Below are 72,089 nucleotides of genomic sequence, written 5' to 3'. Positions count from 1 at the left end.
TAGCAGAATGAGCAGAATGTTGGAGTTTGTGAAAATGCCACATTGAGCTGAATTTTTTTTATAAAACAAAAGCAACACTTAATGTTACAGTCAAGTCCAGGGAAGGGTGTGGATGTGAACACAGTAGAGAAGTGGGGATAAGGGTGGATGGATCTATAGGCAACGTTACACAGGGGTTTAGTTTTAGTTTATTTTTTGCAAAGAAGAGAGATTTCTTCTCCAATTCCAAGTGTGAACTGATCTGCAAATTTTCTTCTTCTCAGATTGTATTGCTCTACAAGCTATACAGACAGTTGGCAATCCACAGTCATTCTAGGCATGCTTCTGAGCCCCAGGGAGAATTATAATGTGGCTGCCTAGCTGTGTAAAAGTTCCTGTGCCTATGTTTGCACTGATTTACATTCTTCTGCAACTGATGCTAAAACAGTCATGTGATGTACAACATGGTCTCAGCAGATAACTAACTGGACTGTCACAAGAATAAATAAGAAATACATTAAAGAGAAAAAAATCCAGATTTATATCATATGCATTCTTGTCTTAAAGATCACTTGCTCTACTTGCTTCCAAGTACTGTAAGTAAAATGAATAAAGCATTTTGAAAAGTTCGTTTTTCTTTGTTCATTTCAATGAAATGTATTTAGGTGTTTGTTAACTGGTAGACTGCTCAGAAGCCTCATAACCTAGGCCACAGGCAATACGCACTATTTTAGGGCACCCTATCGAAATGTTGTCGCTCAAAATGCTGAGTGCCAATATGTCAGAAAAAAGACTGGAAATACAGGAGAAGTACAAATATCAAACATCTCTCTTCTCCTTTAAACTTTTTTTGCACAGAGGCAACCCTCTGCATTCCCCCATGTGCAAAGCAAGCTCCTCACCCTCAAACTTATATATACACTAACTCTGAGACTGCCACTCCATGGAGAAAAGGGAATATTTGGAGTAACGGCTATCTTGGACTTAGTATATGCAAGTCTGCTTTTTTGGCCATTTAATTTCCATGTTTCAGGATTCTTCTTGTGGGTCTTCACATTTCAGATGATTACCCTGTCATAGTAAAACATACTTGCTCAAAGAATCCAAAACCGTTTTCATCTACAGGGATTCTAAATCAATTTTCATTTACAGAGCATTTGATTCAAATATTCTTAGCATAACGTACATAACAGAGAAAGTTTACATTAATTTCCATTACCATATTTGAACAGAGATTTTACATGGAGTTCACTATTCCATGTTACAATCATTGTACAAGTAATGTGCTCATCAATAGACTTGACATCTGCAGGTTAAATGCAATACGACGGTTGTTAATGGATCTGTGCAGAAGAGAGAATTGGATATGCAGAGAGGCCTTGACTATAGGAATACAGAAGAAGTTTTGAAGCAGTGGGTACATTTAGATACATTGTATTGAGATTGATAGAAAGTGCAGTGGCTGAATGGTTGTGAATAATGAAAGTGAGACACAAGAGAAACAAAAACAGAATAACGGGCAAAAGAAAGCATGAGAGTCATTGCATAGTAAGGGGTTCAGGGTTGGTATAGTGGTTAAAATGTTTACTTCACAGTCACTAAATACAGGGTTTGATTTTCACCTTTGAAAAGGAAATTGGCTAGACTTAAACTGACCCTACTTTAGTGAAGAACCCCACTCCCTTTAGCAACTCTCCAAAATATGCAGTGTGGCACGCTGAATCCTCTGGCCTGGGTATTTTGCACAGTGGAAGAGTGCCTTCCCTTGGCCCATTCTCCCCAAGTGAAGCACCCAGTGCCACACAAGTGAGGAGGCCAGAGCTACTTCCCTAGAATGTGAGAGCCAATAGGAACCACTCACTGCCATCCTCTCCAATCAGCTCCTACAGAGACCCAAGCCTATATTTGAACCAGGTTTGCTTGGACCACATTTAGGACATTATCCCTGTACACTATGGAACTGGCTGTAGCTGAGAAGCTTTTTGATTAGTGATGACAGTAGAAGGTTAACCCAGACAGTGAGATATGGTGATATAAATTTATAAATCTACAAATTTTGTTAATGATAATTTGTATGAGTTATTTACTTATTTATTTTCTGTTTGGTGACTGGGTAGGTGGACTAGTCTGCAGACCATCTTCAGATGTGACCTGAACATTGCATGTTAGGACTAGAATTTAAATAGATTAATGGAAATGTTTACTATCAAAATTGTGAACGACACATTGTCGAATCAACTTACACATAGTCCGAACTCCAAATGCTGTGACGTCGAACACCACTAATGCGGACTGTAAAATTCCACCCTTTCCTGACCCATGTTTTTAGTTGTGGAGCAGTTGAAAATGTCGCCGTTCATGTTTTTTTTTCAACAATGTGGCAGTTCAGCAGTATGGATTTTGCATAAATGGGTTGATGATGTGACTAAACAGTGCAGTGTAATCAACATTTTGATAGCAAACCTAATGGAAACACATATAATACATTTCCAGAATAAATCCTTTTTGGCCAGTGCTTTGGGTTGTTAAATACCAACAAATACATCTCAGAGATGATGTAAGTCTGCTTTCTTGCTTGAATCATAAGGGAGAATGCCTGTGTAAAGCAATGTAAGAAAAAACATGATCTGGGATGCAACAGACATACAAACTGCTTCTCAAACAAATATTTCTCCCTGTTTGGTGATATCTTTACCGTTGCAAACAGGTTATTTGAGCAGCCTGTACTTATATTTGCACTTATTTTAAAGTGTTTTTGTAGTGCACATAATCTGATGGGAAACAAATATCATTCATCAAAACGTCAGCAGCTACACACTTACAGTTTTTCTTAGTCATTGAAATGGGAAGATATTGCTATGTCTGATGCCTGGCAGTATTTGCAGAGGCCAAGGCCTTTGACACCATCCCCCACTCTGGACTCACAGATAAACTTACTAAGCTGGGCATTAATCTCTACGTCACCGTTGCTAACTGGCTTACTGATAGAACCCACACTGTAAAAGTAGCAGAATCCAAATCCAGCTCCAGACAAGTGACAAGTGGAGTACCTCAGGGTTCAGTCCTGGGGCCGCTCTTGTTTTGCATCTACTTCTCTGAAGTACAGGCCAACACTAAGGGACTCTGGCTAACAAAGTTCACAGATGACTGCAAACTGGGAGCCATTACTGAATCCCCAAATGATGTGGATACTCTACAAAAGAGCCTTACAGAAACAGATGCTTGGTGCCAGAGCCATGGGCTCAAGCTCAATGCCAAAAAATGTATAGTTATCCCCTTTGGGAAAAAAACATGTATCTGTGAATTACCATATAGGTGGCAGTACACTAAACACTGAAAATATGATAAGAGACTTAGGGACACAGGTGGACAGTGGTCTCGCCTTTGATAATCACATCGCCACAACAGTCAGGAAATCCTTCTATGTGGCACACCTCATCACTAAGGGCTTTTCATCCAGAAAAAAGGAGGTCATTGTCCCACTGTACTCATCCCTCATTAGACCCATTATAGAATACAACGCCCCATTTGGTATGTACTTTTCAAGACATCTGCAACAACTGGAAAGGCTGCAGAAATACCTCACTAAAAGAATCACAGGCCTAAAGCAGATGCCCTATGCTGACCACCTTAAAAAACTCCAGCTATACTCTGTCGCATATCATCTACTCAGAGGCGATCTCTGCTTAACATACAAGGCCATGTCAAACCCAGAACTGTTGGACATGCTACACTTAAAGAAATTCCAACCCTCAGAGCCACACGCTCCAGGGATCTAAACCTTGTCATCACAATAAACAAGACATGCTGGAAGGATAGGTTCCTGACCCAGAGACTCCCCAGACTCTGGAATAGATTGCCCATACATGTCAAGCAGAGTACCTCTTTGGCCCTCTTCAAAAGGAACCTTGACGATTGGATGGGAGAAAGGAAATTCACCCCAGGGATCACGTCAGTCGCCCTGCTAGACAGGGGTCCAGGGAAGTAAATAGTGTGGGAAGAAATAGCCAGGGAATTGTTATGGCTAGGCTTGTATAGGTCCTAGGGCTGATAGCCTAGTACCATCCTATGAACCTATGAACCTATAAGACTATGAGCTTTTAATGAGCTGATTCCCCTAGTCCAGTGTTTGATGCCCTCAGCGTTCATTTGCCCAGTGTTTGATTGTGAACAAGTCATCTAACTACAATGTTCTGTGATACTGAGAAATTGAACTGGATCCTGGACTGCATGCATAGTAACTGACTATGAGCATATTTATAAAATACAGGGAGACCAGCAGCCGAGGAAAAATAACAGTATTAATTGCAGAAACAATACATCTTCTTCTTTCGGCTGCTCCCGTCAGGGGTCACCACAGCAGATCAACTGTTTCCATTTCTTCCTCTCCTCTGCATCTTGCTCTGTCACACCAACCACCTGCATGTCCTCTCTCACCACATCCATAAACCTTATCTTTGGCCTTCCTCTTTTCCTGTTACCTGGCAGCTTCATCCTTAGCATCTTTTTCCCAATATATACTCTGCATCCCTCCTCAGCACATGTCCAAACCAACGTAATCTTGCCTCTCTGGCTTTGTCTCCAAACCTTCCAACCTGGGCTGACCCTCTAATATACTTATTCCTAATCCTGTCCATCCTCATCACACCCAGTGCAAATCTTAACACCTTCAACTCTGCCATGTCAAGCTCTGACTCCTGCCTTTTTGTCAATGCCACTGTCTCCAACCCATATAACATAGCTGGTCTCACTACCCTCTTGTAGACATTTCCTTTCACTCTTACTGGTACTTGTCTGTCACAAATCACTCCTGACACCCTTCTCCACCCACTCCATCCTGCCTGTCCTCTCTTCTTCACCTCTCTTCCACACTCACTATTACTCTGAACTGTTGATCCCAAGTACTTAAACTCATTAACCTTTGCCACCTCTACTCCCTGCATCCTCACCATTCCTCTGTCCTCCCTCTCATTTACACACATATATTCTGTCTTAGTCCTGCTGACCTTCATTCCTTTTCTCGCTAGAGCATATCTCCACCTCTCCAGGGTCTCCTCCACCTGTCCCCTACTCTCACTACAGATCACAATGTCATCTGCAAACATCATAGTTCACGGGGACTCCTGTCTGATCTCATCTGTCAACCTGTCCATCACCATTGCAAATAAGAAAGGGCTCGGAGCTGATCCTTGATGTAATCCCACCTCCACCTTAAACACATCCATCACTCCCACCGCAGACCTCACCGCTGTCACACAATACATCAAGCCACCCTTTCAATTTCATTATTTTTCCATTGAACTTGGCAGTGTCTTTTTCTGAGGGCAACATATAACATAAAAAATGTAAAGCAATCATAGAACCCCCCCCCCCCCAAGATATTAACATCTTATGGAAAGGTGTAAAATGACTAGTGCCAAAGCCACAGCTTAAAACCCAATGCCACAAAATGGATTGTAATACCTGTTGGGAAGTTGGCCACCCAGGGGAAACTAACTCATTGATAAAACACCCCAAGAGTAGAGACAATAGTCAGGAATTAGGAGATAATGTAGATAATAGCCTGGCTTTCAACCAACATATCTAAGTTAGTAAAAAAATCATTCTGTGTCATTCAACCTATAATTGGGCAGTGCAGTGTTGCAATGTTTAGCATTGTCACGTCACAGCAAGAAGTTCTCCAGATTGATTCTCAGCTGGGGTGCCTTCTGTGTGGAGTCTGCATGCCCTCCCTGCATTTGTGTGGGTTTCCTCTGGGTCCTCTGTTTTCCTCTTACATTCCACAGACATGCATCTGGAGCATTTCTCCCCAGGCCTCCGCTGAAAATGGGCTCTGTCCCACTTGGACTTTCCCAATAAAAAAATAGTAAATAAATAAAATAAGGGCACAGTATCTAGGTCCAGGGAAGTCATCATGCCACTGTACTCAGCCCTCATCTGACCCATCAGTAAGTATAACTCCTCCTTTGTTATGTACCTAACCAGGCACATGCAACAACAGGGATGTCCACAGAGGCTACCCACATAAAGAACACAGGGCATAAATGCAATGTCCTATGCAGATCTCCTCAAAGCTGTATCTCTATACTATGTTTCCTACATACTGCTGAGAGGCTGTTTATGCCTGGCATGCAAGGCATTCTTGGAGCCCACTATGATGGACCTTTTGCATATTCAGAAAAAAAAGAGCACCAGAATTACTACAGCTAAGGAATTAACTTTGCTTGAGAATTAAACAGGACATATTGGAGAAATTGGGATGTATCTCAGATGATCCCTATTCTTTGGAATAGACTTCCCATTCGTGTGAAGCAGAGTCCTTCCCTAATCCCATTCAAGTGCAGCCTGGACCAGTGTATGGGAATTTGAAATATTCGCTCCTGGTCTGAAACCTATGTCTCTGATGGACATTTTACATAGTTTGGCAAACATCATCTGACTTCAGTGATATAAAGCATCATTGAAAAGATCTCAAAGAAGTGAATATTTTTTCACTAATAGTTAGCTCTGCATGCATGCTTACAAAGATATAACCATTTATTTGGCAATAATTTTAGTGGGGGTTGGCATAAAGTACCATTTTATTCAGAAATCTGAAAAATAAAAACAATGTTGCCAGCAAATATGCAAAATAAAATCAATATCACCAGCTTACTTTTGATGCTAAACCCAGTCTGTATACTTTCATTTCAGGAACAAAAACATTGCTGTTTTTAATAACTATGCCAACGAAGGAATGGAGGAAGGAAACTTTACCAGTAGGGATAACTGCAAGGAGGAGCATAGAAAATTGGTCAGTGGGGGCTAGAATTTATTGGAGAAAAAATACTCCAAGCAAAAATCTTTAAACCTCTGGACTTTGTTGCATGCTTAGGAGCAGTATAGATGTCCACCCTGTCTTTTCTAACCTCCCCTGATTGACTCTTACAGCTATACAATATTTTGCATGCCCTACCAGTCACCTTAACAGCAACCTATGTTCAAGACTCAACAAGAAAGCTGCCAGAGCTGGTCTTTCATTTAACTATCTCCTCTTTGCTTATGTTATGTTATCAGTCGCTGGTAGGGAAGTTAGTCTCTAATTTGCAGAAATGCCTGCTTGTCCTCATCCCATTCTGTTACCTTTCCCTCTCTAGTTATTTACTCCCAAAATCTGGGTTCCAGTGCTAATTTTCTTCAGTACAGTCCAGACTTCTCATGCCTACTTTTTATATCCCTTCTTGCAGTCCCACTTATTGGTAGTAGCTCCATTCCTGTGTTGGCTTAGTTCTTTGAATCCTTTCTGCTCTTTTATGGATATAATATTATGTATAATTGCTGTTATTAAGGACCTGCATCCCACATTTTACTGTCTCCTTTCTCTCAAATGTCTCCCTCCCCCATTTCATCATCATCATCATCATCAATTTCCACTATGAATTATAACTTTCTGCTGCTAAGTATATGAGCATTAAATGCATAGTTGTAAAATATATCTACAAATCAGGTAATCCTCACCACCTTGTTCAATGAGAATAGTTAAAGTATCCCACTTAACTCTTGCCTACGTCCTCTCCAAGATAATTTGCTTCAACTCTTTATTAATTATGTCTCACAGCTTTCTCTATGCTTGATAAAATACAACTGACTTGCATATAAGACTAAAGGGACTAGAAATATTTACTGTTTATATCTTCCTTCCATTATCAAGAGCTTCTAGTTTCTCAGTTTTTGTATTATTGTTTGAATAGACTTTTCCCAAATATCCTTAGCAGCCATAGCAGAATTCTTTTTAATCCATCCAAAATACTTAATCTTATGACTTCCCAATAAATATGGTTATTGCGGAATAAATTAATGTGTGGTCCATTGTTTATCACTATAGCCTGTGTTTTATATTTGTTTATTTTATATCCTAAAAAAACTTGAAGGTATCTCAAAATATTCCAGAATACTGAGATATCATTTTCTGGATTTTTCAGGCAGAAAATAATCTCATCTGTGAATAAAATAACTTTTCTTGATTTCTCTACCAGTTATATTCTTGAATTTCTGAGTCCTTTATTTTCTTTAAAGGCTATATATATGAGACAAATAAGAAAAGAGAAAGCAGACACCTCTGCCTTGGTCAACTGTTCAAACAGTTTGTTGGAGAGGAAACTTCCCATCTTAATTCTTTCCTATGAGCCTTCACAAAACTCCCTAATTAACTATATTATTCTATCGGGGAATGCAAATGCTGCTAATCCCTTATACCAAAATGATCCCAACTGACTCTATTGAATGCTTTTTCTGCATCTAGGCCCACCAACAATAGTGATGTTTTCTTACACTATACTTCCCTCCATAGCTCTCAACCTCATAAGAGTAAGAAATGTGGACAAAGCCATAAATAAGAGTGGGACAAAGGCCCAAAAATTGGGACAATTTCAAAATATTGCCCTTACAAACTTAAAAAGTTGATAGAATACCAGGTTTTACATTATCATGAATCTTCTGAAGGATATGAAGTCTGAAATGGCTCCTGAGGGGATTCATAGCAGTATGAAGAGAAAGTAGTATCCCAGATGACTGTAGAGTAAGCATTGTAGTGCCACTGTTGAAGAACAAAAGGGACATTCACAGCTGTGGGCAGTATAGAGGTGTCAAACTTGCATGAAAATTCTGGAAAGGATGATTAATAAATGAATACACAGAGTGGTAGAAAGTAAGATGAGAGATGAGCAGTTCGGATTCAGATCAGGATGCAACACAACTGACCAATGTTTGCAGTGTGACAGGCATTCAAGAAGAAGCTAGAAATGAGGAAAAAGTACTAGTTATTCTTAGACTTCGAGAAAGCATACAACAAGGTCCCAAGAAAGCTGATTTGGGCAGTCCTATGTTGGTTCGAAGTGCCAGAAACATTGGTAGACTTAGTGCAAGCTATGTACAAAGACCCAATGACTCATGCATGAACAGTGTTTGGTCCTACAAAGGGGTTCCTATTTGGAATGGGTATGCATAAGGGTTAAGCTCTGAGCCGACTGCTGTTCGTACTGCAGATGGACTACATTCCCAAGCAAGTCAGAGGGGACAAATCTCAAAGTTACTGTATGTAGAGGATGTGGCATTATAGGCAGACTCTAAACAAGAACTTCAGCAAAGGCTAGCTGAATGGGATGCAAAACTGAAGGCACGTGGGATGAAAATGAATACATATAAGGCAGTTGTAATGGCAACAAATGGGGGAAATCAGAAGAAGATGACAATTGAGATAGAAGGGGGAAAATAGTGAATCAAGTTAACAGCTTCAAGGATCTGGGAGGGGTGGTTGAGGTGAAGGGAAGTCTGAATGAGGAGTTAAAAGCTAGTAACAGAGGAGCTGTAGTCAGTGGGCACAGGGTGTCAGATGTAGAGTATGAAAGTAGAATGCCAAAGAAGTTGAAAAGCAAAGTGTACAAAACAGTGGTGTGACCTGTACTACTCTACGTTACAGAAACCTTGGCAATCAAGGCAGAGAAGATGAGGAAGCTAGAAGTGATAGAGATTAAGTACTTGGAGCCTGGTGGTAGGATGCACACTGTGGGACAAACAAAGAAATGTGGACTTAAGAACAAAAGCCAGAGTATCTCCTGTTGCAGAAAAGGTCAAAGAGAACAGATTACTGTGGTTTGGGCACAAGCACAGAAAAGTAGAAGACAATCTGGTGAAGAAGACTTGGGGCAGACAGAAAGAAGGCAAGAGGAGACAATTGTATCCAGTAAAGAGATAGATGGATTGTGTGAGAAGATCTGCAACAATCAGGCATGAGTGTTAAAGAAGTTAGGAGAGTGATATTCAATAGAGAGAGATGGCTACAGTTGTCACGGCACATTGGCCATATGTGGAAGAGGGGTTGGGAGGGTGGCCTAATGGTTAAGGTGTTTGCATTACAAATACAAGGTGCGGGGTTTGAGTCTCACAAGGGATAATTGGCTAGGCTTAAAATGGCTCGCAAGGGCAGTTAGCTTAGTACTAATCTATGAACCTAAGAATGGGGTTGATGCTGCTGATGATGATTATGGTACAAACAATACCAACAGAGCTAAAAACGCATGAGGTGGACTTCCAGTATGTCTGCAGGCTGGAGGCCTGATCCAGCTAGTTCTATAAAGTGCAGCAGGTTTAACATAAAAATGTGTCCTCAGAGCTCAGTTAATCATAAAGGAGAGGAACACATCGAGGAACACAGTAGATGACAACGGAGGCTAAAATAAGTAAAATGTATACTGAAGTCATGAAAATTAGCAATACAGTGGAAAAATACATTAAAGCCAATGATAGTAAAGTGCAGAAATTGAGGGTCTGCTTTCTTGGCACTCCATTCTCATTTTTGAGACCCTCAAGGTATCATAGACTTGAAAGGAATGATACTTCAATATGAAGCATAGCAGAAAAGTGTGTAGGCTAAGGTAATGGAGCTTGATGGTTGATTGGAGAGGGACAATCTTCACTTTAGAACAGTTCCAGAGAAGCTGGAGAGCTCAGCTTGCAAAACGTTTATGACAACTTACTTAGCAGCATGAACACGAATGGTGCCAGAGAACCTCAAGTTAGAAAGAACACATAGGGTATATCAGCCAAATGTGACAGCAAAGTGTACCCCAGAACAGTAGTGTTCAAATTTCCATCATATGACCAGAAAGAACAGGTGCTGTCCTGACTTTGGAAAAAGGGACATACACTTAAACTGGACCAGTCTCAAGTACTGAGAGGAATACATTTCTACCATCCATTTGTAAATACAGAGAACAGGAGCTGTGACGCAGGCTAACTTATCCAGCAATACTGGAGGTTTTACATCCAGCTGGGGCAAAGACATTTTTTGGATTTGGAGACTATTTTGAGTTGAGTGCAGGAGTTGGCAGACAGAGAAGATGATCAGCAAAGTGCTGAGGAATAGTGACAGGACATCTCCATTGCAAATATGCAAAGGATGCCAGTGAAGCCTTTCCAGTTTTTCAATAAACACTGAAAGAAAAACAGAACTATTCAAGTTTACTCCCAATGCAAGAGGATGTGTGAGATTTGAAACAGCTGTAGACTGAACATTTGTGCTGCTAGACAGCTAGTTTTGCATATATTTATAAATGTTAAAAGTCTAGTTATGAACTCTTAGAGGGGCAACTGATTCAAATACAATGAATGGTATATGTGCTTGGAAGATGTGCGCTGTGATGGCACATTTCAAAGAAATATGGTCGAGTTTAATAAATAGTTACTAATTAGTTGAAAGTCCGTTTTGAGGTTGTGACCTTGTATGTAGAAGACTGCATAATATGATTCTATAAGTGAAATATAAGCACATGAGGTATGAATTCTGCACCTTTATAGGCTGTTAAGCTTTAATTAAGGCTAACTTGTAATAGTCCTTGGTATTTAACACTCAGCTAAGCAAAACCTCTTTAGATCCTGTATTGCATCAAAGACTGTCAGATAAATGATGCAGACATTTGCTCATGGCCATGTGAGGTACAGTGAAAGTTGCAATGAAGGGGACAGTATTTTCTTTTAATCTACAAAAAGAGGAGTAACCACCTATTCTAGGCTGTGGCACTATTTCTACAAAGAAATAATTTTGATGATGCCTCACAGAGGAGAAGCTAGTGGGTGGTGAGCAGGTAGAACAGAAGCTGTCAGTAAGAGATTTTCTAACACTAGTAAGCTTTAAACTGAATACGGAGGAAAGGGTTTTTCAGCTATTGACTTTTTATACAGGTTCTTATACAGGTTCTTACTGTTGTGTTTTTTTTGTTATAGATTTAGGACATACAGATATAGGATGAGGGAAATGGGGGTGGATGGGATTATACTGTGATCTGTTAACTCTCAGCTTGACTACCTACAAATATAACAAGTGACACAGACTATTGTAATAATGTGCCCTGGCAAGTTATTAAGACTGTAGAAAGCAGAAGTGTATTTAAAGGAATCAGAGGTCGCTGTGTGTGGCACACACATACAGTTTAAAAAATCTGATGCTAACTTTTCTATTTTGGAATGTGAATGGATTTGTTAGGTCAGAGAAAATGGATAACACATGCCCTTAAAAGAGAAATGCAGCTTATTCTCTTACAGGAAACACATTTATGATCCAAGGAACATGTAGAATTAGGATAGTGTTTTAATGCCCAGTAAGATGGAGAGAGAAAAAAGGGAAATGTTTGATAAACACCTGTCTTATTGTCATATTGAGACTAGTGCACTGCAGCCCTCCCTCTGGCAGTCTATCAAAGCTCAGGAGTCTTCCCACTGCCTGTCTATGGAAGTGAAGGACCAATCATCAAGCAGGACTGGGACTGCCATTTAAACCCACAGGCAGGACCCTTTCAGTTTTCTAGTGCACAATAAGAGAAGGATCTCTGAGAAGACTGCTCCTTTCTCTACATATTCCAGTTGTTCAATTCAGATAAGAAACCGTTTTGAGTTTTTATTTTCTCTGTCAGTGCTTGAATGGTGTATTCTGCTGCTTTGAATGTTTTTTTCTGATTAGAAATTTTGTACATGTTTCTGCTTTTGTTTTGACTAGCACAGGAAGGCCACCTGATTAAAAGCTTCATTTGGAAGTTTTGATAGGAAAACTTGCGTATATTGCATTTTTTCTATGGGGTTATGATTATTTGAGATAGTTGAACAGGATTGCAGCATTTTAAATGATTTTTTCATTTAAATCACAATGTTGACACCATTTTGTACGTTAAAACATTTCTGACAGGAATGTTTCATCAGTTTATGGTTTATTTCTTGTCTAATACTGTTTTGGGCTGTATCCGTTTATTTGGACTGAAACTATTTTTTTAACTAAATCAGGGGACTTTTGTACATGTATTTTGTGTCCAACTGTTACAGAAAATGTTCTTAGTACAGTTTTCAGAATAGTATCTCCACAGAAATAGTCTTTAGATTGCTATTTAGAGGGAGAATAGCAGGGTTTGTCCATCTTTTCACTAGGCTGACATTGCAGCCAGTACTTGGTAATGATCTGGCTTGTTTTTTTTTGTCCCCTGACTTGATGGACTCAGATAAGATACACACCATCTACCCCTTGCACACAAAAAAGCATAGAAATAAGCCAAAATAAATGCCTCAGCCTACAGCTTGTGATTCAGAGTAGCCTTAGCCCGGCTGTCAGACCACTCACATATGGTCATAGGTTCATATGTGTTTTTAGGTTAACAACCACAAGGACTTTTATAAGACTAGCCATGCATCCCAAATCTCTGACAAGTTCTGTTACCCTTGATAAGTTGAAACAGGGGCTTGTGAGATGAAAAATTTACAAGCAGAGGCCTGGGAGATGAACCATTTGTGTCCATTAGAGACATAGGTACCAAACCAGGGATGAATTTCTTGTTCCCCTTCCAGTTGTCCGAGTTACACTTGAATTGGGTTAGGGAGGAACTCTGTTTCACATGGATGGGGAGTCTGTTCCAGAGATGGGGTAGTCTCTGGGATACATATCTCTCTCTCCAGACCTTATGTTACCACCATGTCCCCTGTTGTGATGTTAGTACCACAACGGTTTATGAAACAAGGGTCAGACATATCCTTCAAGTCTATACCATTGCCTGTTTCATGCATGGCAGAACCAAACTTTTTAGGAGCAGGGGAAGTCAGGGAAAACTGTCTGTTGCCAGTGTTGAAACATCTTCTTCCAAGAATTCTCCCACTACTTTAGTCCATGGAGTCTATAATAGCAAAGTGAAATGTCACTTACCCAAACACCTAATGATCGACACATTATCATTGAATTACAAAAACTACGAATGGCCATGTCAGTGAATTTTTTTTCCAGAGGAAAAAAATCACTTGGATGACTAAAACCCAAACACACTGTCACATCCTACAAAAGCAGGGGGCTTTGCCCCCACACAATCTGATGTGGGGGGCTGTGCCCCCCACTAACTAAATATATTAATTCCAAGATTGCTCTACAATGGAGAAAAGGACAAGTTCCCGACTATGGCCAAGCGATTTTTTCCCCATGGGAAAAAAATTCACTGAAGTGGCCATTCATAGTTTTTGAAGTTCGATGATTATATGTCGATCATTAGCTGTTTGGGTAAGTGACTTTTCAGTTTGCTAACATAGACCCAGTCCATGCAAAGGAGAGACAGAAGACCATCTATTTTATAGGGCAGTAGTCTTTCATAGTTTTTTCCATGTGAGTTCATAGCTATGGTTACATCTGTTGTTCAAGCAATTGATTACTGGGTGCATACCTGGCTTATGAGTAATGCCAGCACTTCCATTTCTGGTCAAGCATCTGAGGATCCTAATTTTGAAGGGAATCTGGTGTCTGAGGTTTTGGAGCTGTTAGAATCAGTTCATTTGGATTCCTCTGAGGATGAACAGATTCAAGAATCCAAACAGATATTTTCTTTTTCCCAAAGGCTGGTAAGATTTAGGAATGTATTCAGTTGGCAGCAATCTCTGGCTGCCCCTGAGATTGTTAGGGTTTATGATCTTTTGGAAGATGGGGCCCATATGTGGAGACTTGTCATCCTTTGATCGCAGCACTGGATGGTGTTTTTAAGAAAACTTTGTAATTCTCCTCTACTCATTGAGGCTGTGTCTAAAGATAGTATTTAAGAAATACAGGATATGTTTGGCCATGCCTAACCTCCAAGCCCCCTTGTCTGTGGAGCCTGCTTTTGTGTCCTCAGCAATCTTTCTAATAAAAATACTTTGTCTTCTTCAAATCAACTAGACAATTGGCTACAATCCCAGGGAAAGAAGATGGCTTTAATCCAGCATGGCAGTTTTTTTAAGTATTTAACTGCCAGTGTAGTTAAATTTTTTAACTATCAGCGTTTTATGTAGATGTTTGTGTTCAGGTATATGTATAGTTTAGATGAGTTTGATGCATTGTTGCCTACTGAACATAAAAAAAAACATGTCAAAGATATTGTGTCCAGTGTTTCTAAGGTTTCAAAATATTCTTTAAAGAGTGCATTGGAGGGGGCTGATACTATTTCTAGAAATACAGCATAGTCAGTGGTGATACGGAGATATGCTTAGTTGCACAGCCAGAACTTTTCTGATAAGTTAAAAAAAATTAGATTTTGAATGCACCGTTTAAGTCTGATTGTGTGTTTGGTACAGCAGCTACTCAGATCCTTTTACAATGGGATGTCAAAAAGGTTTCGTATTCCCATCTTTCCCTCCATTAAGTGGGATAAGTTTTAGAGGCTGACCAGACAGAAACCCCAGCTGAGCAAAAAGCAAGGCAATAAAAGGAAATGACAGGAAGAGAATTCTGCCAATCTTAACAAGAATGGTTCCTTTCACAAAAAGGATAATAATCCTTACAACTTATGACTATGCCAAGGCATGGCACCTGTCTTTTGTAAGTTAAATAAAGTAAAATACACCCTGGCGTGCTAAAGGCAGCTTTTACCAATATAAACTACAGTGTGTAAACAAAGTAAAACTGTGCTACCATGGTGAAGGTTAAAAGCTAGTTTAATAGCCTCAAGCAATAAAATCTACAGAAACTATGAAACTCAAAGTAAAAATAAAAGTAAAGTAAAAATAAATACAAGTGGATAAGCACTTTCAGCAGTTGCCTTCTTCAGATTCTGTTTGGTTAGCAGATCTTCCTGGTATGAACCTAGCAATGAGAAGAATTTTACCTTTTCAAAAGGATGATGCCACAATACGAGCAAAAGATGACTGACTTTAATAATTGGCTTAGTTTCTGGTGTCATTCTGAGAGGGTGCAATATTTGTCAGACTGGAAGGAGATGGTCAACAGGCCATGCTGCTTTGCCAGGGATAGAATGCACCTCTCCCCTCTAGGCTTTCAAATATTAGCTAAAACATTGTCTTTCCTCTTAGTTCCTTTTTTAGGTAATGCCAAACTGAAAGTACGTCCGACATAGCAAATCAAAAACAAGAAAATCTAAATGTCTTACTGGTCAATAAAAGGAGTCTAAAAAAAAGTCCACTCTCTAGAAGCTCTCTTTACCCTAGAGAATGCTGATGTCTGTGCAGTCACTGAGATATGGTTTCAAGCAGCAGAGAGCACACCGACAGTGAAAGATTATAATGCCTTCCACACATTTAGACCAGCTACTTCACAAGCAAGGAATAAAGGTGGAGCTGTCATGATCTACTTCAAACATAAATATACCTCAAGGATGGTCACACAGGACAGTGGACTTGAACTTCTTCCTGTTCAAATCACAATAGACAAAATCCAGTGCCACTTCCTTGCAAGCTGTAGGTCCCTTTCTGTGACACAGGAGACATATACCATGTATTTAAACTTCTAACTCTACCAATTTCATGGATGACTTTAATTACCACACTGTTGACTGGGAATCCTATAAAACACCAGACATACAAGCACAGAGATTCCTGGATTTTATAAACACAAACTCCCTGGACCAGATTGTCAATACAACATCCTGGGGTGCAACCATACTGGATCTGGACACCAATAATTTGAGAGAGTGCTGCACACTCTCTAGTGTAAATGGTCTCCTTTAAAGTAAAAAAAAAAACAAGACCCCCAGCTAAATCTGGAATATTCAGTAACTACTCTAAGGCTAACATCCTGCTATTAAGCGATAATGTGGCAAAATTTCAAGCCCCCATTAACCTTGAGAGCACTGCTGCCAATGCAGAAATATTCACAGAAACCCTATACAAACATGTTATTAGCTGTACAGAGGCAGCTGTACCCACCATGAAGAAGAACATAACGAACTCAAAAAAACATGTCGCCCTAATGGAATTACAAAATCAATATTTTGTATAACAGAAGGAAGAAAATCATGGCAAAAATTATGAGTTGTGGCACCCAGCAGGATAAAAGCAATCTCATCAAACTAAATAAACATCTCAGAGGACAAATAAAGTCTACTGAAGCCAAATTTGAGGTAAATTTGGCCTCCACTGCCATGGTCAACCACAAAGAATTCTTTAGCTCTGTCCACAGCCTCAAAGGCAATATGCAATTGTGTGTAAAACTCATTGTAGATGAAGTCATCAGTACTGAGCCAGAAAATATTGCAAACCTACTAGCCAACAAATTCCGCTCCAACTTTACCCCTCTCTCTCCCCCTCAACCTTCCCTCAGGAAATGCCATCAAATATACCCTTGGGAAATGCCATCAAATATAACTCCCCCTGCTTTCACCAGGAACAGATCCTTATTGTTCTACGGCCAAGAACACTGCCTCAGATGGTTCTGACAATATCAATAAACACTTATGAAACTGTGAATCATGTGTCCAGGCTGTTCCTACAAATATGAAAACTAGTGCTTGCTTTAATGTAATTTGGTAGTCTGTTCCATTCATCAGCTACTCTGTTGTAGAAACAATTAGTACACTTCTCATTCCTATAGAATCTTTTGTTTTTAATTTCTCCCAATCTTTTGGGTTTCTAATACCATGACAGGAATGGACCCCATTAATAAGTCAAAGTAGTTCATGAAATTAGTATTGTTTCAATCTTTGATGTCAGCCAGAAGTATTCTCTGCTTTCGCAATGTGCCCAGTGATGACTCCTTCTGCAATTCGTATGGAGTTACATGTATCGGTAAAGTATCTAAATATGATTGTAGATTCTTTTTTATATGACCTGTTGCTCCTGCTACTATTGGAACTGTTTTCTGCATAGGTTGACTGATGATTCTCTACTTATTTTTGATAACTCAAAACATTCCTAGAGGTAGTGGTCCCCAAATGCCCTATCTACTTGAATAAACTTTCTTCTCAGCTATTTTAATCTTTCATATCTTATATTTTCACATCCCTGGATAACCTTGGTATATTTCTGCTCTATTCTTTCCAGTTTACTAATGCTTGTTCTGTTATGAGGTTTTCATGTTATTATTCCATACTGAAGTTTGGGTGTAATATAACAAAGAATGACTGTCATTTCTGATTTTCTGTGCTTTATAAATCTTTTTGTACAGTCTGTAGTTCTTTAGCTATCATTAACTAATTGGATAATATGATTAGAAAAACTCAAAGCTGAATCTGCCCTTATATCCAGGTCCTTAAATGAATGCACAGTTTCAATCACTGTGTGCTTCCAGTTTATGTCTCCCAAATCTCATATGCATAGTTTTTGATGCATTTATCAGCATCTTATTCTCCTGTGCCCAAATGGTCAATTTAGTCAAGTTCTTTTGCAGGCATGCCTTATCTGTCACATATGTAATCAGTGTAACCATTTTCAAGTCATCTGCATACTCATGAAAAAAAGATAGATAGAAAGAACAAGTATGTATCTAGGATAGAGTCCTGTGGGGTGCCCTGAATGTAACCTCAAATTTCACCTACTCAATTACTGTATGCTATTTGCCATGCCCTATTTGTAAGCCATGCAGCTATCCATCTTATCAAGACTACATCACTTCCTAGTTGTTGTAATTTATTGATCATTGTTTTGTGTATAACCCTATGAAATTCCAAAGCTGAGTCTAAGTAAATTACATCACTGTATAATTTGTTTCTCATAAACATTTTTATTTGATTTTGCATAAATAAAACCAAGCAAATTATGTAAATAGCAACAAAATAAACTATATACAGTGTCCATAACCATAAATACAACAATAAACAATCAATATTTCAATATTTTTCCATAAATTATGCAGTTTTTTGCCATGCAATTAACTGGTGGGTTGTGTTATGAATTCTCATTTTTATTGTAGCTATCTCTTTACTGCAAATAGATTTAGCTAGATGAATGAAATAACAATGAAAAGAAATAGCCTTAGCTTTCCAGTGTATCGTTATAACTTTTCTTGCTATAGCTAAGATAGCCCACAAAATGGGAATTTGATAAGCAGGAATAACACGGAGAACTGGTACATTGAACAATATGATAGAATCAGTTATAATACAATTGTCATTCCACAAAGCTTTACAAAAATACCTAAAATCAACCCAAAATGATTTAATCATATTTCGGTTAATGATTATATGCAAACAATCAGCTTCAGGTGTTAAATCACATCTCCAACAATTTATATCATCCTTCTTATAAATTATATATGCAACCTTGTGTGGAGTTAAAAAACATCTATGTAAAAATTTCTAAGTAAAATGTCTCCCGTAAGGAGAGGATGTTGTTTTACCTGATGATTTTAAACAAAGATTTTTGCTTATAGTAGTAAATTCTTCTTTATTAATCTTGGTTGAGTAATTCCAGAAAGAAATAGCTATTAAGTCTAAAGTAACTTCTAATAATATTATATATTTTAGAGATAAATGAGGTGTTCACTATAGAATCATTAATAATGATGGATGTGAGATCTAAGATTTTTAGTATATCACTGTTAGATGAATCTGAAATTAATATAGTTTTATTATGAATAAATACTTTGCATGTCTGAATATCTACAGTACAATTTTTCATGCATAACTGTTATATTGTTACAGAACATCATGTTACAGGTGGTAATATATCTATTTTCAACATATGCATGTTAATATATGGTTTCAAGTCCCATCCTTTCCAATTCTGATAATCATTTATCCAAGTGTAGTTAGACAGCATAGGATGGTGGTCTGTAGAATGATATTGGTGATCAAGAAGAGGAGGAGGAGTGTGAGGACAGCACCAACCAAGGATCAAATGGTGGAAACTGAAAAAGGGTGATTGTGAGGTGGAGTTCAGGGAAGAATTAAGACAGGCACTGGGTGGCAGTGAAGAGTTACCAAACAGCTGGGTAACTACAGCAGAGCTAGTAATGGAGACTGCTAGAAAGTTGCTTGGTGTGACATCTGGAAAGAGGAGGGAGGACAAGGAGACCTGGTGGTGGAATGAAGACGTACAAGAGAGTATACAGAGAAAGAGGTTGGCGAAGAAGAAGTGGGATTGTCAGAGAGATGAAGAAAGTAGACAAGAGTATAAGGAGATGAGGTGCATGGCACAGAGAGAGGTGATGAAGGTTAAGGATAAGGCGTATGGAGAGTTGTATGAAAGGTTGGACACTAAGGAGGGAGAAAAGGACCTGTACCAATTGGCTAGACAGAGGGACCGAGCTGGTAAAGATGTGCAGCAGGTAAGGGTGATAAAGGATAATGAGGGAAACATACTCACAAGCGAGGAGAGTGTATTGAGCAGATGGAAAAAGTACTTTGAGGGGCTGATGAATGAACAGAATGAGAGACAGAAAAGGTTGGATGATGTAGTGATAGTGAATCAGGAAGTGTAATGGATTAACAAGGAGGAAGTAAGGATAGCTATGAAGAGGATGAAGAATGGAAAGGCTGCTGGTCTAGATGACATACAAGTGAAAGCTTGGAGGTGTTTAGGAGAAATGGCAGTGGAATTTTTAACCAGATTGTTTAATGAAATCTTGGAAAGTGAGGGGATGCCTGAGGAGTGGAGAAAGTGTTTTGGTACTGATTTTTAAGAATAAGGGTGATGTGCAGAGCTGTAGTAACTAGAGAGGAATAAAATTGATCAGTCACAGCATGAAATTATGGTAAAGAGTAGTAGAAGCTAGGTTAAGAAGGGAGGTGATGATTAGTGATCAGCAGTATGGTTTCATGCCAGGAAAGACCACTACAGATGCGATGTTTGCTCTGAGAGTATTGATGGAGAAGTACAGAGAAGGTCAGAAGGAGTTGCATTGTGTCTCTGTAGACTTAGAGAAAGCATATGACAGGGTGCCTAGAGAGGAGTTGTGGTATTGTGTGAGGAAGTTGGGAGTTCATAGGTAGGTACTAGGCTATTGGCCCAAGGGCCTACGTAAGCCTAGCCAACAAGATTCCCTGGCTTACGCCACCCAAGAAAGTTATTTTCCTGTGCTACTGTCGAGCAGAGACACAGAAGTGATCCCTGGGGTGTATTTCCTATTTCCCATCCACACATCAAGATTTTTATTGAAGAGTGCTAATGAAAAACTTTGCTTGACGTAGATGGGTAGCCTGTTCCAGAGTATAGGAAGCCTCTGGGACAGGAATCTACCCCTCCAGTGTGTCCTGTTTATTGTGGTGACAAGGTTTAGGTCCCTAGAGCATGTAGCTCGGAGGGATTGGGATTTCTTTAGGTGTAGCATGTCCAACAGCTCTGGGTTTGACATAGCTTTATATGTTAGGCAGAGATCACCTCTGAGTAGGCGATATGTTATGGAGTAAAGCTGGAGTTTTTTGAGGCGGTCAGTGTAGGGCATTTGTTTGAGTCCAGTAATCCTCTATGTGAGGTACTTCTGTGGCCTTTCCAGCTGCTGCAGATGTCTTGTGAGGTACATTCCAAAAGGTACATTGTACTCTATAATGGGTCTAATGAGTGCCTAGTAGAGGGGAACAATGACCTCTTTTTTTCCTGGATGAGAACCCTTTTGTGATAAGGTGTGTCACATAGAAGGATTTCCTGACTACTGTGGTGATTTGATTATCAAAGGAGAGGCTACTGTCCACCTGGGTCCCAAGGTCTCTTATCACACATTCGGCATTGAGTAGACTACCGTTTATGTGGTAGCTCATGGGTACACAGTTTTTACCAGAGGGGATGATAATGCACTTTTTGGCATTGTGCTTGAGGCCATGCCTCTGACACCAGGTATCTGTCTGAGTGAGGCCCTTCTGTAGGATGTCCACATCATTTGGGGACTCAACTATGGCTCCTAGTTTGCAGTCATCTACGAGCTTCATTAGCCAGAGGCCTTCTGTGTTAGCCTATACTTCAGAGAAGTAGATACCAAACAGGAGAGGTCTCAAAACTGAACCCTGTCTTACTCCACTTGTCACTGGTTTGAAGTCAGATTTGGAGAGTGGCAGAGATGTATGTAAGAGCAGTGAGATCTGTAGTGGGAGTGACAGATGCGTTTAAGGTGGAGGTGGGATTACATCAAGGATCAGCTCTGAGCCCTTTCTTATTTGCAGTGGTGATGGACAGGTTGACAGACGAGATCAGACAGGAGTCCGCGTGGACTATAATGTTTGCAGATGACATTGTGATATGTAGTGAGAGTAGGGAACAGGTTGAGGAGACCCTGGAGAGGAGGAGATATGCTGTAGAGAGAAGAGGACTGAAGGTCAGCAGGACTAAGACAGAATATATGTGTGTGAATGAGAGGGAGGATAGAGGAATGGTGAGGATGCAGGGAGGAGAGTTGGCGAAGGTGGTGGATGAGTTTAAATACTTGGGATCAACAGTTCAGAGTAATGGCGAGTGTGGAAGAGAGGTGAAGAAGAGAGTACAGGCAGGGTGGAGTGGGTGGAGAAGAGTGTCAGGAGTGATTTGTGACAGACGGGTACCAGTAAGAGTGAAAGGGAAGGTCTACAAGAAGGTAGTGAGACCAGCTATGTTATATGGGTTGAAGACAGTGGCATTGACAAAAAGGCAGGAGTCAGAGGTGGATGTGGCAGAGTTAAAGATGTTAAGATTTGCACTGACTGTGACGAGGGTAGACAGGATTAGGAATAAGTATATCAGAGGGTCAGTCCAGGTTGGACGGTTTGGAGACAAAGCCAGAGAGGCGAGATTGCATTGGTTTGGACATGTGCTGAGGAGGGATGCTGGGTATATTGGGAAAAGGATGCTAAGGATGAAGCTGCCAGGTAAGAGGAAGAGAGAAAGGCCTAAGATACGGTTTATGGATGTGGTGAGACAGGACATGCAGGTGGTTGGTCTGACAGAGCAAGATGGAGAGGACAGGAAGAAATGGAAACCGATGATCCACTGTAGCAACCTGTAATGGGAGCAGCCAAAAGAAAAAAAGAAGATTTATCCACTATAACCTTCTCCATTATTTTTCCACAACATGAAAATAAACTTATGGGTCTGAATGACTCTGAGTTTGCCCTTCTTCCCTTTCCTTTAAAGATGGGTTTCACATGTGCATGTCTCCAGTCATGAAGAACCTCCCCATATTTATACATCCTAGTAAATAAGAGATATAATGGTACTGTAAGTTCATGCCGAAGTATTCTTAGGTCACTATTATTAATTCTGTCTCCTCCTTCTGCTTTGTTTGGATACAGTTTTTGTAATTATTTTTCAATATAATCTATTATGATTTCAGTATCTAAGGTTACATGGATGTCACTAGGGCAATTTATCACCCCCTTTGTGCAGCCACACTGTTTTGCATAAGATTTTATAAACATATCTATAATCTGTTGTGTCTGAAAATTAATTTTAGAATCTACACACATTTATCAGTTTGCATGTCTTTACTCCTTCCACATTTTATGTCTCTCTCAAATGTTTTCCTATTATACTCAGTATCTTTATATAAGTTTTCTTTATTGTTTCTCAGTATTGTCTTACATTATGTTTAATTTGTCTGTCCACCTTGTTTATTTTAGTTTTCAAAGTCATAGTTCAACCTTTTTTTCATTTCTTATATTTTTTTGCCTCTTACCTTAATCAAGTATCATGTTCTTATGGAAATATATCCTTCTAGATCCGGATTTTAAACTTTTTTTTTTTTTTTATTTCAAGCAGTTTCTCTTTCAAAAGAATTCCACATACCTTCTGCAGTTTTTCCACTGAATGCATCACTCCATTTAGTTTGCATAGTGACTGACTTGCTTCCATATAAATCGGTTATTAATCTTCTGCGCATTCGTTTAGATTTCAGGTTGGCCGAATTATCAAGCAACAAATTAACCTTTATAATCCCATGATCACGCAAGCAATAATCCCTGGAAAGATGTTAATTACACATTAACACACGCCCTGGAGGACATTATTGCACTTAAATGGGCTCTCTGTAAAATTGTTGAGAGAATGGGCTATCTGTAAAATTGTTGTGTTTTACTTACTTATTTATTTTTTAAGTACTCTATTATTTTTTTATATACTTTTGATGTAAAATTGTTCCTTTGCCTAATGTTTCAAACTTGCTGTAGTATATGCTAATGGTGTTCAAGGAAACATTTTACATCCAAAGAATAACACTTTAAAGTATTTACTTTTTTTCTTTCTGTCTTTCCTTCTTTCTTTATTGGTTCCTTTCTCCCAAAATGTTTTTTTTGTCATTTATTAGTGACTGAGGTCTCAAAATGATGGCATGCATTTGAGTTTCAGACTTTCATTTTGTTTAGAAAATTCATTCTAACATAAATCCTGTTATTTAAGAAACTTTTATAAGAACAATATTTTTGAACCTTTCCTCTAGCCTTATTTTATTTATCCATATTTCTTTAGCTGAAAGTTCTATAGGTATGTCCACTTCTTTACTACTATTGGCAGTGGTCAATCTCTCATATGCAGGCACATATAACACACACATCTGCTTCAGAAAATGCAGTCTGACACATATCTTAATGTTGAAGTAATGTTGTGATCTTATAACAGGGTCATTTAAAAATATATTGTTATTTTGAGCCTTTGTCCCCCATTTATTTTATACTTATTCAGATATGTTGAGGTAAGAGTTTGAGGGGTTGAGAGGTATGCAGAGTTAGCAGACCTCTTAACTGCTGTTGCTAGAAATCACTCTCACTCTTCACTCCCACACACACATGCTTTCATACACACATACACTCTCACTAACAGACAGACACACACAGACACTTTATTTTAAGTTTCTTTTCTTTTTTACTTTATACTTGCTAAAAAGCAAAAGTGCTGCTTAGTGAGTGTAAAATGATGGTTTGATTGATGTCACTGTTCACTCTGTCTCTCTTTCTCTCTCATGCACACGTATACAGTCTCTTCTGATTTCACCCACACATATACACACACAGTCTCTTCTGCTTCCATGCACGCATTCACTCATACACCCAGATAGAAACATAAACACACTTATACACATGCATACACACACATACACTTTTTTTCTGTTTTTTTTACACTTGTTAAACAGCAAAAGCGCTATTTAGCAAGTTTAAATTAACAAAGCGATCAATCTCGCTTTCTTTCACATGCATGCATACACTTACACAGACATAAACACACGCATACTTTTTCTTTTAATTTTTTTTTCTTTTTACATTTTATGCTTGCTAAATAGCGGAAGCTATGCTTACCAAGCATAAAGTAACGACAGTGGTTAGTTTTTTTCTGTCCAAGCTCCACAGCAGCTTGTATGAAGTGGCGGACTTGTTTTTCAGCAGACATTACTTATATATTAATACCCTGCTGGAGAACTTTCATTCTCCAATCAGGATGCGATCTATGGATTGCCCATTCTCTAATGCACATTAACTGTGGTAAAACTTGACATAAACAGTAAATTACCTTAATAAAAAACGCTGTAAGATACCAATAAAGGCTTTCAGGGGTTAAAAATGTTTTATTAATTGACTAGCCAATGGAATGAACTTCAGCATTATTTAAATGATGAAAGTATGGTAAAGCAGATGATTCTGATGAAGTCTCTGCATTAGGAGATGAAAGCTCTAAATCTGGTTTATTTTGTTTGTTTTGTAATAAAATCTATTCGGATATAACCTGGCTATCGCATTTTGGATTATCACTAAGGAGTGTTTGAATTTGTGTCCGTGAACAAGGAGGACAGCCTTTATTGGTACCTTACAGCGTTTTTTATTAAGGTGGCTGGTGGCGACTGATTTTGTGATAAGCAGTAAATTCTTTAGGAACACAAACAATGTCTAGTATGTTCCATTCCCTGGTAGGCTTTTTTGTAATCTGAAGCAATTGTCCCTGAACATATGTTGTAAATAATTTTCCTTATTAATCTTGTTGAATCAATATTATTACAGTCTGCGTCTGGTAAATTTAACGCCCAGCTACTATTATTCCTACCTGCTGTGTTTCATGCAAGAAACGGATGAATTATTCTAGGTCATAAACACTTGACTGTGGTTGTCTGCACACTTCAACAATTGTTTTATGTTCCAAGGTTGTCTTTATTGTCACATTTACACAATCTGCAGTATTGGTGTTATCATTGCACATATAATAATCACAGGTCTCATTACAGTCTTTAATTATTATCATAACACATCCACCTGATTTTTTTTTTGTTAGAATGCCTGTTATTTATACTCTGAGAGAACTGGTTTTCAGTCATGGTTCTTTAACCGTGTTTCATAAACAATAACATCAATCTTATGGGACTATCAACCTTTCAGAAAATGTTATTATTAATGCTCCTAGCATTAATAGCCATCAGACATAACATCAAATGTAGCTGTCTCTGAACTGTTAATTATTTTACCTGGCAAGAATACTGCCTTGTGTCTGTCAAATGTTGCAAAATATCTTCAAAATTTCACTTCCCTCATCTTCACAAGTGTATACCATCCTGTCTAAACACATGTGCCCAGAATTAGGCTTGGTCGCTCTCTCTAAACATTTCCATTTATTTTTTAAATGGGAATTTTTTTTCATGTGGATATTTAACTAAAAAATCTTTTCATTCATAGTGACCTGACTCTCTTGTCTATATGTGATTTGTGAAAAATGCATGGTAACACCTGTACGTTCTATACCATCTGAGAGGGCTGTACATTCGGTACTTACAGTCAGAGAGTCCTTGTGGATGAGATCATTTGTACCAACTTGAGTAAAAAGAGATTCGTACTTCCTTACAGTAAGGCATTCTAAAGCCTTGCTCATCCTCTAATTTAGCAACTGCCAAGCCTAAGTCTATTCAAGGTTCATTATCTTCTCTGCAAATGCACATATCAGTTCTTCTCATTTCCAGCTACAAGAATATCCTTTGTGACCACATCCGAAGCATCTTCAGTTTCTAATTCAGTAATATCTGCTCTATTAATTGTTAGAAATGAATGATCTTATTTGTATTCTTATTAATCCCACCATTTTCATTTCTTATTGCATCTACAAGCATGCAACTCTCATCTAGCAGGCTTTGTACACCACAGCTCGAGTCATGTTATCAACTTCTGTCTTTCTCCTCTTTTTTTTTTTTCTTACAATAATTCAATCCTGGCGTTTATTCATCCCTGGGTTGTTGCTCATGTCCCTTATGGACAGAGACAGTCTGTAAAATTTGTCAAAACCCCACTTGCTGACCCTTGTTGTCTTTCCTCTAGGAATAGAAAATTAGGTAAATTCTGGGTAAAACTGTCTAGGCTTGTAAGGGCTCTTAAACCACTAGCCTAGTAATCTCCTATGAACCTCTGAACCTACAATGTCCTTCAATCCTTCCACGTTCAGTCTTCATTTCTTCCTTTTCACCTGACCTTTGACTCTTTTTTTCTACCTTCTCTGTTGGAAAAATGATGCCTTTTTTTTGTGGACTGAAGGTTTTCTGGTAGAAAATTCTTATCATTCCTTGTAATCTGTTACATAACAAAGCAGTGCCCTTTTCAGTGCTTTATAAACATTATAGGTTCATAGGTGTGTACTAGGCTAACGGCCCTGGAGCCTTTACAAGCCTAGCCAAAAAAAAAAATTGCCCAGGCACCATGCCACCCAATGTTAGTTCACAGTGCCTCTATCCAAAAGGGCAACTGGAATGATCCCTGGAGTGAACTTTATGCTACCCATCCACTCGTCAAGATTTCTCTTCAAGAGGCCAGCAAGGTGCTCTCCTTGACATGAATGGGAAGCTTATTCCAGAGTATGGGCAGTCTTTGGGAGATGAACCTGTCCCTCTAGCATGTTCTGTTAATTGTGGTAATGAGGTTGTGATCTCTGGAGTGTGTGGCGTGGGGGGATTGGGATTTCTTTAGGTGTAGCATTTCAAGTAGGGCTGGGTCGGGCATGGCTTTGCAAGTCAAGCATCACATTTAAGTAGATGATAAGAGACTGAGAACAGCTGAAATTTCTTGAGTCTGTCCATGTAGGACATGTATTTAAGGCCTAGGATCCTTTTTGTGAGGTACTTTTGTGGCCTCTCCAGCTGTTGTAAGTGTCTGGTCAGGTACATGCCAAACTGGGTGTTATATTTGATGACTGGTCTAATGAAGGATGAGTAGAGAGGGATGATAACCTCTTTCTTCCTGGATGTGAAACCTTTAGTTATAAGATGGGTCACATAGAAGGACTTTCTGACCACAGTGGCAATGTGGTGGTCAAAGGTGAGGTGGCTGTTGACCTGGGTGCCCAGATCTCTTATTGCCCCTTCAGTGTTCAGTGGGCTTCCATCAATGTGGTAATTCATGAGAACTGATTTTTTTTCCAAAGAGGATGGTAATGCATTTTTTTGAATTACGCTTCAGACCATGGGTCCAACACCAGTCATTGGTCTCAGAGAGGCCCTTTTGTAGGATGTCTGCATCACTTGAGGAGTTGATAATTACTCCTAGCTTGCAGTTATCAGCAAACTTGGTCAGCCAAAATCCTTTTGTGTTGGCCTGGACTTCTGAGAAGTTGATGCTAAACAGGAGAGGGCCCAGGACCGAGCCCTGTGGGACTCCACTCGTGACTGGTTGACAGTCTGACTTGGAATCCGTAACTTTCACTCTGTGGGTCTTGTCTGTGAGCCAATTTGCAACCCAGCTAGTGATGTAAGGATTGATGCCTAGTTTGATGAGTTTATCAATGATACCTGAGTGAAGAATGGTATCAAATGCCTTGGCCAGGTCGAGGCAGGCTGTATGCCCTGCCTTACCCTCATCCACAGCCTTGGTGACTGCCTCGAAGAAGTCAACCAGGTTCAGCAGGCAGGGTCTCCCCTTGAGAAAGACAAACTGTGTGGGGTCAAGAGTTTGGAGATTGTCTATATCCTTGGATATAGATGCAGTCTTGTCTTCAAATCTTTAATCTTAGGAAATGATGCTTTCTCCTTCCTGTTGTCAATTAGTCAATATCTTTTTTCTTCCTTATTTGTTGTGACTTCTTCCTTCCTTTCTTTTATTTTATTTTCTTCTTCATGCTCTGAATCCTCACACTGCTGAATACTTGTATCCAGAATTCCAAAGTGGTCATTGGTATTACCTTGTTCAGTAAGGTTTGAGTGATCTCTGCTGACAGTAGAGACTTCCTTTCCTAAATGTGTTCTGTTTGAGCTTTGTCTAACATTTTTATCTCATCGGTCCAGTTATTAATATATGAAACAATTGTCATCAGTAAGTCTAAATTTATCACTAATAATGGTAAGCAAATCATCCCACTTTTGACATGAAGAGCACAGATCACCAGTGTCACCAGTTTTATCTGGTATTCCCTTTAAATATACATAACATTTAGTACTCTGTACAAGTTATGGCATGCTGATTTATGGAATCCATATTCAGCTGCAAATAAATAAAGAATTCTAAAAGAAAAGGATACTCAAAATCAGTTGCCACAGAATTCAAAGAGAATTTAAATCAACTTGTATGAGAAGTCATTCAAACAATATGCAACTAAATAGTAAATTAAGTAGAATAAAGTCAGTACTCTGACCGTACCATTTGTTAAAGTCACACAAGAGCTGGAATTCTCTTTCATCATGGGCAAATGGAAGCACTTGCACTCACAGTTATACCCCTTTTACCAGTAATGATCAATAAATTACAAGCACATAGTTGTTTCAGATAAGCTCTGGGTTGTCCTTTCTGCAGTCTTTATAAATTTATAGCCAAGTATGATGCTTGCGATGGTCAGAGTTTGCCTGTCTCAAACCTATCCCTTTCTAACAACAAACAGTGAAAATTAGAGGTAAAAATTTAAATCATGGTAAATCTTCTTGTCTACAAGCTATTTCTTTCTTCCTAAAACACTGAAAGACAATGGTAAAAGATAAAATATAAATTAAAATGAATCTTGTTTTGCCAGGAAACTGCACAGTCAACCAAAAACCAACACAGGATTGTTTAGATAAGTTATGGAAACAGCGGCCACTGAGGTTAGCATCTGTCTAGTCTAGACATATTTGTGTGAGCTACTTCAGGATTGCATATCATGTGCATCAGTTCAGGTGCATTTAGCAGCCATCAGAGCTTGCTTGCCTATTGATTCCTATCATTCCTCTTCTCTTTTGGTAAAACAGTTCATAACAGATGTTTTGCATATAAGACACCACCACAAGCAAATTCCTCCTTTGTGGGATCTCAACTATGTTTTTTGAAAAATTAATCTTACCACCTTTCAAAAAGGCAGATCAAGCTGATCTGAAGTCCTTAACATGTAAAACTGTTTTGCTTTATGCTCTGATATCTGCAAGATGAGTTTCTGAGCTGCAAGCTCTCATGCTGGGACAACCTTACCTGATTTTCCAGAGGGATAGAGTTGTGTTATATATTGATCCTTCTTTCATGCCAAAAGTGGTCTCAGAATTTACTCTCAATTAGTCTATTAATCTTCCTGTGTTCTTTCCAGAATCCAAGAGTAAGGGAGAGAGGCTGCTTCATACCTTGGATGTGCATCGACACGTCAGGCATTGCCATGACATACTGAAACTCTTTAGGAAGGCAGAAAGGTTTTTAATTTCCTTCACAAGGGGCAAACAAAGGTCAACCCATCTCTAAGCAAAGCACTTACACATTGGTTGTCCTCTGGTATGGTTTTTGTTACAACCGCCATGGCAAGGCAAATCCAGGCAAGGTAAAGGCACATTTCACAAGGGCCTTTTCTTCATCAGTGGCATATTGGAAAGGAGTAGACTTTGGAAGTATTCTAGAGGCAGTAACTTGGTTCTCTATTCATACCTTTATGAAGCACTGCAAGCTGGGTGCCTTTTCTAAATCTAGACTAGGTTTGCTAGGATCATTCTCCAGGGGCTCCTGGATCCTTATCCTTCATCCTGTCAAGCAAGTAATGCATAACATAGACTGGGAGCATTACTCTAGCTCCAACACCCTAGCCCAAAGGTTCCTAGAATTTATAAACTCAAATGCTATGGAACAACTTGTTACCACTCCCACAAGAGGGGAAAACATACTGGACCTGATCATCACCAACATGGGGACACTATGCTCCAGACCAGAAGTGTATCCCTCACTGGTAAGATCAGACCATAAACTAATCTCACTGGATATTCACATCCCGACCCCACCCCCTGCCCAGAAAACCACAGTGAAAAACTTCTCTAAAGCAAATTTCACACACCTCAAAACCGAGAAATCCTTCAAAACCGGCCTGTGGAAAATACAGCCCAGACCACAGAATCCTTTATAACGCATTCTATGAACACCTTCAGGAATGCATGGATCATGCAATCCCAAATAAAACCAAGACCCAATCCTCCAAAGGCAGACGTCCTGTCTGGTGGACCCCAGCCATAAACAAACTATACAATAGAAGGAGGAAGCTACTACATGATAGAGCAAAATCCCAAAGGGAAGGCATCTCTGATCAGTATTAGCAAAAAACTACGGGCACTCATAAAATCGTCTAAGGCCAGCTGAGAGAGAAAAATTGCACAGGACACTAAGGATAATCACAAGGCTTTCTTTAGTTATGTTAGGAACCTGGGTGGGAATTCCCAGATATGCTCTGAATTAGTCCAAATGACAAAAATACACCGAGCCCACAGACATTGCCAACATCCTAGCTGACAGGTTCAGTGCAAACTTCTCCCCTCTCCCCACCAAAGGGCAAATATCTATCCCAACAGAGTGCTGCCCCTGACATCTCAGATGCTCAGGTAAGAGCCGCCCTCTCCAAAGCAAAAACACAGCATCAATGGGACCAGATAGTGTCCCGGCTGTGTCCTACATGAACTCCAAGAAGAGCTAAACCCAAACATAAAACTACTGTTCAATCTTAGCCTTACTACAGGATATGTACCCAAAGAGTGGCGACAGCAACAGTGGTCCCTCTCCACAAAGGTGGTGCCTCAACGGATCCTGGAAACTATCGCCCCATAAGCCTGACTAGCTTGGTCTGCAAAGCTATGGAAAGGATCATCATGGACCTCATAAATAAAGATATTGGGGACCTACAGACACTGGATCCTACCCAGTTTGGCTTTGTTAAGGGCAGATCCTGCCTCTTAAACCTGGCCGATTTCTTTGAAACAGTCACCAAGGCCATTGACGAGGGGAAGGTGGTCCACACAGCCTACCTGGACCTCGCAAAAGCCTTCGATACAATACCCCACTCGGGCATTATAGATAAGCTCACCAGCTTAAATATAAACCCCTATGCCACTAGATGGGTTGCAAACTGGCTCAAGGACAGAACCCACATGGTTAGAATTGATGGAGACATGTCAGACTCCAAACCAGTTACAAGTGGCGTCCCACAAGGTTCAGTCCTGGGACCTCTCTTGTTCGGTATATATTTCTCGGCGGTACAGGCCAACACGGAAGGACTGTGGCTGACCAAGTTCGCAGATGACTGCAAACTGGGCACCATAATCAACTCTCCAGCCGACACAAGCATCCTCCAAAAGGGCCTCATAGAAACAGACAACTGGTGCCAGAGCCATGGCCTCAAGTTAAACGCCAAAAAGTGTATAGTCATCCCCTTTGGCAAAACCAAAGTGCCCACAACTTACCACATAGGTGGTAATCCATTAAGTACAGAAGAAGTCATTAGGGACCTGGGGACCCAAGTTGATAGCAATCTCTCATTTGACAACCACGTGGCCAAAGTGGTTAGAAAAACATTTTATATAGCCCACCTTATTATGAAGGGATTCACATCTAGATCAGGGGAAGTCATCGTACCTCTTTACTCATCCCTCATCAGACCCATAATTGAGTACAATGCCCCTTTTGGGATGTACCTTACCAGACACCTGCAGCAACTGGAAAGACCCCAAAAGTACCTCACCAAGAGGATCAAAGGGCTCAAACAGATGCCATATGCTGCCCGGTTAAAGAAACTCCAGCTCTACTCAGCGGCATACCGCCTGCTCAGAGGCGATCTGTGCCTGACGTATAAAGCCATGTCCAACCCGGAATTAATGGACATGCACCTCAGAAAATCCAAATCCCATCGAGCTACTTGAACCTCAGCACTGAAATAAATAGGACATGCTGGAGGGACAGATTCATAACCCAGAGGCTCCCTTCACTCTGGAATAAAATCCCAGTCCAGGTTAGGCAGAGTCCCACATTGACTCTCTTCAAGAGGAATCTTGATGAGTGGATGGGAGATCATAGGTTTACCCCGGCTATCACTTCTGTGTCACTGTTAGACAGAGGCACAGTATACTAACCTCAAAAAAAGGCATAGCAAAATTAATTTAAAATGGGTGGCGAAAGCCAAACACACTCTGGCTAGGCTTATAAATGCCCTAGGGCAGATAGCCTAGTATGAACCTATGAACCTATGAACCTATAAGGATGGGTAATGTTTGGGAATCAACCCATATGCCAGTAAGACAGTGTGTTTGTTGAACATATTACAGTTACATAAGTCCTACTTACTTGTAAGATGTTCATAGAACACACTGCCTTACTGGCATTTACGTCTCTGAAGTCAAAGACAATGTCAGTGGCCTCTGGCTTGACTAAATTTGCAGATGATTGCAAATTAGGAGTTATCATTGAATCCCCCACTGACACAAATGTACTCCAGGAAGGAATTATGCAGAAAAATAACTGTTGTCAGAGCCATGTACTAAAACTAAATGCAAAGTAATGCATAACAGTATCCTTCTGGAGGTCATCCACTCCTGCTAACTAACATATTGACAACACATACCCCTAAGAGTTGACCCAGTAATCAGGGACTTGGGGACTCAGACAGAAATCTAGACGTTGATCATCATATGTCTACAGTAGTAAGGAAATCATTCTATGTTATGCAACTAATAAACAAAGGTATGGCATCTAGGTCCAAATAAGTCATTGATCCACTGTATTTGGCATTCATCAGACCTATCATTGAGTATAGTGGCCTTTTGATATGTACCTATCTGGGCATATCCAACAACTGGAATGTCCATAGAAGTTCCTCACTAAAAGAACACAGGGTGCAAGTAACTTGTCCTCTGCAGGCCGCCTCTGGGGTTTATCCCTTTATTCTGTCTCCTAAAGGGTGTTGAAGGGAGATATATGCCTGGCAAACAAGGCATTGCCAGACCTCACTCTGATGAACCTCCTGCATATCTGCCAAACAAACAGCACCAGAATTACCCATACTAAAGACTTAAACCTTGCCTGCAATATAAATAGGACCTGGTGGAAAGACAGGTATGTATCCCAGACACTACCACTTTGCTAGAATAGACTCCCCATCTATGTGAAGAAGAGTTCCTCCCTAACCCAATTCATGTGTAACTTGGACAATTGGATGGGGAACAGGAAATTCATCACTGCTTTGGCACCTATTTTTTTAATGGGCACATGCAGCCTGTAAATGGTTCATCTCCCAGGCCTCTGCTTGTAAAATATTTCATCTACCAAGATCCTACTTGTAAAATGTTTCGTCTCCCAAGCCTCCCTGCTTACTCTTATCAAGAGTACCAGAACTTAATAGAGATTTGGGATGCATGGCTAGGCTTAAAAAGGCCCTTGTGGTCATTAGCCTAATATACACCTTTGAACCTATAAACTTAGCATATGAGTACTGAGCAAAGGGGAAGAGGAGCTGCTCTTCCACTTAGTTAAGTATAAAAATAAAAATATAAGGTACACACAAGTAGAATTCAGAACTTATCCACAACTTTAGAAAATGAGCAGAACCAGATGGGTCAATTACTTCTTAACTACCATAAAGTAATTCAGTTTAATTTTTCTTTCTATATTGTCAAGCTGAATGTGATACAAATGAAAAGCAGACAAAGGAAATATAAATCATTAGCATACTGAAATACATAGCAAGCAATCCACATGTGAGTAGCAGTTTCATTTTAGAAGTACATTTCCAAAAAAAAAAAAAAAGTAATTCATTCACATTTCTTAAGACAGGCATTTCTGCTGGAGTGCATATTTTGTATAAAACAATATGCACATAGGAACATTGCATCCATTTTGATGTTATTTTTACTTTAAACTGAGCAGAATTACTGTTTCATTCCAATTTACCCACAGCTCACATAGTTTAAGAAAATGGTGCTTATGTGCCAGGTATACTAAAAACAAAAGCAGTAACTTTACCTCCTCTTAATGAAATGCTCCCCACACTTATATAATCAATTGTAGGTGTTCTTTCAGATGTTGCCTGAAAGAGAAAATAAAAAACATTATCTTGCACTGTATTTCTAGCTTTTTTTTTTTTTATAGCTGTGCTTAGGGTTGCCATGCTTGGAAGAGGCAAAAATCCTGCAAAAGCTGCACTCTTTGCTTCCTTCATCTGTTGCCCTACCCATTTTAAGTACATTTACATAGCTTCTCTTTGAAATTTAATCATCATACTAGCAACAGTTTTGAAATAAATAAAAAATATACTAAATTCAACAGATACATTTCTGAACATACTGCACTTGTTAAATATGTGTAGCATTATTTTGGCAACTGGTGTATTTGTTGAAATTATTACATTAGCTAGGCTTTGGGGTCTAAAAATCATACAGAGAAATTGATAACTAGGACAGTGATGGTGAACCTTTTGGGTTTGGTGTGTCAAAAATTTGGAAAATGCCTATCATAACTCTGCTGGCATGTCACCCCTCCCCCCAAACAAAACAGAAGCAATTCTTTACATATTCATTTATTTAAAAAAAAAAAAAGTCCAGTCATGTGTGCTGCTATGTATTATAAATGTAAAATAAAAATCAGTGACTTACAAAAGAGAAAACTATATGCGCACTGATAATTGGGCTTAAAACAATGGACCAAAAAATTACCCTACTTTTAATAGCAATTTTGAACTGAACTGAACTGAAAAAATATGGAACACATTGCATTTGATTTAACATCAATCAATGACTTTTTTGTTCATAGGTCGGTACTAGGCTATTGGCCCTAGGGCCTATATAAGCCTAGCCAAAAAGGTACCCTGGCTTTTGCCTCCCAAGAAAATTATTTTCCTGTGCCCCTGTCAAGCAGAGCCACAGAAGTGACCCCTGGGGTGAATTTCTTATCTCCCATCCAATCATCAAGATTTTTCTTGAAGAGTGCTAATGAGGAGCTCTGTTTAACATAGATAGGTAGTCTGTTCCAGAGTATGGGAAGTCTCTGGGACAGGAATCTATCATCCAGCAAGTTCTCTTTATTGTGGTGACAAGGTTTAGGTCCCTAGAGCATGTAGCTCGGAGGGATTGGGATTTCTTTAAGTGGAGCATGTCCAACAGCTCTGGGTTTGACATAGCTTTGCATGTTAGGCAGAGATCACCTCTGAGTAGGCGATATGCAATGGACTAAAGCTGGAGTTTTTTGAGACGGTCTGCAGGGCATCTGTTTGAGGGCAGTAATCTTCTGTGAGGTATTTCTGCAGCCATTCTAGTTGTAGATGTCTTGTGAGGGATATACCAAAAGGGGCATTGTACTCTATAATGGGTCTAATGAGTGACGAGTAGAGGGGAACAATTACCTCTTTTTTCCTGGTTGCTGAGTTTTAATAGATAAGTGCAGGGTCAAATATTTCTTATATTTTTGTTCATTCAGTTTCTTGGCTAACTCTGGTGTTGCTGAATGCTGAATGCTGGTGTGTCACCCAAAACTTCATGGAGTGTTACTTTTGACAGGCGTGTCATAGGTTTGCCATCACTGGACTAGGAGAATGTATAATATTTGTACACTATTTCCTGCAATGTGCACTTTACAATTTCCCTGAACTGAGATTTTCATTCAAAATCTACAATATTATTTATACAGCGTGCATAAAATTTAACTAGAGGAAAGATCCATTAATCATGTCTATAAAAAGTTTTATAGTTTTTGTACTTCTATGGTGCATCATGAAGAGAATTATTTTTATTAGGTTTAACTGCCTACTAATGATCATCTTTCATGTTATCCATTATGCCAGATGAAACAACACAGGACTATTCTGGCTAAATTATCTAAATGCAAATGAGAACTCTGAGTGAAACAGTAAGCATTTTGGGAAATACAGTTCAGAACTTTAGTTGTCAGAATCTTTTCCAGGCTGACACTGAAATAAGTACTATATCCAGATAATAAATTCAGTATATATAAAGTGACTCAAAATACCTTAAAAGAACTCTCACCAACACTGAATTTCTTGACAGATCTCTGATTTCTGGATTTTCTGACAGAAACAGTTCACTTGTGTAAACTTACCATACCTGTAGATGTCCTATTGATCACTGTTGTAGTATTCCTGACATATGAGTTGTTACCACAGATGTTCAGCTGGGGTACCACAGCTTTACCTTTCCCAGGTTGTACATCAAACGCATGACTATCTCTGATCCAGTGGCCTGAAGATTATTGAGAAAGGGAGATTGGTTCATTATAGGGGGAGTGTAACTCTAATAGGTAAGTAAATGCCCCCCATTTCCATGTAGTAGAGTAGAACTTAAAGCAAAGGAGGAGAAGAGGAGAGGGAAGTGAAGTAAGTCAGAGAAGAAGGGAGGGAGGGTGAGAAGAAATACTGCAACAGTGATCAATGGGATATCTACTGTTATTTTAAGTTCTTACACAACTGTACTATGTCCTGACTGAAATCACTGTTGTTGTATTCCTGGCATATGGGTGATTCCCAGAGCTGAAGGAGGTAGAGGAAAGTTAGTTGGCTAATGATTAGTATCCAGACATGACAAAACTTGCAAAAGCAGCCCTGGACCTGGAGAAAATATCACTTTTGTAGTGTTTGGTGAAGGTGTGCGCAGTGGACCAAGCAGCAGCTTCCAAGATAGACTTGACATCCACTCTTTTGTAAAAAGACCCTGCGGAAGACATTGCCCTAGTGGAATGAATTTTTGAGCAGAAAGGTAAGGACTTACCATAGTGAGAATAGTAGAAGGAAATGGCCCTTGAGATCCAAGTTGCAATAATTTGTCTGTTGACTGGCTTGCCCAGCTTAGAGCTCATAAAGGATAGAAGAGCTGGTCAGTCTTAAGGATTTTGATTTGTCCAAATGAAATCTCAGTTATCTATGAATGTTCAGCAAATGTAATTTTCTTTTCTCCTTATTTTGGGGGTTGGGGAAAAAGCTGGTTCAGTGAATATCCTGACTGAGAGACAGATTTTTCACTATCTTAGGCAGCTCGTGAAGGATGGATTAGCCCTGAGAGCCACCCTGTCCTTGTCAAAAATAAAAAAAGGTAAAATGGCTATGAGAGCTTCTAACTCAGAGACACTCCGAGCAGAAGTTAGGGCCAAGAGTAGAATAGTTTTCCAAGTGTAGAAAAAAATGGCAGAAGGCACTGGTTCAAAGGGAGGTAATGTAAGCTTTTTTAGAAAAAAAAAAAAATAAGAGCCCAAGGAGGAGAGATACGTTTTCTTGGTGGGTTAAGATGAGGGACTCCACTCGAGAAAAGTGTGACCTCCACTCAGGCAAGTAGCCATTGATGGCTGACAGGTGAGCTTTGATGAAAGATTAAGCCAAGCCTGAATGAAGTACTTTACAAAGATATTTGTAGGTTGGGAGGGTGGCCTAATGGTTAAGGTGTTTGCCTTACAAATACATGGTGCAGGGTTTGAGTCTTACAAGGGATAATTTGCTAGGCTTAAAATGGCTCGCAAGGGCAGTTAGCTTAGTACAAACATATGAATTAATTCAATTATTAGACAGCGGGGACCTGTGATAAGAGTGGGTCCTGATGGTATTTGCAGCACCACTAAGAACCTAATTTCCATTTAGCTGTGTAAGATTTGCTTGCAGTGGGTCTGCTGTCTTCCTGTAGAATTTTAACAACCTCCACAGAGAATAGGTGCCTTTGAGGGATGAGAATCCTATCATCTACAGAGTCAGGCTGAGTGATGAAATATTTGGTGAAGAAGCAGTTCTTTTTGCTAAGTGATAAGGTCTGCACGTACAGCTATTTTCCTCTAGTTTCCTTTGTCAGGTGAAATAGCAGGGGAAACCAATGTTGTCTCAGCCTGAACAAGACCAGTAAAAGGAGATTTAGTGCTTTCTTTTTAGAAGACTTTTTTGAAAGTAGAGGGAGTGGAAGGAGGACAAAGTTCACTGATGCAAAAAATGGGGAAGCTGATGGTTGGTTGGAAATGCAAAGATGCCTGTCTGTGGTGTACCCCACTGATAAGTGATTGCCTGGAAGACCTGTCTGTTCAGGGTCCATTTGTGAGGATCCTCCAAGAATGGGCTTAGGGAGTCTGCCAGTACACAGCTAACTCCTCCATGAGGCTGATTTCCTATGCAGCGGATGGAGTGAGCAGGGCAGCCGCAGCAGGAATTTCTCTTAGGAGACATCCCTGGATGCGTCTATGTAACTTCATGGAATCCTTTAAGTCTTCCTTTACCAATGTCCCCTTTGATGGTTCAACTGTTTTTGGACCACAGGTAAAAGAGACTTTGACCAGGTGTGAGCAGGAAGGGAAAACCTCCAAAGGATAAAACAGGAGGGAAAATGTGGTTCTGTAATTCCCAAAAAGGTTTCCCTCCAGCACAAAGTCAACACTCCCCCTAGAGACAGAGGGGAAGGATATAATGGAAGATGCTGCCCTCATGGCAGAGGAGGTCCGCAACATCAGGGAGATGGAGATACTTTCTCTGATCATCCCTTTCATCGCCCCTGAGGGGTTGCCTGACAGTCCATCTCTGGAGGCAGTTGTGGGTCATCTTTCACTATACCCAAGCGCCTGGCTACAAATTTCCCAAGATTTTGGGTACAAACCTTAATATCCAGAGGTTACCTTATTCCCTTTGTTTCCAATCCCCCTTTAAACTGGTCTCTACCAGAGTGCCACCCATTCAGTTAGACCGTGCAATATCAGAGGTCATCTTATTGATGCAAAAAAGAGTCATCCAAGAAGTCCACACAGAGCAAATAGGATCCAGAACTTACAATTCTTTTTAGTTCCAAAAAAGACAGGGGACTCGAGATCAATTCTAGATCTAAGCAAACTCAACAAGTCTATAAAGAAATTGAAGTTCTGAATAATCACTCTGCAGTCAATATTTCCCTTTATCAGGAAAGACAATTGTATGTGCTCAATAGATCTTCAGGATGTGTACTACCACATCAAAATGGACAGGTGCTCCAGAAGACACCTACGCTTTCAGCTGGGAGCCAGTCATTTTCAGTTATGAACACTGCCCTTTGGTCTCACTACAGCCCGCAGAGTGTTCACCAAATGCATGGCAGTGATAACGGTTCACCTGAGACGTCAAGGATTCCAGGTGTTTTCATACCTAGATGACTGACTTCTCACGGCTACCACCAAGCACCAACTAATCATAACCAGGAATGAGACTCTATCCTTGTGCGCCAGATTAGGTATTACAATAAACCTAAAAAAATCAGTCTTATCTCCATCACAGCATATTGTATTTTTAGGCTCAGAAATAGACTCAACCATCATGACAGCAAAACTGACACCAGAAAGAATAGAATCATTACACGACCAAGTCAGATTCTTGCTGGAGAGAGACAAAGTACAAGCCAGGACAGTCCTTCACGTCCTAGGGACTATGGCTTCCACCATTCTCTTAGTTCCCCTAGCCCATCTGCACATGAGAGTACTTCAGTGGCTACTATTTGCCCAGTGGTCAATGCAGGATCTCCCCCTGTCTCACCAAATACTCATCACAAACTCCTGCAAGAAGGATCTAACATGGTGGTTACATACGGATCAACTTCATCTAAGTCGCCCACTTGCTCCCTCTCAAGAAAATGCAGTCTTGACCATGGACACCTCCCAGATATGGTGGGGGTGGGGGGAATTATCTGGGAATGATGGTACAAGGTACTTGGCAGGCTCATGAGAACCACTTGCACATAAATGTTCTGGAGATGAGAGCGGTGCTATATGCATTGCAAGCACTTCACGGTTCTCTTCCCACTGGGTCAGTTGTGATTCAATCAGACAACATGTCTATAGTGTTGTACATAAACAAGCAAGGGGTAACCAAATCTTACCCACTTTGTTGAGAAGCTTTAAGATTATGAAAATGGGTGATGGACACTCAACTTTTCTGGTAGCAATGCACATCCCGTGGAAGTCCAATGTGATAGCACACAAACTCAGTCAAGCAATTCTGATGTCTCATGAGTGGTCCCTGAATTCAGAAGTTGCGGAAGAGATTTTTCACAAATGGGGCCAGCCTTGCTGTAACCTATTCGCCATGTACATGAACACCAAATGCAGCAGCTACTTTACCCTAATTCTCCATCCGGGGATGTCACCCAGGGATGCTCTAGTCCACAATTGGCATCTGGGACTCCTTTATGCTTTTCCACCCTTTCCTCTTATTCCAAAAGTAATTCAGTATGCAAACCTGTTGAAGAGTACCCTGATCCTCATTGCTCCTTACTGGCCTCACCAAGTCTGGTTCCCCTTCCTGTGTCCCTATCTCTTGGAGGAACCATGGATTCTGGAACCATCTCTAGACCTGATTCATCAATCAGGGCAGTTCCATCCTACTATCCAAACCCTGAAATTCACAGCATGGCTGTTCCAGTTCCACGAATAGCCAGGTGTGTTTCCCTTTCCACTACAGTCAAACACCTTCTGATTTCTTCACACAAAGCTTCCACCAGGAAATTATATTCCTGTAAAAGGAAAATGATCTCCATTTGGGCAGCAAACCAAGGCATAGATCCCTACTGAGCTCCTATAGGGTCTATCCTGTCCTTCCTGGCATCTATTTTTCATGAAGCAGCTGCAGCTACTACTATTAGAGTTCGGTTAGCTGCCATCTCTAATTATCTTTTTGGCTACATGGGAAATCCAATCATGTCCCACTCTTTATGCAAAACCTTTTTGAAAGGAGTCCTCCTTTTCAGACCTCCAATCAGGCAACCACCGGAGCCCTGGGACCTAAACCTAGTTCTTACATCTTTAATTTCTCCACCCTTTGAACCCTCTTCTTCATCGGCTCTGAAATTCTTGTCTTGGAAGACATTGTTCTTAGTGGCTATAACATCTGCTAGGAGAGTTTCTGAATTGCAAGCCCTCACCATTCAACCTCCTTACATTGTTTTCCATAAGGATAGAGTCTCACTTAGAACTAATACTTCCTTTCTTTCTAAGGTATGTTCAGAGCATAATCTCAACATAACTATCAAACTACCATTTTTCTTCCCAAATCATACTAATAAATCAGAATACAGACTACACCATTGGATATTCAAAGAATTCTCAGGTTTTACCTGCACTGGACTAAAGACTTTCGAAAAGCAGACCAATTATTTGTTTCCTTTTCAGACAAAAATAAAGGATTGCCTGTTTCTAAGGTCACCTTGTCTAAATGGCTTTCAGACTGCATTTCCTTTGCTTACAAAGCTGCTGGCAAACAATTACCAGCCAAAGTAAAAGGCCATTCAGTCAGAGCAGTATCTACTTCATATGCCTTTAGATCTAAACTCCCAATTGATACCATTTCTGCAGCAACTACTTGGGCAAGACCTCATAACTTTGTCACTCGTTACAAATTGGATTTGGCCTCCCGGGACAGGTCATCCTTTGGAACCACTGTGCTGAAGAGTCTCTTCACTTGAGCCACTCAGGATAAAGGTGCTAGGGATGCTGTCCCATCCAGCAAGAATTACTGTGAGATAGGACTACATAACATAAAGAAGTTATGTACTTACCATAACGTTCCATGTTTGCAGTCCATCTCACCTACATTCTTGCATCCCACCCTCCTTTCCCCTTCCTGTTTTCTGGAGGAACTGGCAGACTATCAATTATGCTCTCTGACCTGGTTGTAGTTGTCTGTCCACCTGGCATGGATGGTAATACAGAGTATGCTGTTTGTATGGGCATAGCTATTGACAGTTACTATTATGTACCTATTTGCTTTCTTGCAAACAAGATCTGGGGAATTGCCATGAGGCATCATGGGATAGGGGTTAGCCTCAAGCCAGTAAAAGCTCTCAATCTTTAGTATCGGCCTAGTCAGAGCCAAGAATCAGCTCCGAACCCATCCAGTAAGAATGTAGGCGAGATGGACTACAAACATGGAATGTTATGGTAAGTGCATAACTTCTTTTTTACCAGGAAAGTCCGACTGGGAACGAAGCCCATTTTAAGTGGAGGCCTGGGGAGAAAAGCTCACTGACTAACTATAACACTCATTGTTTCACTAGAAATTCTGTAATATACATAAGTAACAGTATTGAATTATGAAGATACAGGATATCACTGCATCATAAATTAATGCCAATACTGAATCTGCGGTAATGGCTGAATCGCCAAAGTGCCAAAATGCTTATTGCACACAGCGAGGGTGTAGTAACTGTATTAAGCTGTAGTATTAGCAATCAGTATGCTACAGTTAATGAAGCCTTTATGGAAAATAGCTTTATTTTTTCCTGCACCTTGAGGAAGGCAACATTTAGGAGTTTGAGGATCTGCATAGGGTGGCAGGTGATATAATAATTTATAAGAATGAGCATTTTAGCAGAAATTTAATGATATGAGAGTCACTGGGCAAAAATATTAAACAAAATCAGGGATGAGGGATATTCAGGAGTGGACTTTACACACTTCATTAGCACATACTCATTTTAATGTAAGCACAATGCTTCCAATTAAAGATATAAAGCATTCTGCTTCATTTCTGCTTTAAGAAGCAAAGAAAAAACAACACTCGTTCATAAAGACAGAGACAAAAGGTCTCTGCATTTTCAGTAATACATCTCCTGTAAAATTATCACAAAATAAACTGTAAGCCAACTCTGCCTGTAGCCAACTCTGCCTGTAATACAGTCATCTACAATTCTGTGTTAAATTAACGATTGAATTACAGAAAATTATGCAAGCATCTGCAGAGTTGAGTGAAGAAAATGTAATTAAGCATTAAACACTTAAAGACTTGAAATGGAGCTTCTCCTATATGAACAGTAAAACAAGGTAAAATATGAAGTTCTTTGTAGTTTATTTATATGTCGAGTGGGTGGGCACATAACTAAAAATCTGAGGCATAGTGACAAATCAAGAGCATAGCAAAATAAAATACAGTAAATGCAAATGTTCATACAAATGAAGAATGGCAACTACAGAAGCATTTTATCACTTTAGAACAAGCATCCAACGATCAGCCACATTGCACTGAGTGCTAGACCCATACGCCAAATCATTAAAAGCAACTGTTACTTCCATTTATTATGTTATTATTAATTTTTTTTTTTGGCTGACAATTGAAATATCACAGCAGAATATACTACACAAAGCTGAGCTTTATAACTATGTCTCTAAACAAAACTATCATCAAGGTTTCAAGATTTTCTGAACATAATTCTGAGTGGTGTACCAGAAATTCAACCCTTAGGTAAGCCACAGAAGAAACATAAGGAAAGCAAAATATATGCAGTCAATCACTAACTGAATAACACTATGCAATCTACAGTACAAATGCTCACCTTAAGAGAATCCATGTTTGAGACTGTTGATCACAGACCTGAACAAGCCATGGGAAGGTCAGATATCAAAAAAAAAAATCCCACTACAATACTGGCAGAGAAAGAGGTTCCCACCATACTGCACATTATTAAATGGCTAATGGACATGGGAGAGGACTAAGCATTTGTTATATCACTTAATGGATGAGTCTTTGCATATTTTGCAGATAAATGCAACCATTGCATTGGTGCTGTAAATTTGGGGCTGGAAGTTGAAGGAAAACTATGGTTTATTAGTAGCCATTCTGATGCCTGTTTATGGGACTAAACAGCGACCTATTTTACAGTACAAGATTTAATTTCTGTCAGCCAAGGATTTATGACAGCAGACTGTCCAAATTAAGAAAAACAGTCAGATCAACTGCATTTAAGTGCTGCATTGCTCGTTCTTTGCATTGCCATGGGTAAAGGAAGAAAAGTACGGTCATACCACCCTGAATGCACCCGATCCCATCTGATCTTGAAAGCTAAGCAGAGTCGGGCCTGGTTAGTACTTGGATGGGAGACTGCCTGGGAATACCAGGTGCTGTAGGCTGTAGGTACCAGGGAATTGTTATTGCTTGGCTTGTATAGGCCCTAGGGCCGATAGCCTAGTACCAACCTATGAACCTATAATTCAGAATGGTATCCCATTGTTCCACTTAGGTGAGTTTAACTGCCCATCAATAAACCAGAGCATCTATATCTCCAATGTAGGGTTTGCCAAGAAGGCCTTAGACTTAATAAACAAAAACTCTGAGAAGAACATTGTAAATAAACCTTCCAGGGGGGCACAGTATTCATGACTTCATCCTCACAAATTTAGTTGCCTCATACACTACTACTGTGATGTTCCCTTCCTGGGGAAGTCTGACCATACATTTAAAATGTTTATCTTCAAAATTTCAAAAGCAATTAAAGAAAATATCTCTAAATTCAAGGATTGCAAACATGCAAACTTCATTCTACTCTGTGATAAGATATTGAAATTATATAAAGATTGCTCTAACCCCAGCTTAGACACAGCGGCTAGCTAAACTAAGGAATCCTACACCTGTTTAGATAAATGCATAAAATAGGCAGTCCCTGCTAAAGTTAAATATTATGAGAAGTGCAAAAAAAAAACACCCTGGTGGTCCAGCAACATTAATAAGCTTTACAACAAAAGAAAGCAACTTCATAAATTATATTGCGGATTTAAAACCTCTCACATTAAAGAGAGTATTAAACACACCGCAAAGAAACTGAAAATCACCATCAGGTCCAATAATTTTAACCATGCACTTAGGTTAGTAACAGTAGCCACAGATAATTATTAATCCTTCTTTAGCTATGTTAGGAGACTTAGAAACAGTAGCCTACATTGCTCTAAACATATTAAACACACCACAAAGAAACTGAAAATCATCACCCGGTCCAATAATTTTAACCATGCACTTAAGTTAGTATCAGTAGCTATAGATAATTATAAATCTTTCTTTAGCTATGTTAGGAGACTAGGGAACAATACCCTACATTGCTCTAAACATGTTTAAGATGGCACCCCATTCAGACTCAACTGATTACCGATGTCCTTGCCAACTAACTCAGTTCTAACTTGACACTCACGAGTACTATCTACAGTCCACATCTCCAGGAATTTCTTACTTTTCCTGTTATCACTAAGGAACATATAGTAATAACACTGAGTGAGCCCAAACATACGTCTGCCATGTGATCAGATAATATACCTGGATAATTAATAAGTAGTGTCACACATGCCCTTGCTGACCCACTCCACAAAATGTTTAACCTATACTTAGCTACAGGTTTTGTCCCTGAAGAGTGCCATACTGCAGTAGTGATCTCCCTACATAAAGGTGACCTTACCAATGACCCTGTGAACATTATACCTATCAGCCTAACCAGCCTCATTTTGCAAGGCCATGGAATATATAAACTAATCTTATAAATTGTCCAGGAATAAGGAAACTCAGCGATGAACTGCACAGTCACGAAAAACCAGCCAAAATAAAAAACAAAAAGCTGTGCAGAAACACGGAAAACAATACATTAAAATAAAACCAGCAGACTTTAATGCTGTAAGCACTTTCACACACTATGGTGCTTCATTATGGCTAATCTTATAAATTATGATATCAAAAACCTTGTTAGATTTGACCATCAACTCTTTGGTTTTGTCAAAGGAAGATCCTGCCTGTTAGATCTAATTAACTTTTTCAAGAGGTTTGCCTTGAAAATTTTAAAAGCTATCAAAGGAAATATCTAAATTCAAGGACTGCAACCTTGCAAACCTCACTCTATTCTGTGATGTGATACTGAAATTCTCTTATGATTGTGACCATGCAGTGCATACAGCATATCTAGATCTGTCCGAGGCATCTGTCACCATACCCATGCTGGCATCATAAGAAACCTAAATGATTTAAAAATAGATCCCTGTGTAGTAAAATGAACAGCAAACTTGCTAAAAAACAAAGCCTCTACAGTATGAGTTGCAGACACCTCATCAAAAATCATGAAGGTGACCAGTGTTGTCCCTCATGGTTCAGTGTTGAGACCCCTCCTTTTTGGCATTTACTCTTCTGATCTCTAGGCTGGGAGCCAGATCCTCTGACTTTCTAAGTTTGCAGGCAATGGTAAATTTGGAGTTATTGTTAAGTCCTCCTCTGATACCTGAATCCTCCACCAAGAACTCTTTCTGGAGATGGGCTAAAATGAAATGGTAAAAAATGCAATAACTTTGCATTTGATAGACAACTCTGCCAACAGCATATTGTTTTGCCAGTCCACTGCTAAAAAATGAAAACATAGTTTGGGACCTTGAAACTTGGGTTGATAACGCCCTATCTTTTGCTAAGCATATGACAATAGTAGTCAAGAAATCTTTCTACTTAACAGAACTAATCTCCAAGGAAATATCATCCAAAACTAAGGGAGTCATCATTTCTTCATATTCAGCATTGATTTGGCCAGTTGTTGAGTACAGCATCTAACTAGACATATAAAACAGCTAGAAAGGCTACCAAGAGAAGGAAGCATTGCCCCTTTATTCAGTATCTTTCAGACTTTAAAGAGGAGACCTGTGTCTAACCTACTGCACCACTGTCTTTGATCTCCTATATCTCTGCAGATCAGATCTTTCCATTAACCCCAGAAAAAAGGATCTAAATCTTTGCCAAAAAATAACAAAAAAAAAAAAAAAACATGTTGTACAGACAGGTTTATCAAACAGCACCACTCCCCACCTCTAGAACAGACATACCCTGCAGGTTAAACAGTGTGATTCCCTATTATTCTTCAAATGTAACTTGCATGACTGGATGAGTCCTTACTAGACCACCTTGAGAAAGCAGGTGAAGCCTAAAGGTGGGTACTGACAAGGCATATATGGTCTTAAGACTAAATTGCCTTGAAATATGTATGATCTTTGTCTCTATAAGACAAAGCCCTCTTAGAGACAGAATAGATAATCAGGCCTGAGCTTCCAAACAGAGTCTCATGAGATTCATGCCTCATGATTAAGAGGAGAGGATAATGACAGGCTATAACTGTAATTCAAGATACGAGTCATAGATAGGGTTCCTTAACAAAAATCAGTAAAGTTTTTGTTATTTTATTAACTGCCTCTCTGCAGTTAGATCCACATATTCTGCAGATAACCTAACTAGGAAGCTACTTCAGTTTCTTCAGCAGTTCCATCTACTCTGTCACACATTGAATATGGATTAATTCAAACCCTGATCTCCCAGACAAAAAAGTATTAGCCTTGATGCCCACTGCTAAAGCACTAGCATGGTAACACCAAATGGGATAACAATGCAAGTTTATAAACTATTCCTGCTCTTCATTAAGCCATCTCTCACAAGATTGTTTAACTTGGCAATGACCACTACCTTGCTTTCAGATATGACTGTTTTGGCTGCTATTACAGTGCTCACAATGTCCATTAAGAATCCACAGTTAGGAAGTAATTACAGGCTTATATCTTTATTTAATGTGGAGGCAAACATCTTCACTGTGGTTTGTGTGAGAAGGTTCTAACCCTTGTTATCCTGGATGATCAGTCTGAGATCTTTAAGGGGTGCTAGAGCACTGATGCTATTAGATCACTGATTACTCTATTTCAGGAAGAAAGTCCACAGATCACCTGTGACTTTTTTTGATTTCAAAAATACATTGCTTCCTGGCACTATCACAGGCTGGTTCTCAGGTTTAAGCCACTTGCATGAAATATAACTGCTAGACAGGTTTTGTATTAAACACATGGCCATGCCTGTTTTCAAAAACTCTAATACCTTTTAATATTTTCCCTCTTGGAAGAGGCAATGAACAGGAATGCTCATTCTTGACAACATTGTTTCTGATAGCTGGGGAGCCACTGGCTATAGCAATTTGAATAAGAACAAAATTCCTTGGTAAAATATTTAAGAAACTAATGTTTACTGGTGACTGCATGCTGTTCTCAGAGGATCCTGAGAAAGAAATACCAAATATTATCACAGAGCTCCAAACATTGGCATATTGCCAGGATGACAGGTCAGTGTACCCAAACTGACTGCTTTGCATTAATCAGACTGATGACACAATGGAATCTGACATATCATTCAAACCCTTTCCTTGGTGCACTGGATCCCCTGAGTATCCTGACATTTCTTTAAACTCCTCTATAGACAGAATGATAAAAGTAAACTTAAACACTCTCTTCACAGACCTAAAAAACAGGTACAGCTTATACTTTTAATAAAGACAATGGTTTGCAACAAGAGACTGATTCTGAAGCCACAAGGTGTAGGAATCCTTTGGAAAAAACTATAAAGAGACTGAAAAGTTGGACTATGAATGTTTAGTGAAGAAAACATTTGTCTTTTCAAATTATGACATAAAAGAAGATAAAGGTAAAACAACTGCATGTAATGAACAACAGTGGAGAACCAGGGACAGAGAACACTGGTAAAGATGAACCATCCTGATGATTTAGATGAGATACACCAAGATGGTATAGTAAACACTTATAAAGGATACCATATTTACAATTATACTGACACTGTGCTTACTAAAGAGCACTTTTCCCTTTTTATGAAAGGTGTAAATATGTTCCAACAAGAAAGTTTAATTATACTGATGTTATTTTAGAGTTAAAAATATTTATGAGGAAACCCAATTTAGCTTATATTTTTCAGAACCAAAATACAAATGGAAGAAAGGAAAAGGAAGTCAAGATGAGAAGTACCTTTAACCCACCATTAAAACCTACTTTAAGCGTACTAGAAAAAGCTATTACAGATGATATATATGCACTGAAAAGTAAAGAAGAAAGACAGACCCCTGGATTCTCAAAAGCTTGCATGGAGTGCAAGATTGGTGCAGGAGCTCACGCAGGCAATATGTCTGCCGTGCGATCTAGGAACAGTCTGTAGGGGCATGCATGAGCGCTTTTGCACTAATCTTGCACGGACTAAGCTCTAGTATGCAAATCACCCCATTTGCAGGTGACATCCGTGCAAATGAGGTGATTTTGTAATCCAGGAAGCTTGCAACAGTCCATGCAAGACTAGTGCTATCTGCAGAAATGTACTCGGTTAGTAACCAAGTACATTTCTGCAAAATCCAAAATGGAGCTATGACAGCTCCAAATAAAGGCTGCATATCATTGAGGAAGCATGCCAATGGCCAAGTATAAGGCCATTGGCATTGCAAACAATACAAAAAATAAAAAATAAATCAACTTTTATTTTTTTTTTTAGCTGATCTCGGCTGTTTAAGCATCGGGCAGCAACGTGCAAACAGGATCGGGGGGGGTAAGAAAATAAACCTAAAATAAGCATTCTAACTAAAATCAGTATTCTGCCATGCAAGGCAATGGCAGGCAGAAGACAACCTGGCCAGTGAGTAGTGGTTGCTAAGGACGGAGGTCTGTGTGACTATGTATTAGTAGGCAATCCTAAGCAAATGAGAGGAAGGATAGTGAATCCCAGTTTTTCCCAGCATGTGAGTCAGGTCCCAGCAGTGTAAGACTATGAATAGCTGGCTGCAAGCCTAGGATGTAGGTGACATCATCTGAGGGGGGGTCAGGCTACTGTAAGCAGATTGGAGCCCTGTTGCTTGGGTTTGCTCCTAGCTTAGCACAGCTAAGCTAGGGGGTGTGTCTAAACCTGCCTAGCACTCTTTACAAAGTGTAAGCAGGTGTGCGCGCCACGTTTTAAAGGAAGAAAAAAGAAGATAAACTAGGAAATAGCAACAGTATGCACAATTGAGTACTCTGTTTCTGTGGTGCACACAGGCTTAAACAGGGAGACAATGGGAAGGAAAAACATCAGTAGGAAGGTATTCAAGGAGAACTAGTGTAGTTGGCAGGTGAAATGTATCCGAATCAGCCAATTACACAGGCAGCAGACTAGCCCAGCTCAGAACACTACTATAAACTAAGCAAACGCCTTCCCCTCTAGTTTTTCTCACACTCTACACTACCGGTATATACAAGCGGGGAAATTGTAACAAAAAAACCTAAAAAATGAAATGTGCTGCAGCAGACAACATAGAACAACATGTGCAAGAGGCTGAGGATGGTGAGGATGTGAATGCTGCGGAACAACCCACAGTGAGGAGACGGAGAAGAGTGTACAGACCCAGGGTCACCTACCAGGGGCTACATGAGCTGGAGATAGTGGAGCGCTAGAGGGTGGACAGAAACCTCCTACAGCAAATTGTTGAGCTGTGCCGGCCACACCTGACACACCAAACTGACCAAGGGGAACCTATCCCAGTGGATACCAAGGTATGTGTAGGACTAGGTATACTAGCCACAGGTACCTCCCAAAGCACAACTGGGAATATCATGGGGATCTCACAGGCATCAGCATCCAGAGTCTTCCACCAGTTCCTGGATGCCATGTCAGCACATGCAGTGAGCACGTATATTTCCTCAACACCAGTGAGGTGTTGACCAGCAATATGCATCTCTTCCACCAAATTGCTGAATACCCTGGGGTAGTGGGTGCTATAGACTGCATGCACATACACATCAAAGTACCACCCAATGAGCAGGGTAGGGCCTACATCAACTGCAGGGGCATCCCCTCCATCAACTGCCAGGTCATATGTGATGCCCAGGACATTATAATGAATGTGTGTGCTGGCTGCCCTGGAAGCTATGACGATTCCCACATATGGCATCTGACGCAGCTGTACCAGAGATTTGCCAATGGGGACATCCCCTACGGTCAACTATTTGGGGATGTAGGGTACACACTGGAGCTGTGGCTGATGACACTCATCAGAAATACACACACACACCTGAACAACAATGCCATAATGAGGCACACGCACAGGCTACACATATAATTAAGCGTGTATTTGGGATGCTCAGGTCACAGTTCTGGTGTCTGGACACATCCGGTGGAGCCTTGCAGTATTCACCAGCTACATGTACCCAAATTGTTATGGTATTTGCTATGCTACACACTATGATCCTGTGGAAACAGCTGCAGCAGCTAAAGCATGGGGCAAGGCCATACAGTCCCCCACCTATGCCAAGGCCTGCACAGGCACAGATTGACCCAGAGGAGGAACAACCTGAGCCTTCCCCAGTAGGCAGAAGGAGGCATGCCCAGTATGCCCTGGCCTTGGCAAAGAGGCAATGCATAGCACATGCACTGACACAGTAGGCACCTGGGGAATGACACCTCTCTCTGACTCACACATACAGTAAAAGGGATGCCAAACATAACATTACCTCTGCTCAACCATGCATAGGGAGTGTACTATGTGCATCCAACATAGCCAGCCCTCCAGCACCATCCGCAAGTCTGGCACACCCTCAAGGTAATTCAATCAACCTACCAATTGCCAAATGGAGTAGAATGTGTTGTTACCTGTAGCTATGGTAGGGATGTGAGCATGCAAGGGAATTGGGTGGCTGAATGTTATGGCAGCAGATGGTAGACACCCATAGAGGCACCATGACATCTGTAACACATATTGGAGTTACCGTAGTAGCCAGTACTATACAGGCTGACAAAACCCACTGCAGGAAATGTGCTGAGTGACATGTGCGTCCATATGACCCACAAATGCCAGTCAGGATGGTTCCCATACCCAGCAACAGTCTCAGCCAGCAGGACAGGTGTAGATAAACCCAAACAGAGCCTGTGCCATGATCCCAGAATGATGGCTATGGTTAACCTCCCCCCCAGGCCTACACAGACAGACCACAGCAGGGCAGGCAGTGGGATGTTAGTTCTGAAGGGTAGGAAGTCAGACAATAATATGTAGGGAAAACAAAGCCATGATCTGTAGTACACTGGTATGCCTCTAGTCAGCATGATAGTTAGCAATACAGAATGAAATGGAGTACCTGACATACCAGTACAGTCATAGCAAATGTGTACAAGTGTCATGTGTGCCCCCCACATCCTACATAGTAATGTAATAACAGTCAGGTGTGCTCCACCCACCCTGTGTAGAAATGTAGAAATAGTCAGGTGTGCCTCCCCATCCTACATAGTAATGTAATAACAGTCAGGTGTGCTCCACCCCCACTCCTATGTAGAACTATAGAAACAGTCATGTGTGCCCCACCCTTGCTATGCAGAAATGTAGTAACAGTCAAAGCCAAATGATCGATGGATACCCTGCAGAGACAGCATGCTACCTGTTGGTGTACAACACAAAGGTCAGCACTGCAGCACAAACTACCTGGATACGATCCACACATTCAATACAGATGACCATACTGGGCATGCTCACACACTAGGAAATTAAGGTGTCAAGTCAAACAACATACCGAAAGGTCATACTGGGCATGCTCACTCACTTAAACACATGAAGGCCATGAGAGAAATGAAGGCAATGTCAATCAACAACATACTGAAAGGTCATACTGGGCATGCTCACACACAAACACATGAAGGCCATGACTGCAAACACCAGTGGACCAGACATATCTGGCAGTTGCAGTTGTTAGTGCAAACACTCAGTATACACCACTCATGCCTTGCACACACAGTGGATAGGAATACAGACATATATGTCAGGGCAACATACTATTATAAGCCAAAAGTAGATATACACAGATGTGTGGAAGAGGGTGACTGTGACAAGGAGCAATCCAGGTCTGTCCCACCCAGCACAAAGCCAAAGGGACCCCAACACACGAGGTGCAGATGTCACTCACAGCAGCTACTAGCCACCAGTATCTGTCAGCATTACAGACTATGTGGTGCACATGCCAGCTGTGCAACATGACTGTACAAGGAAGTAGTTATCTAGCAGCTTTATACATATACCTGTGACATATGACCCTGTGTGTGCCCGGATGTGACGTGTCAACTCCTAGATGAATGGGGTCCTGGCCCACGCACACACCGCCCTCCCCATAGCCTTACTATGAGAAGCCTGTTGAGGTCATCCAATGTGAAACACACCTTTGGGAGAGTTGTAGCCCAGTAATCTCTGTGGCACGTCCTATAACTGCATACTGCAGTAGTGTGATAAACTAGTTAGGTAGGAGTTCTAACCCCAGACTTGGCAACTGTGTGTGTGAGTGTGTGTGTGTGTGTGTGTGTGTGTGTGTTTGTGTGTGTGTCTGTCTGACTGTGTAGATAGCAATGCTTTTTTAGGGTACTCACACTCCTTATAATTCATATACTCAACTTTTGCAATGCTGCTGATGTCACCCACCTAGAAATACACCTCTGGGAAGGTTGTAACCCAGTAATCTTTGTAGCTCTTCCTGTAACTGCACACTGTTGTAGTGTGACAAAGGAGTTAGGTAGGAGTTCTAAACCCAGACTTTGTGTGTGTGTGTGTGTGTGTGTGTGTGTGTGTGTGTGTGTGTGTGTGTGTGTGAGTTTGTGTGCATGTCTGTCTGTCTTTGACTGTGTAGAGAGCAATGCTTTTTAGGGTACTCACACTCCTTACAATTCATATACTCAACTTTGGCAAGGCTGCTGATGTCACCCACCTAGAAATTCACCTCTGGGAAGATTGTAGCCCAGTAATCTCCATAGCACGTCTTGTAACTTCGTACTGCTGTAGTGTGATAAAATAGTTAGGTAGGAGTTCAAACCCCAGACCTGGCAACTGTGTGAGTGTGTGTGTGCACTTGTGTGCATGTCTGTCTGTCTCTGACTGTGTAGAAAGCAATGCTTTTTAGGGTACTCATACTCCTTACAATTCATATACTCAACTTTGGTAAGGCTGCTGATGTCACTCACCTTGAAATACACCTCTGGGAAGGTTGTAGCCAGTGATCTCTGTAGCACGTCCTGTAACTGTGTACTGCTGTAGTGTGATAAAGTAGTTTGGTAGTTGTTCCAATCCCAGACATGACAATTGTGTGTGTGTGTGTGTGTGTGTGTGTGTGTGTGTGTGTGTGTGTGTGTGTGTGTGTGTGTCTGACCCTGTCTGTGTAAAGAGCAATGCTTTTTGGGGTACTCACACTCCTTACAATTCATATACTCAACTTTGCAAGGCTGCTGATGTCACCCACCTAGAAATACACCTCTGGGAAGGTTGAAGCCCAGTAATCTCTGTAGCGTGTCCTGTAACTGCGTACTGCTCTAGTGTGATGTAGAACTGTGGTAGGGTTCCATCCCCACCCATGGCAGTTCTGGATGTTTTGTGTGTGTTTCAATGTCTGTGTAGGGAGCAATGCATTTTAGGCTAGTCACACACAGTACATTTCAAATGTCCTACTTTGGCAATCCTGCTGATATCATTCATTGTGAAATACATCTTTGGGGAAGGAATTCTCTAGTAATCCCCATGGTGCATCCAATAACAGCTCCATGCTGTAGTGTGATATAAATCTCTGTTAGGGGTTCTATACCCACACATGTTGGTTGTGGATGTTTTGTGTGTGTCTCACTGTCTGCGTAGGGAGCAATGCATTTTAGGCTAGTCACACACAGTACATTTCAAATGGCCTACTTTGGCAATCCTGCTGATGTCATTCATTGTGAAATACACCTTTGAGGAAGGAGTTCCCTAGTAATCCCCGTGGTGCATCCTATAACAGCTCCATACTGTAGTGTGATATAGACCTCTGTTATGGGTTTTATACCCACACATGTCGGTTCTGGATGTTTTGTGTGTGTGTCACTGTCTGTGTAGGGAGCAATGCATTTTAGGCTAGTCACACTCACTACAATTTGAATGTCCTACTTTGGCAATCCTACTGATGTCATCCAATGTGATATACACCTTTGGGGAAGGAGTACTCCAGTAATCTCCTTGGTGTGTACTATAACTGCATAGTGCTATAGTATAATAAACTAGTTAGGTAGGGGTTTTACTCCCAGACATGACAGGTGTGTGTGTGTGTGTGTGTGTGTGTGTGTGTGTGTGTGTGTGTGTGTGTGTGTGTGTGTAACACATATCCTGGGTGAAGGTGGTTGTGAGTGTGTGACACCTGTGGCCAATGTGGAGTGGGTCTTGCATATTACATATATGGTGGCCCTACTATATATCACAATGTCCACCATACAGTGATAACAGTTGTGAAATAGCTGAGAGGCTGGGGTGCAAAGACATACCCATACATGTGATATGAAGGCCAGGCAATCACAGTTAGCAGCCCCAGTATTACCCAGAGCACACTCACGCACACACACACACACACACACACACACACACACACACACACACACACACACACACACACACACACACACACACATATGCCTAGGCAACAGCCAATATATGGGTAGAACACTGCATATTGGGCACTGATAGTAACTATGGGGTGATAGTTGTGGGCTACAGGGGGCATGACACCCTGTCCATCTGTCCAATATGCACATACATGCAGACAGTGCACCTTCCCTATGTTCCCCAATGGACACCTAAAACACCTGTAGTGCCATCACATGTGACCCACAAAGGACATACCATGCCTGACAACATGCCCTGTATTGACAGATGCCACTGACACCAGGGAATTCCATTAGCATGCTATCAATTTAGCTGCAGGGTAAACCTGCTGCCCATTACCAGTTCCCACCATAGGTGAGCAAGACTGGCACATCTGAAGATAATCTGTGTTCACAACATGGGCCAGACACCCCAGGTACAGTTCCACATGTCACTGTACATGCATGTGGGAGGTGTGCATATCCCAGACACCATCCATGTCATGGACAAATAAACACATACACTGCAAGCGATGCACAGCATTGGCCACACACAATAGTCACCCTGGTGACTGGATGGGGGATACAATACCCACCTGTGTGGGCAAATGCAGACACTACAACCCTGAGCCACAATGTAGACCATCATCATGTGGCCTGATGCCAATGTATACCCATTGCCTAGCCTTGTACAGCCATCTGGCACAGTCGACCACCACACATATGTGCAGACATGCACCCATGCATGTCAGTACTGGCACCCTGTGTGTTTGTGTGCATGTGTTGTATGGTGCTTGTGTTCACATCCACACTCCCTACAACCCCCATGGTCATACTGAAGCATGCTATCTGATGTCAGACACCTCCCCATACCCTTTGCCCATACAACTCTCGTATGACTCATGTGGTGCATGTTATACTTGCACAGTGATGTGTTGTGCAATCCCACTGCTGATGAGTTGTAATCCTGGCCCTGCCAAGTGTGTCAATGTCTATGCATCCCTGTGAGAGTGTGGCTGTGTTGATGCTGGTACCTGCTCATGCTGACAGGCATGTGTACGTCATCTACTGTATAGCTACCATATACCCTGTTTCAGATGTCAGTCACCATTACATATATGTTCTGAGGGCTCCACAAGAGGTAACCCATGTGGCACATCCAATATCTGCATAGAACTGTGCTAGCACTTCATAGTCATTAGGGGTTTGATACCCTATGCTGGTAGGTGTGTGACACAAACATGATTAGGTTTTACTCTCCCACCACTCCCTGACTTGTGTTTGCCTCTGTCTGCCTCTCCCACTCCCTCTCTGGTGGATGTGCAGACCTCCACTTGCTTTGCTTGGCAGCAGCATGTGTATTTTAAATGATGCTCATAATCAGCTGATGGCCTCTGCATGAATTGTAGCCTTCCCCTAGCTGATTGCATGTGGAACAGCTGTGGCAACATTCCCATAGCCAATTGCATGGAAATGCACTCCAATATCTAGGAACATCATGTTGGTGTTGGCCCTTTTCATTCATTGTGAGCAGGAACTAGATCTATTGGTTGGCAATCAGCATCCCAGATGGATTGGGGATTTATCTCTAACAATGTACACTGTGGAAACAGGGCAACACACAGGAGGGGGATGTGCCTGACCTGACTACAGACTGCATGTGCTACTATAATGCATTTGTAGTACTGTTGGTTTAACAGTGTGTGTGTGTGGATATGACTGTCCTACATGTCTCAATACCTGCCATGTCAGTTCCATGTTTATGAGGAATCCCCATTTGCAGAGTCATCTGCAGACAGGGCAGTTTGCTGTGTCTTTGGTTTCATGTGTTACCAACGGAGCATCTATCTGTGGGCTGTAAAAGGTAGTGTGAGGATTGCAGTCTGTAAATGGTGAAAGCCATGACAGTTATTGGCTTCTTATCCCTAACAGGACATATGTTGCACCAAACCCTGTTACAACAGTAAATGTATGAGGTTATCACAGCAACTTGTCATTATTGGCCCTGTGTATGTGCTTCCAGCCACAACTCTGTCAACCTGTGTACATATGTCGTGCATGAAGTGGTGCATATGTGCTGTACACCATAATTAGTGTCATCATATCTGATAAAAAGCAAGTGAGATATCAGACTGGTACACATGTTATGTACAGTAGGGGTTATATTTGATGACATAACCTGTGCATTCTGTGGATATTTGTACAGTACTGAGGTCTGTGTACTTATGGTGAATGTTGACAGTATGTTTATTGTTAATATGTACTTTAGCCTGTGTACAGACTGTGGTAGATGTCATTGTTCTAGGTCTCATCCTATCTGATGTTACATGCTGCTCCACTGTATGGTACAGTATTGACGTACATGTTTGTAGGGCCATACCCACACATATCTCATACCACAGACAGCCATCAGACCAAACTGTGTAGCAGTCCAGTGTATGTAGGGTCAGTCTGTGAGTGGCACATATGAGGATGATGTTGAACAGATAGTCCATATACTGTAATATTATGCTAGCTTAACATATGTAGCTGTGGCTGTGTTCATATTGGTTGTGATTATGCACTTTTATACAGGTGTATCTTACCCTGTGCTGTGAAATGCCTGTACAGCCTGCTATATATGCAGGTACATGTGCATTGCCCCATAGGAGATGTAGGTCAGTGTTGAGCCAGTCTGCCTGTAGTCTGCACAGTGCACTGTTATATGTGTAGCAGCTTAGTAAACTTACCCAGTGAGATGTCATGTGCAGATACTTGCCAGATGTACTACTGCCGGACCTCCCTTAGCAATCATGTATGTCAGACAGAGCAGTGGGATGCTGTACAGATGTATGTCAATATCTAGTGGGTAGTATGTGGCCATGGCACCCTTGTACCAAGTGGTTATTATGTGTCAGGCCAGACAGGGGTGTGTGAATGCATAACCTATGGTGGCAAATGTATTCCAGTCATTATGTGTTATACCCATCTAGATGGTTGTCTACATCCATATTGTCAGGCATGGTACCCATGTTTAGCACTAAGGGGTTATGTGTATACCTTTGGACTCTACAGAGTGTGTCATAATGTCTACATATATTGGCCAATATCTCTGCTGCAGTCCACAGGGGCATTATGTGCTAGCAGCGGTACCAGACCACTCAACCGTAGCCAATTCCTCAGCAAATACCGATTTTGCGGGCAAATTATTGGGGTACCACGAATTTCCACATGGCCCCTTTAATTTCTGATTTTCCTGTTGTTTTTTTTTTTATCTCATCCTGACGTTATCATGTGCAGGGCGTGCATGACGTCACCTTCTGTACACAGGTGCGCAGCACATTTTTCTTCCCTGTCTCGGCTCTTCTACTCTCCAGGTAAAAAAAAACAAGACAAACTGCAGCTTTATTTTATTTTATTTATTTATTCACTCACTTAATGGCTGCAGGCTTAGCTTTAGCAGCTTGTTGTGATTACTTTTGGCGGCTACAAAAAAAATGTATGTGTTGTGTGTCACTCGTGCACTTATTTTATTTACTTAACGGCTGCAGGCTTAGCTTTAGCAGCTTCTATGTAAAATGTGATTACTTTTGGCACTGGCAGACAGCTACAAAAACGTACATGATGTTGTGTGCTTATTTTATTTATTTAATGGCTGCAGGCTTAGCTTTAGCAGCTTCTGTGTAAAATGTGATTACTTTTGGCACTGGCAGGCAGCTACAATACAAACATACGTATCATGTGCTTATTTTATTGACTTAATGGCTGTAGGCTTAGCTTTAGCTGCAACTTCTTCTATTTAAAATGTGAACTGATTACTTTTGGCGGCTATAAAAGTACATACCTGTTGTGACACTCGTGTGTGCTTTATTTTATTACTTTAATGGCTGTAGGCTTAGCTTTAGCTGCAACGTCTTCTATTTAAAATGTGAACTGATTACTTTTGGTGGCTATAAAAGTATGTACTTAACGGCTCCAGGCTTAGATTTATAAGCAGCTTCTATTTAAAATGTGATATTTTGGTGATTACAAACATACTTAAGGTGTGGTGTGTGCTTGTGAATGCTAAACATTCTGCTCTTTGCAGGTATGTTTATCCATTTGATTTTGATTCTCTTTCTTGAACTCAAAGACCATTGAAATGAAAGTTGTAATAGACGTGAACTAAAAACTAGAAAGAGCTCAAGATGGTTTTATACCGATTCTAATTTAAGGTTGACAGCTGAAACTGGCATTTAAATTACAGTTATAACATCACTAAGCTTTGATTGTGCTACTTTGCATTAGTGAAACAGATACTCTGCAATGTTTTTTTCTTTACACACTGAATTTATTTGTGTGCTTTCTTGTTAAGGCTCCTTAATGTGGGTCTAGATTGTGCTTTTTGCATGAAAACAAGGAGATGAGCTCTAATTTCTGTACTGCTATTTAGCATTGTTCTGTTGGAGATTGGAGTTTGGAAAATAAATGTAATAAAATTAGTTATCAAAGATAGAACCCTAGGTGAGAAATGACTGGATAAGGATTGGCTGAAAACAAACCTATTTCTATTATTTACATTTTTTGTGTGAGCCTGATGGTTCAGCTATTTGATGGTTTTATAAAAGGATCATCTCTGGCCTGGAACAGTATATTTTATTTATTTTAGTACCAGTGAAGGTCAAATACAGCTAATTAAAGCTATGCATGATCAAATATGCATTGTCCAGATTTTTTGCGTTATATGTTTGGTCTGGTCCTCATAAATCTTTGGTTTTCTAGACGTCTCCGTAGCCAAAATCATTAAATAATACGTTAAGGGCCGCATACTTTTACTTAACAGTGGCTACAAATGTTGGTGTTATAGTTTATTTATTTACTTAATGGCTGCAGAGTGCAGACTTAGCTTAACTTTTACTTAACAGCAAGTGAAATGTGTGTGTGCACTCGTACAGGCTTGCAGCAGCTTCTTTTATTTATTTCCTACGTGTGCTTAATATTTGTGTGATTAGACTGCGGTGGTGGTGCTGTGGTAGCATTGTCGCCTCACAGTAAGACGTTGTCCCATTCGATTCTCAGCTAGAGCGTCTTCTGTGTGGAGATATGCATGAATGGGCGTACCTTCATTGAAGGTTGTGCATCAGAGCTGGCAGCTTGGCACATAAAAATCTGCTGCCAATCATTAGCAGACCGGAGTTCCGCTGTGGCAACCCCTAACCAGGAAAAGCCGAAAGACACAACAAAAAAGCAGAACACAGAAACAGCTTCTTTTATTTATTTACTACTTAGTTGTGTGCACTTAATGTTTATGTGATGCAGCTTCTTTTATTTACCTACTTAGCTGCAGAGAATATGTAGAAGAAACAATGAAATATTAAGTTGTTTGCTAGCAGAAATTTCTACATTAGTTACAGATCTTACAGATCTCTTGAATGTGGAATTATTTAGATGACTTTTACTTCAGCAGAGATTGTGTATATTTACTGATACTAGTGGATTGTAGAAGTTTGAGTAGACTTTTATGATGGAAATGTTCTGAATTGGGCAGTTTTGTCATTATTGATTCATGTATTTTGTTTCATTGTTTACTGGAAAAATGTTCAAAACAATACATTTAAACTGTGCTCTAACAAGTGTGCTGCATTATACAAGGAATGTAATTTAATACAATCAGAAAGGTGTATCAAAGAACACATGTATGTTTCGTGTGCATGGGGCCTATGATTTGAAAACAGCCCAAAAGTAATCTTTATCTGCCACTGGCCAGATGCATTTTCTTTGAATGTGAGTTTCAATGCTGTTTTAATGAATGTGAGTTTCAAGGTCAGAGAAGTTTTAATGCTATGTTTATTTTTATTTTGAGACAGTATTGCTTTGTTTAGTAGATGTCTATATTAGTATTTGTGCATTGTGCTATAAAATGTAAAAATTAAAATCCAAATAATCAATGTAGAAGTAAAGCAGTATGCACATTAATGTTTATGGTAAATCAGGCAAAATAGCCAGGTAATGGGACATTGGAATGGCTGCAGGGGGACTCTAATACCATATTTTGGTTGTCTGTTCATCAGTTTGAATTTGAAAGTTGATATTTCACAATTCCATTGGAGTGGGCAGGGTTACATAATTATGTATGCTAATTTTATGTTAATCAGTGTACAAATTTGTACCTATTTTTCATGGGCCTTGTCCAGATTTTTGACGCTTCCAGGTTGAGAGGTATGAGCAGTACTTGACTATGATGTCCTTAGGATGTCTGTCAGTAGCCAATGGCACACATGTTATACAAAGATGTGACCTCCAACACACATGTCTGATGAAGCAGACAGGACTCTGCAAAAGAACTTACTTTTTGTATTTCTATTAAAGAGTTGCATGCCATGTGTTATCCAAAGAGTTTTTGTTTTATTTTTGCTCTTCTTAGTTTATTGTTGGTTAGTTTTGGTTTTTTTTTTAATATAAATATATATATATATATATATATATATATATATATATATATATATATATATATATATATATATATATATATATATATATATGTGTATATATATATATATAAATATATATACCTATGTCCATATATATATACCTACATAGATATATATCTGCATACACATATGTAACTTGCTGTGTATATGTAGACATATAGGTGTAGACACATATATGTATCGATGTAGGCATTTGCATGTTTATATGTTTATATATATTAATATATATGTATACAGTTTTAGGAAAAAAAAATATATATATAAATATATATATATATATATATATAGAGAGAGAGAGAGAGATGTAGTATCTGTTAAAAAGTGTTAAATCACTTTGTCTATGGTTTGCAGAGTCCTGGGTTCGAGACTTGCAGAGGTTGTTTATTTTGTTGCTGGGCAGAACATGGGCCATTGGATACAGAGTGATTAAGGCACTTTAAAGCAGTTGTAAGAGGGGTTTGCATGGGTTTGTGCAGAGTTAAGCACTGCTAACTTCTGGTTATAGTGTCTTACACTCAGTTAGCTTCTATATTTCTTAACCTGTGTAGGCAGTGCTTTCCCCCATGCATACAGGATTAGACCCGTGTACTGCTGCTTAAAAGTGCTTACTCCTGCTTACCCCCATGATAATTTCTTTAAAAGAAAACAAAAAAAGGGTTGATAGGAAAGTGGTGAAAAAGGGGCACAAAGAGGGAAAGACAGTATGGAAAATAGCTAGGGATATGCAGGAAGGTTGTAGGGAAGGTCCATAGCTGCCCATTTCTTCTACAGCAGTAGCTGTGCATATACACTGAATTTGGAGGTAGATTTGGACACTCAAACCCCTGAGAGGGGTGAGGACAACAAACATTTGTTGTGATGCCAATTAGACCAGATTACATGTGTCCAGTGGACACCTGTGCAAAATGGACAGTTTTGTATGGGGCAAGATTTTTTTCTGGGAACAGATTGTCCTTTTTTGGGACGATGGGGAGGGGTAGAAGGTATATTTGGGAAGGTAGCTTGGGTAGGTTAACAGACAAGACACACAAAAAGCATACAGGGGGCAGTATATGACACATGTGGTGGGTAAACACCTTGATGGGGAGGGATGTTGGGATATCGGAAGCCCACAAGCCCCCTAGTGGTAACAGTGGGACTGAGGTCCCCACCCATGGGCAGTCACCACTGCACCTTCACAGCCCCAAAGGTGTCTGTTCTGGGGGCTGAGCCACAGAGCCAGGTTGACTCTCTAATAGTGACATGCAGCCCTCAAGCTGGCATAGAAGATCACCGACCTGGTCGTTGATCCCTCTATGCACCACGACCCCGACCTGGCAATGGGTGATTGGTGCTTGTCCACACCCACTCCCGGGGAGGTGATCCCCATCCTCTGAGGCGGCTCCACCCAAAGGTGGTGCTGGACCAACTGACAGGGAGGTGCAGGGTTGGGCCCCAGACATGCTGGTGCCTGGTGCCTTGGCCAGCTGAGGTGGGACAGGTAGGTTCGCTGGGACCGGCTTTCCCAAGCATGCTATAGTGTTTAGATTTCAACATCATATATGGTTTAGTAATAGTCAACACATTCCAGGGTTAGGTATAACAGCATGCATAGATATTCCCATTAACCCAGACACCAGATGTGGAACAGTTACATAGCAAACAGGAAACATGCATATATGGGACCACAGTGGTAATAAGAACAGCATGCAGGTACATTGATGGCACCATGCCAACAATGTTGGAATAATTCAATATGGCACATGCAAGGGAACCATTAGAATATTTATCAAATGACTGGCCATTGTCAGAGTCAGTACATGCCATTTGGGGTGGGTATGTTGATTATTGTTGAAGATAAGGTGGGGGGAGATAAAGATGTCAATTAACAAGTAGTATATTCCTGTATTCCACATTACTTTCCTAGTCAGTGCTGTTATCTGTACCTTACAAGTCTTACTACTCTACCCTATAGACCTATATTGGACACTGATATGGCTATCAACATCATTACACATGAACCGGTCTTACCTGCAGTATACACCTCCTACCTGGTATACTTGTGGAGGGAATGTTTGTTAACACTGACTAACTGCACACATACGGCCGGATTCCAGGTTGATGTTTTGCACTATGCTATCCAACTCTTTCTGCACAGACTCTGGCCATGTGTTGACCACATGCTGGTATGCCTGGACATATCTAGAATATTGCCCTCTTCCACCTTTAGTGACCTGACACATACATATACATGCTTTCCTATACAGTTATATTATGTAGCACAGTGTGGGTGACAGTGGCCAGTGATACTTTATTATTCAGAGAAACCGCAACACTCACAATCCCCTACAATACCAGGGTGGACGGTATCAGTACATGTTATATTGGTCTGTGTTTCACAGCACAGTGTTCGTATCCAACGTACCTGTGGGAGCAATGTTTGTTAGCACTACTGGACTGTTGCCAGATGAGGTTCCAGATTACACATTAGTATTATGCACATATATCTCACTTTGTTACTGTACACACTCTGACCACAGCTTAACAAGTTGGGGTGTAAATGTGACATACGTGGCTTCTTAGTCACATAGGGTATTGGGGAGTTGCTAGTGTGCCAGATTTGTTGTCATAGATGTGTGTCAATCAGTTGTATTTCCTGCTTGCTGTCTATATGTATAGGATCATCCCACTGATTTTGCAGGGGGCAGGTTGATAGGCATTAGAAATGGGCCACTTTAATAGACAGTCCAGACATATCTGTACAGTTGTGGTGTATAATTCTGTATTCAGATTACTACCACTGGCAGGATTCAAGCCGTGTCTGTGTGTGCTAATAAAACAACAGTTCATATCTCAGTTGCATGTGCTATTTGGGTTTTGTTGTCTGCATTTCTGAGTTGCACTGAATGCCTCTGGGGATTACTCCTGTCATATACAGGCATTCCTACAGATTCATGTTATGGTGCATGGTGTGGGTAACAGTGTTTAATACTACTGTACTATTACATGATTGCAGATCTACATTACCATACGATACCAGAATATACACATACAGTCCAACAGTTAGGCCTGTTTTGTCAGGGTATTACACTTTTATTGCCATACTAACAATATGAGACTCTTCCTGCCATATTCTCTAGTGTATGCAGTACTTGTTTTGAGCAATACAGGTTTTGTACCAGCAATTTCTTTACTACTACTTTTATTTTTATTTCCTATGACAGTAAAAGCATGAGTATTACTGACCTGCCTCAGGTCGCAACCACGCCAGGCGGCAGATGTGAGCCTCCTGGTTTGCGGCCCTCTCCATTGCAGCTGTAGGGGACATAAGAGGAATATTTAGCCATAACTATCCATGATATACCTGAGCTGGCAATTATTAAACAGGTAGTGGACTGATACTTACACATGGCTGGGACATCCCCTGATGCTCTAGCCTCTTGGAACCACTCCTCTAAGTGGTCCCCCTTCCACCGCTTCAGGTCGGCATAGGGGTGCCTGACCTGCTCACCAGTTTGGGGTATGCCAGTGGTACTGGTGAGGTCACGGATGAGTCAGTCCCAGACTCTGCCTTATATTGGGAGCCCTGGTACTGGCCCTGCAGCAGTCTCTGTGCATGGTCTGTAACTAGGAGTCCAGCCATGACCTTGGACTCCTGGATGCACCAGCACTGTGCCAAGAAGCGTACTCCTTCTCCCCTTACTGCCATAGTGCCTGCAAGGGGAAGCTACAACCACTTATGAGCTGTATTCCTGCATCTTGGGCTTAAGCAGGGCCAATTTCCTGCACTTTTCCATGATTGGCCAGTTTTGAAAAGGCTATGGGCAAACCTGCTTACCTAAGGTTGGCATTGTTTAAAGGGGTATACCACTGGGCTGGTGTACACATTGCTCACACCTCCTAAGATGCCCTGTGCAATGCTTGGTGTTGCCTACAGTAGACATTCATTATAATGCCTTTTTGGCATTGTGTTATTATTCATTACACCTTATATGTATGCCTAGTATCCCTGATTGATGTGTACGTACACTCTGTGGGGTCCTTATGTTTTATTGGGGACTTCGACACTCTATTACAAGTAGACCTCACTTCTGGCCTTACTGCTGTACTCCAGTTCACATATTTATGTTATGTAGTAGGTTATGGCACATATGACTGGATACTGATGCCTTTCACAAGTTCAGTTGGGTTATACTATGGTGAGGACATGTTTACTACTACCTCATTCTTCTGTACTTCTTTGATGGTTTGGTGGATAGCTACTGCGACTATGGTGTATAAGGTCCTGGGTTCGAGATCTGCATGGCTGTTTATTTTGTTGCTGGGCAGAACAAGGCCCATTGGATACAGAGTGATTAAGGCACTTTAAAGCAGCTGTAAGCGGGTTTGCATGGGTTTGCGCAGAGGTAAGCACTACTAACTTCAGGTCACAGTTTCTTACACCCAGTTAGCTTCTACTTTGCTTAATCTGTGTAGGCAATGCCTAACCCCATGCAAACGTACTTAAGCATGTGTACTAGTGCTTATATATGCTTACTACTGCTTATTTGTGTTTAAACATGCTTACTAGTGCCTTATTCATTATGACACTGAAACTTCACATGTTCATTTAATGCAGTACTCCAATTCATAAATATATGGTATTTCATGGATTTTGCAACAAAAATATTGGTTATAACGTGCTTTGCCATGTAAATTAGACTGTGTTGTAGTGGGACTCGAACTGGAAATGCCTGCTCATTAGGCGAATGCTCTGCCCACTTCACTATTGCTGTGCTGCTTCATTTGCATATATCTTCCTTGTTATCCTCTTCAGCCTTTTTAAGGTGCTTTAACCATAGCTATGCAATGGGCACACCCATGCACCTATGGTTAGATGTACTCATATTTAAAAAAAAAAGGGGGGTTACTTCATTTGATTTTTATGTACTGTTGCTGTTGTACACATGGGGGACTGTTGGTGGGGATATGCGGACACCTATGAGAGGTCTCGCTCATTTATTTCCACTTTGTGCTGTTCCACATTGGAGGGGTGTGTTTATTCTAAGAGCTCTGCTCTTAAGCATGCCCCCTGCACTCGTACATGTTCCGTGTAAGCCTAGGAGGTCGGACAGCGCACCTTCATTAATATGCATGGCATGCTGCTGTCCTCCTCCTAAATGGGCACGTACATGCAGGGCTAAGCTAGTCCTGCATGGAAGATTAGTGAATCCAGGGGAGAGTATGTCACATAATTTGACCAAAAAAGAACAAGAATTATTAGAACTGATGAGAAACGATCATTCTATCAGAGTCATGCGGCAAGATAAGGGAGGGGGGATAGTGTCATATGGGGCATTGCAGTATTCTCAGAAAATATTTGAGATGCTTTATGACACAGAAACATATTCTAATGCCTCACTTAATGAAATAAATATAGCACACTGCAGCATTGACTATTTTTTGGAAGAATATTTGACAGATGAAAGAATTTCACCAGAGATTTATAATTTTTTTGAAAGTTAGACATCCAGTGACAGCCAATATTTTTGGGATTCCAAAAACTTATAAAGGTTTGTAACATCTTAAGTTTAGGCCCATAGTGGCAGGACAAGGTTCCAAAACTTACCCTTTTGGGGTGATAATAGACAAGTGGCTCAAACATGTTTACAACAAGGTAGACCACCTTTTGAAAGATTCTTGGGAGTTCCTGGGTAGGCTAAAAAATAATCTCTGGGAAGAAAACATTTCCTTTCTTACGGTGGATATAATTGACTTGTATACATCCATTCCAAAAAGTGAAGGGATAGAGCTCTTTTTAGAAATTATGAAAAAGATATGGACTTTTCTGATGAGAAAATAAGTTTGATTTCTGAATTTATGAAACTTGTATTAGATTGCAATTGCATTTATTATGAGGGAGAATATTTTAAATAGAGTAAGGGTGTAGCAATGGGGGCATTATGTGCCCTCATTTATGCTAATATGGTGCTTTTAAAATGGGAAGACACTACAATTTTCCCTAGTGAGTGGTTTAGATATATTAAAATGTACATGCATTTTTTGGATGAAGTATTCATTTTGTGGACAGGAACAGAAGAAAATAAGAGAAATTTGTGGAATTTTTGAATAATTCATCTAGTTGTTTTTGAAATTCACATAAACCAGTAGTGCAGAAAGCATTAACTACTTGGATACAGTTATACAAAAAATCAGTAAAGGATTTAAGTCCAATGTTTGTAAAAAACCTGCATTTAGTAATTCTTAGAGTATACTAGTAATCACCCACACCATCAAAAAATAATATAGTCAAAGGTCAACTATTTAGAGTTGCCCGTATGACTACTGATAAGGGAGACATAGATAGAGAGTTACAAAATGTAGCACAACTATTTTGTGAAAGAGGGCATCCAGGTAACATAGTGGATAAAAATGTAGAATATGTTAAAAGTGAGTGGGGTGAAAAATTTAAACCACTGTTAGGTGATGTAGTACAGGAAAAAGAAAATTTGGAAGAGGAGAAACATTTTCATAGGGCTATGGTTATTCATTTTTGTGGAAAAGTTAAACAAGTGAAAAAGATTTTTGAGAACAATTGGTCCATTCTTGAAAATAACACTAGAATATTTTCAGTTGTTGGGAAGGAACCCTCTTTTGTATATAAAACTGGCTCAGTTTAAAAGGGGCATTTGAACTTACTAACAAAAGTCAGGTAGTGGGTAATAGTGGTACAACAAGATGTGGTGCTTGTGCAGAATGCAAGTTCATGCAAGTTAAGAACATGGTAATCCTGCAAAACATTTTGAAGTCTAAGGTTATCTTTGAAAAAGGAAGTTGTCAAACATCAGGGGTGATATATTTGGCAGCTTGTAAAACCTGTCCAGGTTACTACATAGGCAAGACAGAAAGGCATCTTAGGGACAGAATATACGAGCACCAGTACCAGAGTGCTACAAGAAATATAAATAATGCCCTATTTAAACATTCATTAGTATGTGCAAATTTTGTTCAGTTTTTATTTGGTATTGTGGAGCGAGTAAGACCAAATCCTAGAAGTGGAGATTACAGGAATTATGTAGAGGAAAGGGAAATTAAGTGGCAAATAAAACTAGCTGCAAACCATGCACCAGGTCTTAATGAAATGGTATCCTTAAAACCAATATTAGTGAGGAAAGCTACCTCATAAGCACTGTGTATTTTAGTCTGTGTGTGTGTGTGTGTTTAGTAGGGGGAGTTGTTCAACTACATATATATATGTTTTTAAACACATAGTTTTGTATTACATGCAACATTCATAATGTATATATATATTCTATTGGGGGGTAGTTGTGTGACAAGGTATTAAAATAAAATTTTATTTTTTATATTTGTTTTTAGGAAATTAAAATTTATGGTGTTATGTAGGGCATGTGCCTTTAAATGTAATGCTATAAGAATGCTGGGAATAACTGTTTGAATAGTTCTGAGGAAGTCCCTAGTGGGGGATGAAAGTGCTCAACTCTATGATTTTTAGCTTTTGCAGTTTCTGTCTGTTTTTTCCTGCTTGGAATAAAGCTGTGTTTTTTATTATTCACTGGTGTCACACTGTGGATTATCAAGTTGGTACTGTTCGTGTTTCCATTCTTTCCCTAATTCCCTTGTCATGGTCTACTAATCAGTTTAAATATCACTTCAGGTCTCCACTGAAAAGCGGTCAACAGCCTAGTGGGACTAACCCAGTCAATATAGGATGAATAAATAAAATAAAAATAAAATTTCTCTTACTATATGCTCAGGCTTTCACCTTATGGAGTTTCTTTAGCACTGACATTTGCTCCCCTAACCATGGGCCAAACTGTCTGCGTCTCTAACCCTACAGCTTCAGCTTTGTTGCAGTAACTGGATCAATGCCTAAGCATCTAAAATCATGGTGTACCATCAATATGATCAGTTTTATTTTATTTACGTTTTGGTTACTGGGGTAGCACTGCTCACAGAATGGTCTATTGCAGGCTGAACCAGCGTGGATTACTTTTAATATAAATGTAACAAAAATTAACAAATACAACCAATAATGGAACACAAAAGTAATACAGACGGATTGACGTTGGGGTCACCACTGAAAAATTAATGTATGAAGGTGCTGTTGTGCTGTACTGGAAACAAAGTCTTCTTAAGACACAACGTCTTGCTGGCTGTTTACTGCTGAATCAGACTCTGGTTATAACACAGAGTTTTGCATGACTGTATCTGCAGTCTGTTTAAAACACAGAGCCTTGCAAACTGCACTGATGAGAAAATGTACTTTGCAGCACAATACTATTTTACTGTAAGCACAGTTACTAATAAATAACTTATTCTTATAACAAATGACGTGCTACTGCAACAACTTATCGCTTAGATGTATAAAGTTTTAACTTCATAATCTGCATGGATGATTATTCTCCTATACATGTGTTCCTATCAATACCTCTAACACAACTAAATGTATACAGTCTATTTATACTGTTCTTCTCACGCACTTTAGATCCTGCTTTTATTCTTGGTATCATTTTTGGGCTTTATACAGAAACATCTGTTCTGCTGATGCTTTACTTTCCAGACTTATTTTTAAGGAAATGTTTTGTGGCAAAGCATATACAAATTGCTTTTTTCTGTTGACGATGTCCATTTGTCTTTGAGGAATTATGTAAAACTTGTTTAATATTGTGACAAACATGTTTTTAAGGAAACATCTTGTGGAAAAACATCTATTGCTGATTTTATAAAAAGCCATGCCCATTCATCTGTCAACTTCTTTGCTGATAGTGTAGGTGAACATGTTTTTTGAGGAAACTGCTTTTAACAGAGCCTGCATTGCTGAGATTATAAAAAGCATGTCTATTAATAGATACAGTCAGAGCTATGTCACATAGTATGGATGCTCATTACATATTGCTAAGCTCTGTTCCTACATTTAAGCAAGATTTATTGCATTTTTATTTTTTTATTTATTTATTTTACATTTGTTGACCGGGCTAGTCTAACTGGATACATGTCCATTTTCAGTAGAGGCCCGGGGAGAAAAGCTCCTACAACTTACAAAGACAAGTATGCAATATAACAATAGACAAGTTTACAAAATATTGTTAGATATAATAAAAAAATGACATGAAATAAAAACACTTAGTAACAATTTTCGTAAGGGATACTCATAAAAAAGAAGTAAGACTTTTTTTTTTTTTTTATCAGATGAGAGTAGAAGTTCACTATTATCAGGGAAGTATACACTATATTTGCAAGAGCATTAGGAACCAATATTAGTTATGAAATGTATGTATATTGGGTATAATCAGTCAGGGTTGGAGCAGGGACAAAACCAATGATTCTTTAGATATTGTTTAAGATGCTTTTTGAATAGATGTGTGGAGGCAAGTGAAGACAGTTCAATTGGAAGTGGATTCCAGCTTTTTCCTACTGTGTTGGAAAAGAGCGAGTCCCCTGCTTTGTTGTTTGGTTTGCCACTAGAAACTAGAGGTTTGCTAGCTGAGCAAAGTGTAGGGAGATTTTTGTAGGGGGTGATTAGATTAGTGAGGATTGGTGTATTATTGGGGTGATGGAGGATTTTTTGGGTTATCACAAGTTGCTGATAGAGTAGCTTATTATGCAGTTCAAGCCATCCCAATTGTTTGAGGTTATGACAGTGGTGAGTTCTATAGGGGGAACAGGTAGCAAATCTAGCTATGTTGTTATAACAGGTGGAAAGTTTATTCATGTTATTTCTAGATAGATTAGTATAAATAGCAGAAGCATAGAAGAGGGTAGAGGAAAGGTGGGTCTGTGCAAGAGTAATTCTGGCTGGAGGAGTAAGGAAGGGCTTGACTCTATAGAGAGTGCCTAATTTTTTGTTGACAGTTTTTATTGTGGAATTAATGTGTTCATTGAAGCTAAGGGAGTTGT

The 72,089-nt window shown here is 40.1% G+C and overlaps 1 non-coding gene across 1 annotated transcript; it reads left to right on the top strand.

Moving 5' to 3' along the window:
- Positions 1-44,568: 44,568 nt before the first annotated feature.
- LOC122795184 lies at positions 44,569-44,687 on the top strand. The gene has a single exon (XR_006363781.1). It is a non-coding gene; the product is annotated as a 5S ribosomal RNA (ribosomal RNA).
- Positions 44,688-72,089: the final 27,402 nt, after the last annotated feature.

This window comes from Protopterus annectens, chromosome 2.part1, assembly GCF_019279795.1.
Source record: "Protopterus annectens isolate FY-2018-M chromosome 2.part1, PAN1.0, whole genome shotgun sequence".
NCBI classification, from domain to species: domain Eukaryota; kingdom Metazoa; phylum Chordata; order Ceratodontiformes; family Protopteridae; genus Protopterus; species Protopterus annectens.
This window is presented reverse-complemented; position numbering and strand designations above follow the sequence as displayed.